The sequence below is a fragment of the Theropithecus gelada genome, chromosome 11 (assembly GCF_003255815.1).
Source record: "Theropithecus gelada isolate Dixy chromosome 11, Tgel_1.0, whole genome shotgun sequence".
NCBI lineage: Eukaryota > Metazoa > Chordata > Mammalia > Primates > Cercopithecidae > Theropithecus > Theropithecus gelada.
Genome location: NC_037679.1, coordinates 112,071,980 through 112,144,068, shown reverse-complemented (window position 1 = coordinate 112,144,068; position 72,089 = coordinate 112,071,980). Strand labels below are relative to the sequence as shown.

The window sequence follows — 72,089 nt, the reverse complement described above, 5'->3', positions numbered from 1 at the left end:
ATTTTGTGAAAAAATATTGTTTTGGGAAAAAAAAATCACAATTTTCCTATTGATTATTAAGATTGCCTTGTATTGTTCCAGCTGGCATGGTCATTCTTAGAGTCCCTCATTACCATCCAAAATGAGCACTGCCTACCAGACAATTGAGATCATATTTAAGGGTCCTCCTATTATTTCTAGGAGTTTCCAAAAGAGTGCCTCACCTATACCCACAGAGCATTGCTCTGTTTACAGCCACTTTGCGGTGAAACTAGGCCTCACAAAACCTAAAAAGTTAGCACCAGGTGGCCCTAGATAGGGTCCCACCCTGCCTAGATAGGGTCCCACCCTGCCTCGATAGGGTCCCACCCTGCCTCGATAGGGTCCCACCCTGATAGGGTCCCACCCTGCCAATTCCGGGAAACAACCTCATGAGGTCCCACCCTGCCAATTCCAGGGGTCTCACCCTGCCTCGAAGTTCCCGGAATCAACAACTCCAGGAAAGAACCTCATAAGGTCCTGCTCTAACCAATTAAACCAAGACCCCTTGCTCAGGCTATAGCTAGACCCAATCATTTTACGCCTTAAGCTTTGTTTGAATTTCGCGCCATAAGCTGTGTTTGAACTTGTGTTTGCCTATATAAACAGCCTGTAACAAGCAGTCGGGGTCCCAGGGCCAACTTAGAGCTTGGGACCCTAGCGCGCTAGCAATAAATAACTCTCTGCTGTGAACCTCGTGTCGGTGATCCTTCACGGCGACCCCTGCCCAGGAGGGAATCGAGAGTTCGGTTCCAACAGCGGTATCTTCCAGGAACCATCTTTCTTTTCCGAATACACTTCTGCCTCTCTAACGTTACAAAGACACTTAAGGGTCTCATTTCTTTTACAGCTGTCAGCTCCTGTATGAGAATACCAACAGCAGTGACAAGGTTGCTATCCTGCATGATTATAAACTGCAGCTATTTAGATTGTCAAAGAGGAGTAAGATGTTCACAGTGATCACTGCATGGGCTTTTATCACAGCAATGGGCTACAAGTGATCCCCTGGAGATGACAAAGCAACTCTGACCATTGCTTGGGTCTCTATCTCAGGACCTGTTTCCATCAGATCTTGGTCATTAATGAGTAGACAGAGTCCCTGCTCTTCATATTTTTCCTTCGTGTAAGCCTTGCTCCCTGCAACCTCTAATTATCTTTTCAAGATAAAAAACTAAATCTTCATATGTCACTCTAAAGACAACATGTAGGTCCTGAGTTACATGTAAGTCCTGACTAAACCAGTCAAAATATTGAGTTACATGTAGGTCCTTACTAAACTTGAGTTACATGTAGGTCCTGACTAAACCAGTCAAAATATTTTGTAACTAAGAGTATAAGAAAATTCCAATAAAACCTAAAGAGGTTTTTTAAAAATATGACAAATTAGATAAATATGAAAAAAGTAAAAAATGCTTCAAAAGATGTCAGATAATTAGAAACTATTATCAATGTCATAATTCTGCTTAAATGAAGAGTGTGATCTTGATATAAGAGTAACTAAAATAATACAGTATGTGCATGTGTGTTTTTGTGTGTGTGTGTGTATGTATCACACCAACTGAGGTCATCCTTCTATTTACTACTATCTAGTTGGCAGTTCATTGCTTTTCTCTCAGTTTCAGGACTTGTGTCTCATAATTACTTCAGCCTCAATTCCTGTCCTTGTTTTTCTTTTGTAAGACAAAAGGCCCAAGAATATGGGCCTAACCAGGTAACTCATCCCTGTTGCTTGAAATATTAGAATTTATAGCAGAATATACAAGTTGTGGAATGAGAGAGTGCTTTAAAAGGGCAGCAATGGAAACATTTTAGACTGTCTTTCTTCATTAACCACACTGCCTCACTTTTTGCATCAACCATATCCATCATTCTCTATCTTATGTTTTAAATATTGGTGTCTGAAATTCTTACTGATTCACTTGATTTTGTATTTATTATTTTTCTCTCATCTAAAATATAAGCTTTTTGAGGGATTTATGACTCAATAGCCAGAATAACATCTTTGCCATAAACATTTAATAAATGTTTGAATTTAAAAAGGAAGAAATCCCCATGTGAATGTCCTTCAGCCACCAAGCAAATTATTCTTTCATGTGAGACTTCCTCTATTACTTGACATTTTCCTCTCTCCTTCTTTCTACTACTCTCTTTTTTAGGAATTCTCTCTCCTTAATTTATTTTTCTTATTTCTTCAGAGCATACACCTCCTGCTAGATGCTCTCAAAAAATCATTTTCCATCCCTAAGCAATTGTCAAAATATGTTTTTCGTAGAGTTCTATATTAAATTTTGTTACCAGCAATTGAAATAATATATATATTTATCACATGCAAAACAAAGAACCACTGTATGTAAAATAAATGAAAATTTGAAAACACAAAAAGTTGGTAAAAATAAATATTATATTTCAAGCCTTTTGAGAAAACATTAATTGTATGTAATAATTAAAATTAAAAATCATTCAATAATAGTTGTAGGATCATTAATTATTTTGACAGAAATTTTTAGAAATACCTCAAGCTAGGCTGGACACGGTGGCTCACACCTGTAATCCCAGCAGTTTGGGAGGCCAAGGCAGGCTGATCACGAGGTCAGGAGGTCAAGACCAGCCTGGCCAGCATGGTGAAACCCCGTATCTACTAAAAATACAAAAAGTTAGTCGGGCATGGTGGCACGCACCTGTAGTCCTAGCTACTCAGGAGGCTGAGACAGGAGAATTGCTTGAACCCAGCAGGCGGAGGTTGCAGTGAGCGGAGATCATGCCACTGGACCTCATCCTGGGTGACAGAGCAAGACTCCGTCTCAAAAACAAACAAAAAATAAGAAATACCTCAAACCATGTATCAATAAATTTCAAATAGATTAAGGAGATAAAGATATAAAAGTAATAATTAGATGTCTAGATAAGTAATTATCTGTTTAATCTGATGATAAAATATTTTATATCCATTAAGATACATAAAAGAAAACTAGTAATTAAAAACAATTGATAATAAATTAACTTTTTTGCCAATAAAGTTTGTCCTGAGTAAAAATAAAATAATTGTACTTAGTGCTTGTGATTGAGAATTACCACCTATAAATATCTCAGCTAGACGAGATTCCTTTTCTGATGAGTGAACTGAAACCTGTGTGTTTACATAGGTTGAATCCTTGCTGGTCCTGACTTTATTAGGTTGGCATTTTCAAATTTCCAATGTACTAGCACTCTCAGAGGAGGAATACTAAGGGATGTGTCAGTGATGACTTCTCAGTTTCAGGTATATTCTCCTTAGCTTCATTGAGTAACTCCGGCTTCATTTCCCCTGAGAAATTAGAATCTGTCATACCAGCCAATACAGTGATCTCTCACTTTGTCTGCAGAATCAGGAGCACGAGGAGGCCAGAATTGCCAGGAGTAGTCTCAGCTTTCAATTTAATAGGATCATGTGTACCCTACTGGAAACACTAACCTTTTATGAACTAAAACCTTCTGGTCCACTAACTGAGTTCACAGATATGTGTAAGTGGTTTACTTGTTGTCAATGAGAGGGCTGTTTTCTTTTCTTTTCCTTTGTTCCTAGGGTAGATGACTCTCGAGTAGATGACACCACATGTGGCCTCTGGTTTGAAGCATACCTCACATATTATAAGAGAGTGTTCTGAGTGCACAGCTGTTATATCCCAGATGATGTTATAACTGAGCCTTCAGTAGGTTACCACACCATCCCTTTGCCATGAAATGAGTTTCTTCATGTGTGGAATGTCAAAGTGATGGTTCAGTCATGAATGGTGGTGCTGACAGAAGTGTTTCAGACAGGAAAAGCACATCTGTAACTGAGATATGAATCTGTTCTTAGTGTAAATGATTGCTTCTGCAACAATGCAAGGGGGTAGTGGAAACAACCTCCCACCGTGGCTGGTACTGCCAGGAAATTGTGCCAGATTAGGGGCTCGTTACTTGTCACTGCATTTGGGTCCTTCATGGTAGTGAGAATATCAGGCTTGGTGAGACGTGTTTGGTATTTTGAGACCATGCACAGCCTTTCTTCCTGCTGCCGTGGACTCTGTAAACACATAAGATTGTGTCCGACAGACTCTCCCAGGATGGTTTGTCTTACTCACTTCATTATGAAGACTTCCCTCTTGATGGATCCTTTCTGGTCAGCATGTTATAGAACACAGATTTCATCAACAATATGCTTATTCCCAGAGATACATGCTTCTGGCTGAGATTACTTTCTCACCTGCCTTTTAATATTATAAAAACTGTGACTTCATTTTAATGTGTATTACTTTAATATTTTTATTTTTATTTTTTGAGATGGAGTCTAGCTGTGTTGCTTAGGCTGGAGTGTGATGATGTGATCTCAGCTCACTGCAACCTTGGTTCACTGCAATTTCCGCCTCCCAGGTTTAAGCAATTCTCCTGCCTCAGCCTCCTGAGTAGCTGGGATTACAGATGCCCGCCAGCATGCCCAGCTAATTTTTATATTTTTAGTAGAGACAGAGTTTCACCATGTTGGTCAGGCGGGTCTTGAACTCCTGTAATCCACTCACCTCGGCCTCTCAAAGTGCTGGGATTATAGGCATGAACCACCGTGCCTGGCCCTATATTACTTTAAAGGGCATATCAATCCAAGACTGAATCATTGCAGGAAAAAACTTCAAGAAAGTTATATAAATTGAAAACAGTAACAAAGGCTTAATGTTACTAAATGCTATTCTGGTAGGTTACAAAATGAGATCATTAAATACATGTAAGATCAAATATATCAGATATACCTGGGTAAATTTGAAGGACAGAGTAAATTTTGAACTGGGCTTGATGAGTACTTGAATTTCAATAGCAGAAATATTCTTGCTCTTTACCTAAAGAGGACACGCATACTCCAGCTTCACAATATTCTTTCAACATATATTTTTAAATTCCAACAGTCTTAGCAGGTAAGGACACACCACAATGACTACATAATAGAAATAATAATTTCTAGTTGCCAGGATTTGACTAACCAGTCTCATATTCCCATAATAGATCTTTCATACTATTTTAAGAAAAAGAACATTCTTTAGAGTTTTTGCCACCAAATTGTCAAAATAACATTGCTTTTCATTCCACCCTGGCTATAAAATAAGAAATGTATGGCCATCAATCATATAAACTTGAGGGTGAAAGTTTCTAATATTTTAAAGTCCCAAATGTCATGTGAATGTTCCCTTCATAAACCTGTGCCTGAGAAAGGTCAGTCCTGGTCTAAAAGTAGAAACATTAAAGTCACGAGTAGGCTCAGAACTTTTCAACCTCTGTTCTCTGTTTTAGAATAAACTTCTGCTAACACAGTTAGAGCTTCTTTATGTCAGAAGATCAGAGTCAATATTAGAAAGTCAAATCACATATTTCTTAATTATAATAAAATCTCATGAAATTTAGAATACAGTCTTTTGTGGATTCATGATCATTTGGCTTTAGTAAACTTGTTAAATTTATAAATAAGAAGTTTAGTTAAAAGGCTGTAACTTTTTAAAAGGTGGAAAATATATAAAGTAATTTAAGATAATCAAACATAAATTATACTTTTTACACTAATAAAAAACATTTACATGCCTTTTGGAATGTTTTATATTATGAACCTTGTAAGTGTAAGAAATATTTTGAACTGTGTACAACATTTAAAAAGAATGATGAACAATCTAGACTAACAAAGAAATGATTATACCTTCCTCTATATTGAAAGTTTATTGAAATGCCTTATTTATTGCAGTTAGCTTATTTGGAAATATGTGATGCATACTTTTCAGATTTCTTCAAATTATTCTTTCCTTAGGTTTCATCAATGAACCTACATATTTAAGATAAAATCACAGCTGATAGCTTGGAAGCCGCACTCCTCTCTCTTTCCCTTCCACCCCACATCTGGAGAAGCTGATGAGAAAGCCTGAGTGCTTCCTGGTCCCTGCATGAAGTTCAAACCCCACAGGCCCTGGTACATGTGCACTGGACCCCTCGCTCCAGCCCTACCCCTGATCCCACTAAAAGCTAAGACAGTGACAATTCCCTGCTTTTCTAAGGCATTTGGGCCTGCTTAGGAGGCTGCACTGTTCTCCTCAGAAAGCTTATTTATTTGAGTAATAAGCTTTTGTATCCTCTCTTGGTGTGGGTTACCCTTTTCAATATCCAAACCAAAATTTGGGTAGGGTACATCCTGTCTGAGTAGGGTACAACACTTATTTATGAATAAAAACTTTCAAGAAATCTATAACCATTCTTTAACTTACTCTGTAAGTAGTTCATAACCATTCACTAATTACATATATAAGTTTTGATATATTTAACTATTCCTTAATATTGTGTATATATATAATTCATATATATGCACATACATAAAAGCTATTTAAAGATTAGTTTTTAATTAAAGGAGAATAGTTTTACCTTAAAATAGAACACAATTTTTAAAATTTATTTGTCTATATATTTCTCGGAGACCGGATTTCTCTCTGCCACCCAAGCTGGAGTACAGTGGCATGATCATAGATCACTGCAACCTTGAGCTCCTGGGCTCAAGTGATCTTCCTGCCTTGGCAAAGTGCTTGGATCAGGGGTTTGAGACACTGTGCCCAACTGACACACAATTTTTATTTTTTTTTAAATGGAGTCTCACTTTGTCTCCAGGCTGGAGTGCAGTGGCGCCATCTCAGCTCACTGCAATGTCTGCCTCCCAGGTTCAAGTGATTTTCTTGAGCACCGCATTCTATCAGTCAAATGCATTAAATCTGGGACAATGACCATACAATATACTTTGGCAGGCAATTGTTTGGAAACTGGCAAGTATGCATGAATGATTGAGCAACCTTTGATGCTGCTGGGCTAATTAAGTGAATAGCCCCATTAGGCCTCCCTAGACATCTCATCTACTTGGGAACTTTGGTTTTAGCACCTTGAAGCTTGTTTTCCAATTATGTGGTAACTATCCACCATCTGCTTCAAGATTATCTAGGTTATTTGTTGACATGCATTTTCTTGGGGGAAAATGCATTTTTTTCCACAAAAATTCTTATTTGGTGGGTTTGTGTGTGGTCCCAAAAGCTGCATTTTAACAAATCCTCTAGGAATGCAGATGCTCTAAAGTATTAGAACTCCTAAGAGGAAACTATGCTTCTGGGTATACTGTTAGCTCAAGATTGTAACTCTATTGCAAAGAGACTATATCCCTGCTCTCCTATTTTAGATTTTAGAACCTAAAATGAATATTTGCTTGTGACGGTATTTTTTGACACAACATTTTTTTTCCCTTTGCTAGAATAAGAGCTGGAATAATCTCCTCAGTCTATCCTAAGACACTAGAGGCCTAGAGAATCATCAAGTCTCTAATTTCAAAATCTATTGTGAGATAATAATGAGATGACACTTCAGTGCTTACTTTTTATGGTAAGTTAATAATTTTTCTATAAGATCCTTGACAGTCACAATTATCATACCCATTTTATAGATAAAAAACTAAAATGCAAAAAGGTGAAGCCAATTATCCAAATTATATAGTAACAATTGATGGATACTGAGAATTCAGAGCTCAGTCTGTTAACCACTACAATTTATTGTTGAATTTTCTATTACCTCAGCCGTCATTTTATCAAATGCAGGGCACTGTAGAGACTGCACCTGCTATTTACAAAGTCAACTTTATTATCATATTCTATGTAAACTCAATTAACAGAACATTTTCCTTCCACAGAGCAGATAATTTCTCTAAAACAGGCAAGTTGCTGACTTGAAATGACATTAACATTTTTGATTCAGTTTGCCAGTCCTATTGATCTATGAAATAGAGGTCTTAAAAAGCATGTTAAAGATTAAAGCTGAGAGATAATTTAGTTCTAAACACAGTGGTCTGAATTGACAAAAGTCACACTGGGGAGATCAAAAACTACTTGCCAAAGGCCAAAGCTGACAGGTGAATTACCTGGGAATTTAGTTCAAATATAAACACACTTCGAATGGAGACAATCTATGAGCCAGGAGATGAAAACTGGGTCAGAAGTTATATATACCAGAGCAAAGGTCAGAAGCAGAAGTGTATTTTTAAAAGTGAGCAGGATACTGGAAGGAGCGAATAGAAGTCCTTGTCTGAAATAGAGAAAGGGTAAGTTGTAGATAAGAATAGTGTTTTTCATGGGTCTTTGAAACAAGCACTCTGGAATTTATCCATGCTTGTTGGCACTCCCAACCAGGCTGGGTTGGGGAATTAAAGGGATCGCCTCCTAATAAAAATTGCAGACTTTTAGTCCACTATTCCTATAAAGATAACGTTAAAATACTCAAGATAAATGAACAGAAATCAAACTCTAAAAACTATGAAACACATATAAGACACACATCTACTGCTAGACCCTCAATTTTCTTTTGCTGCATACAAGGATATTTCAGAATAAACTGAATTATTCTGAAGATCATTTTATGTGAAATTTTTTCTGTGGTTTTGAATTACAAAGATTGGAATTGCAACATATAAAGACTAATTTTCTGGGCTCTAATTTTTTAAGAACACTATCAACTGAATCTAATTGGCATAATTATCCTTTCACAGATAGCTTTAAATTTTTTATTTGGATCATAGCTAAAGTGAGCAAGGAAAGGAAGAAACAGCAATTAATTTCATGAGTCCAGATTTTCGACTTTATGAAGCTTCAGTGAGGCTGTTTAAAGATTACACTTCTAAGATAATGTATAGCCACAAACTAGAAATAAGTCGGAGAATAAAATTATTCTACATTTTTACATGACATTATTCTGTATTATTTTCTACACTGAAGTGTGGAAATGCTTTGCTTAACTTTAAATTCAGTCACATATTTTTAGAGCAATATTTTTGATGAAGAGCAAATAAAACTAAAAATAACACAAGTGACTATTAGAATTTTATTTCTTTGCAAAAGAAACTTTGCCAGATTGACTCCAAAACTGAATGCCTTTGTGGATAAATATGATTCCTGCTTTACTCTGAGTTCTTTAATGAACCCCTTGACATCAGTTGTGAGTGAAAACATGAGACTATATCGGACTTTTATCCAAAAGACAGGCAATATCAAATGCTGGTGAGGATATGGAGCAAGAGGAACACCCAGTGGGAATGTAAATTTGTAGAGCCACTATGGAGAACAATCTGGTGGTTCCTCAAAATAATAATAGAACTACCATATGATCGAGCAATGCCACTGATGGCTATATATCTAAAGAAGGGAAACCAGTACATCGAAGAGATATCTGCATCCCCACAGTTATTACAGCACTACTAACAATAGCCAAGATTTGGAATCGACTTGTGTCCACATCAGATTAATGACTAAAAAAAAAAAAAAAAAGTAGTATATACACACAATGGAATATTATTCAGCTGTAAAAAGAATGAAATCATATCATTTGCAACAACATAGATGGAACTGAACATTACGTGAAGTGAAATAAGCCAGGCACAGACAGACAAATAGCACATTTTCACTCATATATGGAAGCTAAAAAAGTTGGTTTCATGGAGATAGAGAGTAGGATGACAGATATCAAGGGCTGTTAGGGATTTGTGGGTGGGTTGCAAGGATGAAGGGAGGTTGGTTAATGGATACAGACATACAGTTGGATATAAGGAGTAAGTTTTAATGTTCATTAGCAGAATCAGGTTACTATAATAAACAATGTATATTTCAAAATAGCTAGAAGAGAGGAGTTGAAATGTTCACAACACATAAAATTGATAAATACTCGAGGTGATGGATTCCCTAAATGCATGACTTGATCATTACACATTCTGTGCGTATGACAGAATATCACATGTACCCCACAAATATGTACAAATATTATGTATCTATTTTAAAAGATAGATCCAAGGGGAAAAAAGCCAGAGAGAAGACATAGATTACCTTCCAAGACTGATAGTTGATTCTGAATAGCAATAATGAAAGGCAGAATAAAATGGGATAATCATTTCAGAGGACAAAGATTAAATATGATCCAACCAATATATATCCAAAGACATAATCTTTCAAGAACAAGAGAGAAATAAGGACACTTTCAAACAAAATAAGCATAGCTCTTACTTCCAACAGATTGCCACTAGGAATTTATAAAGTATATGATTTCGGGAGAAGAAAATTATTCTGTATGGAAGATCTGAAGTGCAAGAGGCAATGGTAATCGTTTGTATTATAAGATCAAATTTAAAACAAGTCAGTTGGACTTGTGAAAATGAATAATGATAATGTCTGATTTTGAAAATTTAGAAAAATAATTTACTGTCAGCATTATTGAGTTTTAAATTATATGGAATTTGCAGAAGTTCATGCATATTTTTACCTAACAAAGTGTTACACAGGGCTATGGCTCTACAATCAGGTTCCTTTCAGGATAAGTGTATTTGTTTTGTTCCCGTTTGTTTTATTTTTAGTTTATTTTTAAATTTATTTTCAACTTTATTTTTGGTAATGTATTCGGTTTCTTGTTTTGGTTTTCTCTGTGAGATTTTTCAGTCCTGGATTTGAACCAACAAGTAGTTTGATGACATGAATCTTGGTTTTTTATGTTTGGGTGCATTCAAAATTTTTTTAAAAACATAATTTATGTTTTATATCATGTTAAAATTGCAAAATTCCCAAAAATCTAAAATGTAATCACTTATATAAAGGGCTTTTAAAATTGTTGTTACAGGGCACAAGTTCAGTCAGTTTTAGCTTATATTTCTTCTGTTCTAACTTTGTATTTGATCACCTTTAAGTGGGTGGGAATTACTTCTTCAGTTAACTATCATGTACAGAACCTCCTTTTGTCTTATTTTTGGCCATTTCACACATGTATGTTATTTACTTGATACTTGAATGCATCTGGGTTATTGCTTAGTGATTTATAATATGGCAACTACCTGAAATAGGTATATGCCAGATTTTAAAAAGTTGGAAATTTCCCAAATATGCTTGCACTTGTCTAGGAAAGCCCAAAGTAATTTTACCAAGACTTGTTTAAATCATAGATTTGCCAATTTTTGATGTATAATTTTTTGATGAGATAGTTATTTAATCTCTGTCTCTTCTTCCCATCTACAAAATAAGTTTAATTATCATTGCCCTGCTCATTGCAGCTTGCTGTATAGATAGATCTCTGTTATAAACAATTTCCCCTTAAAAATGAAAGACAGTCCATCTCTCTATAGAGACTATCTAGGAGAGACTAGTTCCTATTCACATATAGGCAATCTTGTCTTCTCTTTCCTGAAACTAAGAGTAATATTGGTGAGAGTCCAGCCAATGACTATTTCATTATATACACAATGTTTCACCATAATATATATTTTTTTCTAACAAGAGCAAATTCACCTAGGCTCTTGAAAATGGCTTTCCATAGAGGCTATCCTGGTTCAAGTGCTTTTCAGGTAGTTTCTTTCTTTTCCTAAAAGCCAAAGCCCAAATGTGTGGTGCTTTTGTAACCCCTCAGTTTCTACCGATTACTATCCTTACTAATTAATCTTGGAGGTGAGGTGTTTTGGGCATTACATGGGCCACAGGAATGGATGCAGGAAATATATGATATTCCCTCTTTCTCTGGATATGGTAATACAACCTAATTGTCAATAACCTGTTTAAAAGACACAAAATCTAAAATGTTCTATGTAGGCTTATGTACAAAGCAGTTTATTTAATCAAAAGGTGAAAATTTTTCTGTAATAGCTATCTGATATAATGCTTTCCATTCACCGACTATAGATAAAGGTAATATACTGAGTTGCTTGCTTCATTTCAATTAATTAAATTATTAAGTATTTCTCATTGCATGGTTGGCTTCTCTGTGTTAATGATGTCTGGCCATCATCTTACTCTCAAATATAACATTGAAGTCTAAATTATCTTTCCTTCCCAGTTTTCCTGCTCGTATTACTAAGGCCGTTAGTGTCCTACTATTCCAGACCTGAAAACTTTTCATCATCCTTAACTCATTCCATTTCTGCAAACAAGTTTCCATGAATGTTTCTCTGAATGGCTTGTTCATCTTCATTACCAGCAATCACCCACTGAATTTTTTCTGTCCATGGTTTTCCTGAACATCTTTGAACATATTTTGTTTCTCCATATTAATTTTGTTCTGACTCAGATAAATTTTATGGTATTATAAAAGCCGACTTGGTATCAATGATCATAGAGGAATAGGGCACCCCAGGCTGAAGGATATGCTTGGTTGAGATGGAGGTGGGTATAAAGATGGGTCCCTGCAGAGGAGCTGGACTTTCCAGGCGTAGGATCCAGTGGAGAAATACTGCTCAAATTTAATTCCCCAAATGGTCATTATTAGTTTTCAATCTGGTGTACAGGGAATAGTGGGAATGAATCCAAGTTCTTAGGAACAGGCCTAGTAGCAAAAGGGCTTTAAAAATGTTTCCATATAGGGAAGAAAACCAATCAAGGCATTGGTAATGTGGAAAAAGCCTTCATTCTTTGGGAAGAAAATTGCCAACAGTGTTCTTTATCAAATATACTTTGAATATTATTTTAAAGATTCCAATAACAAAATACAATTTCATTTGCAACATGTATGGAAGAACACAGCTAAATTCTGGCTTCACTGAATTAATGAAAACAAGACTAAGAATAAAGACCATGAGATTGCACAGATTTGCAAAAGGAAATTCTGTTTCGGATTCACATGGGAAGGTTTCTGTTCTCAGCTGGAGTTCCTTTGGGAAGAATTATTAAAATGAAAGAGAACTAGTCTTTGCTTAGATAAATAACTAAATTCTATCAGAGTCAAATGATTTCTCTATAATAGAAGTTATAATAACAACGTGACTACATCTATTAAATGCAAATTCAGGAACTAATCTTAGGTTGATAGTATGCATTCAAAGATAGCCATCAATCAATAAATGACAAATGGAATATCCACTATATGTTGAATTCTCTGCTATGTATTACAGGAATGTAAATTGTTTTAAAATTTGATTTCTGTAACATCTTCAGTTTTGTTATATAACACTATAAGCTGATTTTTAAAAATCAGTATGAACAAATGCTAAGTACAAGAATCATTTAGCTTTGGGAAAAGATATCTCAATGTCAAGGGACAGCATGGTGGGATTACATGTCAGAGAAATTGTAGCTGGAATTCTAGCTTCTATTTCCTAAGCATATTTCTCTTGGCTATCTACTTAAAATATCCTCTGGGCCTCAGTGTGCATGCCAATAAACTAAGAATAATATTATCTGTAATTCTTATTTATAGGGTTGTTAAAATAAGCAAAAATATTTTATTTTATTTTTTAAGTTTACAAAATACGTAAAGTGGCTTGACTTAAGAAACTTTTTAAAAACAAATGTGGAAAAGTCTATATAAACAGCATTCTCTTTTTTTCCCAGAGATCAAAAAGAATGTTTTTCAGAAACTCTTTCACTATCAATTTATAACCCCTGTTATAAAAGCAAACTTAACTCTGCAGTGAAAGTGTTTTGATAAGACCAACTGTATGCTCCATCACCTCTGCCTTCTCTCTTACTGGCTTTAGACTTCGACCAGTCAACTCACTACTGGACAGATTAAGTTCACAGACCCAACGGTATCTTAAACTTAACATGTCTAAAACTGGAAATGTCTGTTCCTTTAAACTATTTCTTGAAGTAAAAATAAGTAACAAAAATCAATGCAGTTAATGACACCACTATAAACGTAATTGTTTAAGTCAAAATTTCATTCAACTCTTCCCGGATGGAACGAGGTCCTGTTTTGTGTTCTTGCAGCCCAATAACGAAATGCAGATGAACTGGGAAAGAAGAGAGTTTATTTCTGTAACCAGGTACAGGGAGAAGGTTGGAGATAATTCATCAGACCAACTCAGGATTCTAAAGTTTTTCCAGTCCTTATATAGGTTTTGAACTATACGCCTATGTGTAGTCTCATATTCGCCTGTCTCTATAGGTGATGAATTTTGTTTTAACTGAAACGTCAGAAGCCAGAAATGTCTTCTAAATCTACTTAATGCACGAGGTCCCTGGTACCGAGATGATAAAGAAGTGTCCCCTAAATCTACTTAATCTATGAGGCGATCGAGGGGAGCAAGATGGCCGAATAGGAACAGCTCCAGTCTCCAACTCCCAGCGCGAGTGACACAGAAGACCGGTGATTTCTGCATTTTCAACTGAGGTACTGGGTTCATCTCACTGGGGAGTGCCGGACGATCGGTGCTGGTCAGCTGCTGCAGCCCGACCAGCGAGAGCTGAAGCAGGGCGAGGCATCGCCTCACCTGGGAAGCGCAAGGGGGAAGGGAATCCCTTTTCCTAGCCAAGGGAACTGAGACACACAACACCTGGAAAATCGGGTAACTCCCACCCCAATATTGCGCTTTAAGCAAACAGGCACACCAGGAGATCATATCCCACACCTGGCCGGGAGGGTCCCACGCTCACAGAGCCTCCCTCATTGCTAGCACAGCAGTCTGTGATCTACCGGCAAGGCAGCAGCGAGGCTGGGGGAGGGGCGCCCGCCATTGCTGAGGCTTAAGTAGGTAAACAAAGCTGCTGGGAAGCTCCAACTGGGTGGAGCTCACAGCAGCTCAAGGAAACCTGCCTGTCTCTGTAGACTCCACCTCTGGGGACAGGGCACAGCTACACAACAACAACAACAACAACAAAAAAGCAGCAGAAACCTCTGCAGACGCAAACGACTCTGTCTGACAGCTTTGAAGACAGCAGTGGATCTCCCAACACGGAGGTTGAGATCTGAGAAGGGACAGACCACCTGCTCAAGTGGGTCCCTGACCCCTGAGTAGCCTAACTGGGAGACATCCCCCACTAGGGGCAGTCTGACACCCCACACCTCACAGGGTGGAGTACACCCCTGAGAGGAAGCTTCCAAAGCAAGAATCAGACAGGTACACTCGCTGTTCAGAAATATTCTATCTTCTGCAGCCTCTGCTGCTGATACCCAGGCAAACAGGGTCTGGAGTGGACCTCAAGCAATCTCCAACAGACCTACAGCTGAGGGTCCTGACTGTTAGAAGGAAAACTATCAAACAGGAAGGATACCTACACCAAAACCCCATCAGTACATCACCATCATCAAAGACCAGAGGCAGATAAAACCACAAAGATGGGGAAAAAGCAGGGCAGAAAAGCTGGAAATTCAAAAAATAAGAGCACATCTCCCCCGGCAAAGGAGCGCAGCTCATCGCCAGCAACGAATCAAAGCTGGACGGAGAATGACTTTGACGAGATGAGAGAAGAAGGCTTCAGTCCATCAAATTTCTCAGAGCTAAAGGAGGAATTACGTACCCAGCGCAAAGAAACTAAAAATCTTGAAAAAAAAGTGGAAGAATTGACGGCTGGAGTAATTAATGCAGAGAAGGTCATAAACGAAATGAAAGAGATGAAAACCATGACACGAGAAATACGTGACAAATGTACAAGCTTCAGTAACCGACTCGATCAACTGGAAGAAAGAGTATCAGCGTTTGAGGATCAAATGAATGAGATGAAGCGAGAAGAGAAACCAAAAGAAAAAAGAAGAAAAAGAAATGAACAAAGCCTGCAAGAAGTATGGGATTATGTAAAAAGACCAAATCTACGTCTGATTGGGGTGCCTGAAAGTGAGGGGGAAAATGGAACCAAGTTGGAAAACACTCTTCAGGATATCATCCAGGAGAACTTCCCCAACCTAGTAGGGCAGGCCAACATTCAAATCCAGGAAATACAGAGAACGCCACAAAGATACTCCTCGAGAAGAGCAACTCCAAGACACATAATTGCCAGATTCACCAAAGTTGAAATGAAGGAAAAAATCTTAAGGGCAGCCAGAGAGAAAGGTCGGGTTACCCACAAAGGGAAGCCCATCAGACTCACAGCAGATCTCTCGGCAGAAACTCTCCAAGCCAGAAGAGAGTGGGGGCCAATATTCAACATTCTTAAAGAAAAGAATTTTAAACCCAGAATTTCATATCCAGCCAAACTAAGTTTCATAAGTGAAGGAGAAATAAAATCCTTTACAGATAAGCAAATGCTTAGAGATTTTGTCACCACTAGGCCTGCCTTACAAGAGACCCTGAAGGAAGCACTCAACATGGAAAGGAACAACCGGTACCAGCCATTGCAAAAAACATGCCAAAATGTAAAGACCATGGAGGCTAGGAAGAAACTGCATCAACTAACGAGCAAAATAACCAGTTAATATCATAATGGCAGGATCAAGTTCACACATAACAATCTTAACCTTAAATGTAAATGGACTAAATGCTCCAATGAAAAGACACAGACTGGCAAACTGGATAAAGAGTCAAGACCCATCAGTCTGCTGTATTCAGGAGACCCATCTCACACGCAGAGACATACATAGGCTCAAAATAAAGGGATGGAGGAAGATTTACCAAGCAAATGGAGAACAAAAAAAAGCGGGGGTTGCAATACTAGTCTCTGATAAAACAGACTTTAAACCATCAAAGATCAAAAGAGACAAAGAAGGCCATTACATAATGGTAAAGGGATCAATTCAACAGGAAGAGCTAACTATCCTAAATATATATGCACCCAATACAGGAGCACCTTCATAAAGCAAGTCCTTAGAGACTTACAAAGAGACTTAGACTCCCATACAATAATAATGGGAGACTTCAACACTCCACTGTCAACATTAGACAGATCAACGAGACAGAAAGTTAACAAGGATATCCAGGAATTGAACTCATCTCTGCAGCAAGCAGACCTAATAGACATCTATAGAACTCTCCACCCCAAATCAACAGAATGTACATTCTTCTCAGCACCACATCGTACTTACTCCAAAATTGACCATATAATTGGAAGTAAAGCACTCCTCAGCAAATGTACAAGAACAGAAATTATAACAAACTGTCTCTCAGACCACAGTGCAATCAAACTAGAACTCAGGACTAAGAAACTCAATCAAAACCGCTCAACTACATGGAAACTGAACAATCTGCTCCTGAATGACTACTGGGTACATAACAAAATGAAGGCAGAAATAAAGATGTTCTTTGAAACCAATGAGAACAAAGATACAACATACCAGAATCTCTGGGACACATTTAAAGCAGTGTGTAGAGGGAAATTTATAGCACTAAATGCCCACAAGAGAAAGCAGGAAAGATCAAAAATTGACACTCTAACATCGCAATTAAAAGAACTAGAGAAGCAAGAGCAAACACATTCCAAAGCTAGCAGAAGGCAAGAAATAACTAAGATCAGAGCAGAACTGAAGGAGATAGAGACACAAAAAACCCTCCAAAAAATCAATGAATCCAGGAGTTGGTTTTTTGAAAAGATCAACAAAATTGACAGACCACTAGCAAGACTAATAAAGAAGAAAAGAGAGAAGAATCAAATCGACGCAATTAAAAATGATAAAGGGGATATCACCACTGACCCCACAGAAATACAAACTACCATCAGAGAATACTATAAACACCTCTACGCAAATAAACTGGAAAACCTAGAAGAAATGGATAATTTCCTGGACACTTACACTCTTCCAAGACTAAACCAGGAAGAAGTTGAATCCCTGAATAGACCAATAGTAGGCTCTGAAATTGAGGCAATAATTAATAGCCTACCAACCAAAAAAAGTCCAGGACCAGATGGATTCACAGCTGAATTCTACCAGAGGTCTAAGGAGGAGTTGGTACCATTCCTTCTGAAACTATTCCAATCAATAGAAAAAGAGGGAACCCTCCCTAACTCATTTTATGAGGCCAACATCATCCTGATACCAAAGCCTGGCAGAGACACAACAAAAAAAGAGAATTTTAGACCAATATCCCTGATGAACATCGATGCAAAAATCCTCAATAAAATACTGGCAAACCGGATTCAACAACACATCAAAAAGCTTATCCACCATGATCAAGTGGGCTTCATCCCTGGGATGCAAGGCTGGTTCAACATTCGCAAATCAATAAACATAATCCAGCATATAAACAGAACCAAAGACAAGAACCACATGATTATCTCAATAGATGCAGAAAAGGCTTTTGACAAAATTCAACAGCCCTTCATGCTAAAAATGCTCAATAAATTCGGTATTGATGGAACGTACCTCAAAATCATAAGAGCTATTTATGACAAACCCACAGCCAATATCATACTGAATGGGCAAAAACTGGAAAAATTCCCTTTGAAAACTGGCACAAGACAGGGATGCCCTCTCTCACCACTCCTATTCAACATAGTGTTGGAAGTTCTGGCTAGGGCAATTAGGCAAGAGAAAGAAATCAGGGGTATTCAGTTAGGAAAAGAAGAAGTCAAATTGTCCCTGTTTGCAGATGACATGATTGTATATTTAGAAAACCCCATTGTCTCAGCCCAAAATCTCCTTAAGCTGATAAGCAACTTCAGCAAAGTCTCAGGGTACAAAATTAATGTGCAAAAATCACAAGCATTCTTATACACCAATAACAGACAAACAGAGAGCCAAATCATGAATGAACTTCCATTCACAATTGCTTCAAAGAGAATAAAATACCTAGGAATCCAACTTACAAGGGATGTAAAGGACCTCTTCAAGGAGAACTACAAACCACTGCTCAGTGAAATAAAAGAGGACACAAACAAATGGAAGAACATACCATGCTCATGGATAGGAAGAATCAATATCGTGAAAATGGCCATACTGCCCAAGGTAATTTATAGATTCAATGCCATCCCCATCAAGCTACCAATGAGTTTCTTCACAGAATTGGAAAAAACTGCTTTAAAGTTCATATGGAACCAAAAGAGAGCCCGCATCTCCAAGACAATCCTAAGTCAAAAGAACAAAGCTGGAGGCATCACGCTACCTGACTTCAAACTATACTACAAGGCTACAGTAACCAAAACAGCATGGTACTGGTACCAAAACAGAGATATAGACCAATGGAACAGAACCGAGTCCTCAGAAATAATACCACACATCTACAGCCATCTGATCTTTGACAAACCTGAGAAAAACAAGAAATGGGGAAAGGATTCCCTATTTAATAAATGGTGCTGGGAAAATTGGCTAGCCATAAGTAGAAAGCTGAAACTGGATCCTTTCCTTACTCCTTATACGAAAATTAATTCAAGATGGATTAGAGACTTAAATGTTAGACCTAATACCATAAAAATCCTAGAGGAAAACCTAGGTAGTACCATTCAGGACATAGGCATGGGCAAAGACTTCATGTCTAAAACACCAAAAGCAACGGCAGCAAAAGCTAAAATTGACAAATGGGATCTAATTAAACTAAAGAGCTTCTGCACAGCAAAAGAAACTACCATCAGAGTGAACAGGCAACCTACAGAATGGGAGAAAATTTTTGCAATCTACTCATCTGACAAAGGGCTAATATCCAGAACCTACAAAGAACTCAAACAAATTTACAAGAAAAAAACAAACAACCCCATCAAAAAGTGGGCAAAGGATATGAACAGACATTTCTCAAAAGAAGACATTCATACAGCCAACAGACATATGAAAAAATGCTCATCATCACTGGCCATCAGAGAAATGCAAATCAAAACCACAATGAGATACCATCTCACACCAGTTAGAATGGCGATCATTAAAAAGTCAGGAAACAACAGGTGCTGGAGAGGATGTGGAGAAATAGGAACACTTTTACACTGTTGGTGGGATTGTAAACTAGTTCAACCATTATGGAAAACAGTATGGCGATTCCTCAGGGATCTAGAACTAGATGTACCATATGACCCAGCCATCCCATTACTGGGGATATACCCAAAGGATTATAAATTATGCTGCTATAAAGACACATGCACACGTATGTTTATTGCAGCACTATTCACAATAGCAAAGACTTGGAATCAACCCAAATGTCCATCAGTGACAGATTGGATTAAGAAAATGTGGCACATATACACCATGGAATACTATGCAGCCATAAAAAAGGATGAGTTTGCGTCCTTTGTAGGGACATGGTTGCAGCTGGAAACTATCATTCTTAGCAAACTATCACAAGAACAGAAAACCAAACACCGCATGTTCTCACTCATAGGTGGGAACTGAACAATGAGATCACTTGGACTCAGGAAGGGGAACATCACACACCGGGGCCTATCATGGGGAGGGGGGGGGGGGAGGGATTGCATTGGGAGTTATACCTGATGTAAATGACGAGTTGATGGGTGCAGTAGACCAACATGGCACAAGTATACATATGTAACAAACCTGCACGTTATGCACATGTACCCTACAACTTAAAGTATAATAATAATAAATAAATTAAAAAAAAAAAATCTATGAGGCCCCTGGTACCAGGGTGATTACTTCTATCTTATGTTACCTATGGTTTAGGTCTAGAGAGTTGCTTCAGACCCCCAACAAGTGTATTCAATCCAGGACGCATCTTGGTACAAGGAACGTAGGGCTGTCTTGACTCACCCCAGGTTCTGTGGACTCAAGACAGGTCTTTGTCGAGACAAGGAACTTAAGAAAGTCTCCCTTATGTTGACTTGCCCTGGGCTTTAGCAGAAGCCTGGGGAAAGGTCTTACCAAAGATATGTTTCATTTTTGTTTTTGGTGTCTGGGCATTGATTTCCCTAGGTTTAATTATTAACTTAATGTTAAGGCAGATGCAGTTGAAGTTTGCCTGTATAACGGGAGTGCTATGGAGGCCTGTGTGTGTGACTGTCAGGGAGAATTGGCCTACCACAAAACAATCACCAAATCTTGCTGATTTTCAGATTTTTATTGGCTATTTCTTCAGAGTTTTCCCTTTATCTCATTGTCATGCTTGTCAAGACCCTTTCTGAGGGTATTTAGCCTTATAACAGGTATCCCTGCTTCTCCTTCTTCATCTTCTTTTTATCTCCTCTTCCTACCTCCAAACCATGTTCCATGTTATTGTTATTTTCAGAGTAGAACATCTAATCAAAAACCTTTGCTCTCATACTTAAAATTTCTTGATATCTCATTGTGTCCTTTAGGATAATGTCCATAGCGTGCCATACGAGGTTACCATGATTTCCCTTTGTCTTGTAAATGCTCCCCAATTCCTATGATTTCCTACCTAATTCTTACCTCTCAACCAATGCAGAGGCATTCCAGTGCCCAGGATTTACCATACTGTTTTCTACCTTCATGATTTTGCTCAAGCTGTTCTCTCTCTCTGCAGTACCTCCAGTATTAGTTTTCTATGTCCTGTGACAAGTTACTGCAAACTTCGCCCCTTAAAACCACACACATCTATTCTTTTAGAGTTCTGGAGATCAGAGCTCAGTTTTACTATGTTGAAATCAAGGCATCAGTGGGTCCTCACCCTCAGCAACATCAGGGGAGGATTTTTTTTCTTGTCTTTTCCAGCTTCTGGTGGCCCCCGTGTCCCTTGGCATGTGGTCACATCATTTCAGTGTCTGCCTCTGTGGTCACATTGCCTTCTGTTCTTCTGTGTCAAATCTCCTTCTATCTCTTTTTTGTAAGGACAGTTTTCATTGCATCTAGGGCTCACACTGGCAATCTAATATAATCTTCCTGTTTTACTCATCTCAGGCTGTTATAACAACATATCATACACTGGATGGCTTAAATAGCAGACACTTATTTCTCTCAGTCTGGAGGTTGGGAAAACCAAGATCAAGGTGCCAGCAGACTCAGCATCTTCTTAGGGTGCTCTTTCTGGCTTGTAGAAAGCCACCTTCTTGCTGTCTGCACACATGGCCTTTCCTTAGAACTCAAGATGGCGGAGAGAGACAGATCTTTCTGTCTTCCTCTACTTACAAAGGCACTAATTCCAATGTGAAGGTCCCACCTTGTGAGCTAACCTAATCCTAATTACCTCAAAAGCTCCACCTCTAAATACCATCACACTGGGAGTCTGGACTTCGACACATACATTTTTGGAGGACTTGAACATTCAAGCCCATGACATTCCCATCTAAAGACTTTTAACTTAATCACATTTAAAAATAGCGTTTATGTATATAAAGCAACATTTATAGGGTCCAAGTTAGGTTCTAATATCTTTAGGGGCGATTATTTAGCCTGCTGCTGCTTTCTTTTAGAATTTAGCTAGGTTTTTCTTATTGATGACCCTTTGTGCCTGCCCTATGCTTACCTCTGAATTTACACTTATTACATAAATGTTAAATCTTTCTAACTAGAACGAACACTCCTCAAGGGCAGAGGATGTACATTTTATTCATTTTTCCTTCTTTACTCTCAATACCCTGGGATGGTGTCTGGCACATAGTAGGTGTTCCGTATGTACTTACTGAACTTTTGAAACGATGACATCTCTGATTTTAGTGTTTCAAAATAAATGACTTAGCCAGTGGGAATGAACAAGAAAGGTAACATATGGTTGTCTCACTCTCTGGAGCACCTCATGGGCAATGCGGCTTGCTTCCTGACCCTATCCAATGAAATACAGGTTTTCCTCATTTCACTGCTTTATTTTATTGTGCTTCACAGATACTGCATTCTTCACAAATTGAAGGTTTGTGGGAACTCTGCATCAAGCAAGTCTATTGACACTATTTTTTTTCCTTCAAGGAATCTTGACTTTTTTTTTTTTTTTTTTTACTTTATGTTCTAGGGTACATGTGCACAACATGCAGGTTTGTTACATATGTGTACATGTGCCATGTTGATGTGCTGCACCCATTAACTCATCATTTACATTAGGTATATCTCCTAATGCTATCCCTCCATCCACCCCACAACAGGCCCCGGTGTGTGATGTTCCCCTTCCTGTGTCTAAGTGTTCAGATTGTTCAATTCCCACCTATGAGTGAGAATATGCAGTGTTTGGTTTTCTGTTCTTGCAGTAGTTTGCTGAGAATGATGGTTTCCAGCTGTATCCATGTCCCTACAAAGGACATGAACTCATCCTTTTTTACGGCTGCATAGTATTCCATGGTGTATATGATTGACACCATTTTTTTCCAACAGCAGGTGTTCACTTTGTATTTGTGTGTCAGCATTTCTGGGCAATGAAATACTTTTAAATTAAGGCATGCAGGTATGCTTTTTTTTTTTTTTTTTGTCATTGTATGACACACTTAATCCATTATAGTATAGTGTAAATGTAACTTTTCTATGCACTGACAAACCAAAAAATTGGTATGCCTTGCTTTATTGCCGTGGTCTAGAACCAAACCCACAATGTCTCAGAGGTATGCCTGGAATACAAATAGAAATACTTCATTTTTCAAATGCTGGTTTGTTAATTCACTTTAGGACAAAAATTTTATGACATAATGGCCAATGAGATTATAGGGAGATTTCTGACTCAGAGTATCACATTGAACAGTAATTATGGCCACAAATTATTATCTATTAATGTAAAATGTGATCAGTAATACTTTTTTGTGAACAGAACAAAATAAAGATATATCTTGTTCAGAAGAAGTGTCAAATAAAAAGTTAAGGAATGTAACATACACACCTTTAAGTGATCCCAAGAATCTTATTTTGTGCTGCCATAAACAGCAGCACACCTGAGATTGGATAATTTATGAAGAACAGAAGTCTATTAATTCACAGGCTGGGAAGTTGAAGGTTAAGGTGCCACAAGGTTTGGTGTTATGATGAGCCCATTATCTTCTTCCAAGTTGAAACCTTGCACACTGCATCCTTTTAGGGAAGGAGCCCTAGATCCTCAGATGGTGGAAGGCAGAAGGGCCAAGACGAAGAGCCTACTCCTAAAAGCCCTTTATATAATGACATAATCCATTTATGAGGGTAGAGCTCTTATGGCCTGTTACCTCTGAAGTACCCAACAACCCAATGCCATTAGTTTGGTAATTAAATTTCAACATCAGTTTTGAAGGGGGAGCAAACATTCAAACTGTAGCACCAAGTGAGTCACATTGTTGTATAATCTCCAACCCTGGAGTGCTGGCAGAACCAGTGACTGTCTTTTAACTACTAGATTATGGCATATGGCAAAAGTGATGGAATGTCACTTTTTTTAAATACACACATACAAACACACACAGCCATATTTATATTCAATACATGCATGTTTACAGTGTTTTACATATGTATATGGCAGATTTTATTTATGTATACATTCAATGTATCACATATATAAATTATCTATCTATCTATCTATCCATCCATCCATCCATCTATCCATCCCATCCATCCCGTCTTTCTTTGCTTGCTAGCATGCATAAGAGAGATTCCCCTTCATCACTGGCTTTGAAGCAGTAAGCTGTCATGTTGTGCAAGGCTATATGAACAAGGCCGAGCGGCAAAGAACTGTAGGAACCCTCTAGGAGCTGAACGAGGCTGCTGGCCAACAGCCAGCAAGAAAACAATAGTCAGAATCCTACCATCACAAAAGGAGGGGAAGTGTCTGTTTTACCAGTTGGTCTTCAGAGAAGACCATAGGCCCACCTCACACTTGGGTTGCAGCCTGATAAGGCTCTTCCAGGCTGCAACTCAGAATCACAAAACCCTCTTAAAACTATGCTCCCTGGACTTTTGGCCTGTAGAAAGTGTGAGATAATAATGTGTGTTACTTTAAGTCACTCAGTTGTGGTAAGGAATTATGCAGCAATAATAAACTAATCCAGGACACAACAGTCTATGATGTAGATTTGGCAGAAATGTAAGGGAGTTATTGCAGAAAACTAGAGTAGTAAAAATTATAGAAGAAAATACTTCATATAAAGCAAAACCAACAATTCAATTGAATTTACTTCTAATGAGAAAAAATAGAAGGAAACCTAAAAAAAACCACGGGTTTATACTTATGAATATAAACAGAGAGCTCCCTAAAGAGCTCTATTTTTGGGAAAATAGTCAATAAGATAGTAAGAAATAAAACACATATAAATATATACCGCAAACCTTTTAGAATAATGTCTGAGGCTAAAGCACAGGTGATTATAATTTTACAAAAAATATCAAAGAGGGAAAAATCAATGTTTTATATAAAAATGATGAGCAGGAAATAAGATATGTGGTAGGTGGCAGTGTGTTACAGTGGAAAGACTGGGATTGTATTAATTTGGCTTCTATATTTGCTATTTGGGTAATCTTGAGGAAATTGCAGTTTGAAATATTTAATTAGGGATAAAGAAATCTCTTTAGAAATTTTATTTCTCAGTGTTCTCCAGTAAACCCTAAGTGATATATATGTATGTATATGTATTTACCTATCTATCTAAAGAGCTTTGTAATAGGAAGTTGGATTATGCAGTCATAGAGGCTGGGAACTCCCAAGGTTTGCAGTTGGAAAGCTGGAGACCCAGAAAAGTCAATGGTGTAGTTCCAGTTCAATTCTGAAGGCCTGAGAACCAAAGCTAATGGTATAGTTCCCACCTGAAGGTGGGCAGGTGATGTGGTTTTGCTCTGTGTCCCCACCTAAATCTCTCTGGAATTGTAATCCCCACATGTTGAGAAAGGGACCTGGTGGGAGGTGATTGGATCATGGGGGTGGTTTCTTCCATGTTGTTCTCATGAGAGTGAGTGAATTCTTATGAGCTCTGATGGTTTAAAAGTATGTGGTGGTTCTCTCCTCTCTCTCTCTCGCCACCATGTTAGATGTGCCTTGTTTCTTCTTCTCTTTCCATCATAATTGTAAGTTTCCTGGGGCCTCCCAAGCCATGTGGAACTGTGAGTCAATTGAACCTCTTTTATTTATAAATTATCCAGTCTCAGTTAGTTCTTTACAGCAGTATGAAAATGGACTAATACAGACAATTGGTGCCAGAAGTTTAGGGCACTGGTATAAAAATATCTTAAAATGTGGAAGTGACTTTGGACTGGGTAACGGACAGAGGTTGGAACAGTTTGGAGGGCTCAGAAGACGAAAGATGTAGGGGAAGTTTGGAACTTCCTAGATATCTGTTGAATCACCAAAATGCTTATAGTAATATGGACAATTAAGTTCAGAGTAAGGTGGTCTCAGATGGAGATGAGGAGCTTATTGGGAACTTGAGCAAAGGTTACTCTTACTATGCTTTAGCAAAGAGACTGGCAGCATTTTCCCCCTGCCCTAGAAAACCGTGTAACTTTGAACTTGAGAGAAGTTGATGTAGAGTATCTGACAGAAGAAATTTCTAAGCAGCAAAGCATTTAAATATATGACCTGCCTTTTTCTGAAAGCATACTACAGTCATGTGTGTTCACAAAGAGATTTTCTGCAACTGGAGCTTATGTTTAAAACGGAAGCAGTGCATAAAAATTTGGAAAATTTGCAGCCTGACCATTTCTTTTCCCCAGAAAAGAAAAACTCATTTTCTGGGGAGAAATTGAAGCCCAAGCCACTGCAGAAATTTGCATAAGTAATTAGGAGCCCAGTGTTAATGGTTAAGACAATGAGGTACATGTCTCCAGGGCATTTTAGAGATTTCACAGCAGCCCCTCCCATCACAGATCTGGAGGCCCAGGGGGAAAAATAGTTTCCTGGGCCAGGCCCAGCACCCAGCTGCTCCATGCAGCCTCAGGACATGCTGCCCTGTGCCCCAGCTGCCCCAGCTCCAGCCATAGTTAAAAGGGGCCAAGGCACAGTTCAGGACCATGGCTTTAGAAGTCTCTTGGGAGCTTCCATGTGGTGTTGGGCCTGCAGATATGCAGAAGACAATAATTGAGGTTTGGAAACCTCTGGCCTAGATTTCAGAAGATATATGGAAATGCCTGGATGTCCAGGCAGAAGTTTGCTGCAGGGCAAATCCTTCATGGGGAACCTCTACTAGAGCAAGCAGAGAGGAAATATGGGATTGGAGCCCCCACAAAGAGTCTCTCCTGGGGCACTGCCTAGTATTGCTGTAAAAATAGGGCTACTGTCCTCCAGACCCCAGAATGGAAGATCCACTGGCAGTTTGCATCACATGCTTGGAAAAGGTGCAGGCACTCAATGCCAGCCTGTGAAAGCAGTTGCAGGGGGCTCTACCCTGCAAAACCACAGGGGTGGAGCTGCTCAAGACTTTGGGAGCCCACCTCTTGCATCAGCATGCCCTTTATGTGAGACATCATGTCAAAGGACATTAGTTTGCAGCTTTAAGATTTAATGACTACTCTGTAGGATTTTGGACATGCATGGGGCCTGTAGCCCCTTTGTGTTGGACAATTTCTCCCATTTGGAATGGGAGCATTTACCCAATGCCTGTACCCTATTGTATCTTGAAGTAATTAACTTGCTTTAGATTTCACAGGCTCAGAGGCAGAAGGGACTTGACATGTCTCAGATGAGGTTTTGGACTTGGACTTTTGTGTTAATGCTGGATTAAGACTTTGAGGGACTATTGTTAAGGCATGTTTGGTTTTAAATGTGTGAAGGATGTGAAATTTGGGAGGGCCTGGGGCAGAATGTTATGGTTGGACTCTGTCCCCACCCAAATCTCATCTGGAATTGTAATCCTCATATGTCGAGGGAGAGACCTGGCGAGAGGTGATTGGGTCATGGGGGTGATTTTCCCCATGCTGTTCTCATGAGAGTGAGTATGTTCTCATGAGCTCTGATGATTTAAAAGTATGTGGTGGTTCCCTCACCTTGCTCTCTGTCTCTTCTGATGCCATATAAGACATGCCTTGCTTTCCCTTCTCGTTCCACCATGATTATAAGTTTCCTGAGGCCTCCCCAGCCATGCAGAACTCTGAGACAATTAAACCTCTTTTCTTTATAAATTACCCAGTCTTAGGTAGTTCTTTATAGCAGTGTGAAATTGGACTCATATAGCAGGCTTGAGATGCCAGCAGAGGCAATGTTTCACAAGTATGAAGTCATGAAAAGACTGATGATGCAGCTTAATGAGCCACACAGAAGGAAATTCCCTGTTACTTGTAGGAGGTGGGCAGCCTTTTGTTCTATTCAGTCCCTTCTACTGATTCAATGAGGCCCACCCACATGAGGAAGGACAATATGCTTTACTAGGTCTAACAATTAAAACACTTATATTATCCAAAAACACCCTCATAGACACACCCAGAATAATGGTTGACCAAATACCTGGGTGTCCTGTGGCCAAGTCAAGTTGAAGTGGACAGGTTTTGAGACAAGCAACCTTTAACCTATCTGTGCTTTAAAGACTGAACATTTATCCCTTGTCACAAAGAATGAATGTACATCTTCAATAAAACCAGTCCTCACTTTTCATCCTCCCTACTGTTTAGTATTGCCATAAGATTAAATTCTAACCAACAGCTTGTGAACAAAATAAACCTCTTCCAGGCTAACCTGCCAAACCTCCTGGCACATGATTTGTCATGCTCTTCCCCTTGTACCACTGTGATGAAGAGTGTTCAGAAGCCAGACACCGAAGACATTGAAAGAGCTGTCCACTTATCAGAAACATCTATGTAAAATTTTATGTGAGCAAGAAATATGCTTATCTTCTTTACGAACCATTGCATATATTAAGGTCTATTTTTAAAAGGCTTCCAAAAAATCAGACTTCTTTATACATTCTATCCTATGTAATTGTAGAAATAAGCTTGAATACTGAAAGTTTATTTTGTAATATTTCTAGAGTAATAAAATGAGTAGAAAAATAAGAGTAACATATCCTTACCAAATTTGCATTGTTCAGCCTTTTAAAAATCATGTTTCCACAGAACTTGCACTCACTGAAGTGTTGCTCCCTCAAACTTCCTGTTCCAGGAGCTGCATTACAGAAGGAATAGCATTTTTAAAGATCACAGTCACTTCTGTATTATTGACCAACCACAAGTGATTAAGAAGGAGCTCACTAGAATAATAGCTCACTTTTGAGAAAAACTGTATTAGCTTAGAAGAAAATCACTGTCTACAGAAAAATTAATATAATTTTTACAGAAGGCAAAAAGAATGAATAGGTGAGTCATAATTACTGTTAGCAATAATTTTAAAGGTATTATAAAATTGGAAAACTAAAACCTTATGGAACAATAAACACCTCAAGAATAATTTAAAAGAATAAATACTAAATCATTACCTTAAAAAGATTATTGCAATTATAAATTACACATAGAGAAAAATTAGCAAAGCCATTCAATTATTTAGACTTAAAAACATGCTTTGAAAACCTTTGAAGCTGTTGAGGTATTCGTCATTTTCCTTTTGCAAAAAAATATGCCCATGTACTTTAGTTAGTTACTAACAATACATATCAAATATATTTCTTCAAATATGATACCTAAATGAAAGATTATCTTTCAAAGCATGTTCTAAAAGTATTTAGAGTTATGAAGACATACTTCCATAGGTTAATACCATTAATGATGAGAGTTTTTAAGTTGCTTGGGAATGATAGAAACATCTCTGTCCTGTTCACTTGAAATTTACACACAGACATAGGTATGTATTATATCACAAAAATCAAATGTGGTATATTGAACTGTAACACAGAACAATACTGGTTTGTGAAAGTGAATTTAAATATGATGGGAATTATGTACAGTTTAAATTTTTACTGAAGTTATTAACTTTTTCTTGAAAAAATTAATGTATACAGTATTTCAATACAATAGCAGCACACAAGAAAACACCCATAGATACATATTATAAATGTAACACATATATCACATATATAACATATGTACAGACATATATCATATATAGTATATATAGTATATACATACATACATATCACACATACATTATATGTGTAATATATATCTCTATATGTCACACACATGTACTTATATAGTATATACAGCTATACATATATATAAAACATGTAAAAACACAAGTATATATCACATAGTGATTATACGTGATACATATACATGAATATATGTGATATATACTTGATAAATGTATATATGTGACATATACATGTATTTTTATATATTTGTATAAAATACTTGTATTTATATATTTGTATATTTTATAAATGTTAATGTATTTTATATATTTTAATATTGTATATGTTATACATGTATAATATATATATATCTCACATACATATATATATATCCCATGAAGGTGAAGTTAAAGATATAAAGTAGGGCAATAGGAGAGGAAGAGTTAGAGTCATTGGGAATCAATCTTGTAGGTTCAACTAATGTAAGAGTTTCTGACAGGCAGAACACAGAAGACATATTTGAATAAATTGTTAAGGGGATAATACAATAAAATTTCCCAGAACTGAAGAACAGGAATCTCCACATTTAAAAGGCGAAGTGAACACTGCACAATTAATGAAAAAAGTGACTTGCAACATTGTGAAATTTTAGAATACCATTGGTACAGAAAAGCTCCTAAAAGAACCCAGAATAAAATGGGCAAAGGAAAAGAGAAAGAAAAGAAGGAGAAAAAAAGAGAGAAAGAAAGGGGGGGGCGGTAAAGACACAGAGATAGAAATAGCGACAGAAAGAAGGGAAGGGGAAGGAAGGGGAAGGAAGGAAAAGAGGGTGATGGGGAGGGGAGGAGAGAGAAAAGAAAAGAAAATACAGATCCATAGCAGTTTTCACAGTAGAGTGTTCAGTGTTCAGATATGATTTATCAAATTTGAAGTAAGACTTCCAAGTAGCTGTAAGCCAAATATATTACCACGAATAGGATAGACCCTAAAAATAGTCATCCCAGACCAAACGATATGGGAAGTACGTTTGTTCCATAATGATCAGTTTCACATGCTCAGATGAAAAACAATCCATCAAAAATAATCACATACAAAAGTACTCTGCATGGGCAATCTGATGTTGTATGTATAGTTTAAACTGATGTTGAACTGTTAGGACATTGTTGAAATAAGCAATTATTCGTTTCATGAAACAGATATTATAGCCAAAATAATCTTGGGTTGTGGGTTAATAGAACTTTTGTATTTTAGTAGCCGTTATTATAATAGCTTCATCATTTGGTTAGGTAAATGTCCAGATGTGAATTTATCTGGAAGAAATTTTGGAGGATTTGTGATATCTCTAGCTGAATTTCTTTAGTAACTTGGATTATAATTAGAGGTAAAACAAATAATTCTGATTTCTAATAATCTATTTGTGTATAAGTTTTCATTTTGTTGTGAATAAACCTACAAATAAAAACACTTTGATAAGTACTCCCATGAGACTAACATAACCAACATTTACAGTTTAATTATGATGACTGGGTAAAGAAAATATGGCGTGTATGTACATATACACACATATTATATACATATCTTGTATATATACACACATAATTTTCTGTATTTTATATATACACATGGTGTGTGTATGTATGGTATATATGTGTGTGTATATGTGGTATGTGTGTACACACACATATATGGTATACATATATACATATATACACACATATGGTATACATATATACATATATACACACACATATATGGTATACATATATACATATATACACACATATGGTATACATATATACATATATACACACACATATATGGTATACATAGATACATATATATACACACAAACACACACACACTATGGAATACTACTCAGCCATAAAAAGGAATGAAATCATGTCTTTTGCAGCAACATGGATGTAACTGTAGACCATTATCTTAAGTGAAATAATTTAGAAACAGTAAGTCAAATACTGCATGTTCTTACTTATAAGTGGGAGCTAAATAATGTGTACATATGGAAATACAGAGTGAAATAAGGGATGTCAGAAACTCCAAAGGATGGAAGGCAGGAGAGGGGTGAGGGATGAAAAATTACCTATTGGGTACAATGTGTTACTATTCAGCAATACACTAAACACCCAGACTTCAAGGTTTATTTTATAATCACCAGTAGGCATTAGAGAATTATTTATATTAAAAATTAACCATACATTCAATTTCAGTTATATTCTTTGCATTCTACTCTCCCTCGCTCCCCCATCCTCCCCTTCCTTCCTCCCTTTTCTTTATCTCTTTCTTACTTGCTTGCTTTTTTTTTCTTTCTCTTTTTCTTTCTGAAAAGTCCTATATTTCTATTATATTATAAGTTAGTAATGGGACCTACCTTATAAATAAAGGAATGAAATGATTTGGTTTTGGATGTGAATGAATATTTCTTTAGAGAGCTGTAAGAAAAATTTAAGTAGTATAATGTGGCTATTAGAATGTTAATATTTAGCACTCATCATCTGAAGCAAAAAAAAAAAAAAAAATGGCACTTCTGGTTCTTAAGAAAAATATGTACATGCTTTTATTCTTTCAGTTCAGGTTTACAGCTTCACTCCATTTCAGTGCCAGGCTGCTTTCTTGTTAGAACCTCTTTTGGAATCCAAGTGTAAGTAGGGAGGAAGAGGACATGAGAAAAGAATGCCTGTACACTGATAACAAAAAGTTATATGTTGTTTTCAATATCTTCTACGTTATATGAGGTTAAATCTTGCCTTCCTAAGAGTCAAGGAACTCAACCTCTAAAAATATCAGAAGTTTCTTAAGACGACAAAAATAGCATTTCTCCAAATAGAGAAAAAACATCTAATTCCATGGTATAATATGTCGGCTGGCAAATTTCCTTTTAAAAAAGTCATTCTTGTTACTATTTATATAGTTGCAGATATTAAAGAGATCATATTTATTTCTTTAAAATTTGTAATAGAGAAAAAATGCAATTTGGTTGAGCAGTTACCTTGCTGATCCCACAAATTGTCATCCTCTCTTGTCCCCTTTCCTTTATGGAGTCTTTATTCTTTTGGAGTAGACACATTTCTTTAATCACTAATCACTTTCCTCCCTCTCTCTATGGTTCCTGCTTATGTTTAAAGATTTACTTACTTTTTGAAGACCTTTATATCCACATGTTCTGCTTTCCCCGGTCCTAATTTAGCAACAACCCTGTTTACTGTAATTTTAATTGTTTCCATTTTCTCTTAGTAGAGTGTAGACTCTATCAAGGCAGGAAAATCATGATTTAACAATAGTGGGTCCTTAAACCTAACATAGCTTTAAAATATATTTGCAAGTAGAAAATGTTTGTTAAATAAATGCATTTTTGAAAAAGCAAATTATTATTCCTGTGACTAACTTAGTCTAGAAATGAAACTTTTTCACTTGGGCCTCAAAATTTAGTACACACATGTAGGCTTATTGTATTTGTTGTAGAATTTTTACATATCTAAATTGGGAGATAAAAGAGGAAGAAAGTAATGGGGTAGTAGGGAAATCTGACAAAAAGAAATATGAAAAACTCATCATTTTGCAAATTAAATTTACCTCTATTATAAAGCAGGAATGAATCATGCCAGAGTACCCCTTCCAAATTTTCTTTCCTTTGTCGCTTCTCTTTTCTAATTTCAAAGTACTACAGAAGGAAATGTGACAGGTTTATATTTATTTATTTTCTAACAAATGACATTGCTTTATTTTTCTCCAGAAATATTGCTGTTGTCTATTGACAAAACATTTTTTAAAGGAGAAATTACTTATTAAATAAGACATTGGATAAGTTAAAACTCTGTAGTGCCCAGTTTTGCTTCTTGAGAATCTCATATGATTCACAAACATGGTCTAGATATGTATTTTTATTGGAATCAAACCTAAACTTCTAAATCCTAGATAGTTGTGCTGTTTTTATGATTGAATGAACAGATTTCCCTTTTTCTTTCACAGAAGAAACCCTAGCAGATATAGGCTCAGATACTAATAAAACAAACCAATACAATCAAAGTAAATTCACAGAGATATTTACCCTTCCTCTATACTTTTTTTTTTTTTTTTAAGGTCCTAGGAGAAGGTAGATTCCAGGTACACAAAAGTAGAGAATTGTAAGCTAAGGTTCTGTTATAAATATACACATATTTTCTTTATAACCCTTTAGGTCTAAAGAGTAACTCTAGTTTTTTAAAAATATGTTATACGAAAACTGAGTTGAAAACTACTCTAGGAAAACATTTTTAAAGTTATTGTTGGCTGGTGGGAATACGGGGTGGAGTTGTTCTCAGAGAAATGAGAGCAGCAGTAAAAAGGAAGTTTAAAAAAAAGCTTGTCACAGGGCAGCATAGTTCCAGAAGACAGTACTGACCAAGAAGCAGAAAAGCAAGATGAATGATGTGAAACTTGCTGTCTTGGGTGGTGAAGGAACGGGCAAATCTGGTGAGTGGTGATGTCTTCTATGTTATAATAGAGTATAGAAAGAGCGAGAAACTGACATGTTAACCATTAACCATGTATTTTATATATATTTCATATATATGAAAATACATCTATAATAACATCTCACTGGGATGGTAGGCACATTGTTTTTCATTAGGAGTTTCCATTTTTATGGGCAAGTAACTATGTTTATAGAATATATAGGCAGGTATAGCAAGATAAATACCTGAAATGTTACTTTGTATATTATTCTACTGATGTTTACAATTCATAGGAATAACAGGAAATTTCTACATCACTATCCCACCTACTTCTCCCTTCAACACACCTGCCCTCATACCCACTAGTTGCCAAACAATGGCCTTTAGAACTCATCTGCTCTGAAACTAGGGTAGGGAGATGTTTGGAGATTTGTGGATTATATTTTAAATATAGCATTACTGAGATGAAAGAACTTTGCGGGGCATGGCTTGGTGGATGTCCTGGAACTGAGCAATAATGTGCTCTAACTTTGGAAGTCATGCTTTTGTTTTGTTGTATTTTACTTTGGTCTTGGTCACATTATAATGGTAGGGTGCTACCAATAGGGCCACTTGAGCCTAAAGAATCATGACATCTTAACTGGCCAAACCCAGGAGCTGTGACATGGTGAACGGATACCAGAGGTTCTTTTTCTATTTCCTGGATTTGTAGGTCCCTACATCCTTAAATAACTGCAAATACTTGGTAGTGTCCTTGTGACTATTACATATAGTACTTTGAAGCCAGACTGAATTTGATAGAGAAAATAAACAGATGTCAAACTTCTTGCATCTTAAATATGAGAAATCTGTTTCTGTTACAAAAGGTAAGTGGCCTTATGTTTTTGCGGTAATGAATTAACTGCATAGTGATTTAGATGTGCAGTGCTTTAAGATCACTTCCTTTCCAGCTTTCTAATCATTTGTTTGTACCATGGAAATATTATGAACTACTATTTAGAACAGAATTTGGTAAAAGTTTAAAGTCTTTATTAATTCTTAAATATTTTTTATTTAAGAACTAAAACCTCATGCACATAACCAAATTTTCTGTTTCATAAAATATAACAGCCTTAAATCTAGATTGTTTGCTTTGCAGCCCTTACAGTGAGGTTTCTTACTAAGCGATTCATTGGAGAATATGCTTCTAATTTTGGTAAGTCACTACTCTAGACATTTTTACCTTAAAATTTTTAACATCATAATTAAATCCCACTTAAGTACAGAGATGCATTTTGATAGACTGTACCATTTTTATGCATATAAAACTGTTTGTTTATTCACATATTCTGATTAGAAATGCCAAAATAGGTACTTGAAATAAATGTTCTTTTATGGTAAAATTCACCCAATTTGATGTTAAGACTGGTTTCAAAGTCTGGAACTGGAAAAACATTAAAACTAAGATCCTCTCTTCAAAATATTGTAGAACATGCAACTGAATATTTCTTGTAAGGTATAAAACAACTTTGAAATTAAATCAACATTCTTTAAAAAATAAGAAAATTAATACTGAAACCACAACAAAGGAATAAAGTTTATTTTTATTATAAAACCATAAGAAAATAGGAAAATTATGCCTTGATTAAACATCATATTATCTAAGTCATTTATATAAATGTAGAAACATTTAAAACACATGCCAGGGCATTTTGATATAATTTTAAGATTATTTCATGAACTCTTCTGTAAATTTGTTTGACTAGAATTAGCAAAATATATGGCAAACAGTACAACATAAAAAGTGAGAAGTTTTGCCATAATTTTGAGCATATTTTTGGCTCACCAATTAAATATGATGGTGCTAATATCTTACCTCATTGAAGAAATGAGATGAGGAGATTTTTTTTTTTTTTTTTTTAATGAGGATGGCAGATTACAGAAAATATAAAAATTGGGAGAAAGGAGAATGTTTTTGTTGAGTACCACTTAGACTAAGGGAATTTATGATTGCAAGTGTGTTTTTCCATGAGAAACAAACAAAAATCTTTAGCATTCAATCATGAAGTAGCATAATCGGAATATCTCAGAAAATAGCTTTAATATATTACATTGTGTTTTTCCCTACATGAATTCAACATGGTATTTCAGTCCATATGACATTATGAACATTTTAGGGCAAAAGCCTGAAAACTGATTATAGAAAGTTGAAAACATAAAAAGAAAAATTCCTGTTGTTTCATTTTTGAGGGCAATGACATCAGTCAAAAACGTCAACATAACATACAAGTTAGGACCCGGGCATGAGAAAATGTCCCAGAACTAAAAAATAAAACAAACACAGAATGATACACCATCCAAATAACAACAAAAACTCTCAACGTAAACTTTGATATAGTACAGTTGTATAAACTAATGAAATGTTTACACATTTCTGGCTGTTACATCTCAATGAAAAATAAGAGACCTAGAGGCATTTTTGAAAAGCCAACCAAATGATCAAAAGCTCATTAACTCAGAGGGCAAACTAGCAAAAATGACTCCACTTTGTATATTAAAACTAGAAGGGGAAATAATACAATTCTAAAAATGTGAGAATTGATGACACTTGCTGGCAGTTTTTGAGATTTGAGAGTGAATAATTTTAATTGACTAGAAGGAAATAATGTGGTTTGGAGTCAAGAATAAACCTATAAAGTTTAGAAGAACCTGGCTGAAAACATAATTTAAGGTTTCATGAAACTGTAACAAATTTCATTAAATATAACCTGGTAGGAGGTAAGAAGTCAACCCTAATCCTCTAAGAGAATTTGATCAGATAATTGATGTGATCTGGCTACAAGGTTCACTTTTACTTCTGTGTTGAGAATACACTAGAAACAGGAAGGGTGTTAGAGGAAGGATGGAAACAGATGACTTAGGAGGCTTTGTGAGAAATTAGGCAATTAATGATGGTGGTCTAGACTATATTGTTAACAATGGAGATGGTGAGATACAGACAAATTCAAAATATATTTTGAACGTAGACTAAAAGAATTTTAGAATAAATTTTAGAATAATTATGTGACGTAAGACAAATAATCAAGGATAATCCTTTTTTTTTATTTTTTTATTTTTATTTTTTACCTGAGAAACTGCAGTTATGGATATGCCATTTAACAAAATGGAAAATTGTAGAAGATGCAGCCTTTGCAGGGATATCAGGGGTTCAGCTTGAGGTGTGTTAAGATTGAGATATCATGTAATCCCAGCACTTTGGGAGGCCAAGGCGGGTGGATCCCGAGGTCAGGAGATCAAGACCATCCTGGCTAACACGGTGAAACCCCGTCTCTACTAAAAATACCAAAAACTAGCCGGGCGAGGTGACGGGCGTCTGTAGTCCCAGCTACTGGGGAGGCTGAGACAGGAGAATGGCGTGAACCCGGGAGGCGGAGCTTGCAGTGAGCTGAGATCGGCCACTGTACTCCAGCCTGGGCGACAGAGCGAGACTCCGTCTCAAAAACAAAAAACAAAAAACAAAAACAAACAAACAAACAAAAAAGTTTGAGATATCTATCAAGTATCTAAATGGAGATGTCCAATAGTAAATTATTTGTGTCCGGAGTTCAGGGATGAGGTCTGGGTTTCAGACATAAGTTGGGTTCATGAGAAATAATAGGCATGTGACAGCTTGGGACTAGAAGAGATCTGAAAAAGAATGTAAGAAGAGAAGAAATCTATGAACTGGATCCATGTTTGAGATGTGAGAAGTCAGTGGGGACAGGGAGAGGTGAATGAAAAAGATTAAGACAGAACAACAAAGAATTAAAAAACAAACAAAAACTGGAGACAGTCTTGCCTTGAAGGTCATGTAAAGGAAATACTTTAAGGAGGCAGGAATGATCAACTGCGTTAATGCCACCAATAAGGCAAAAAAAATCAAGATAGAGAATTAACCATTAAGCCATAACACATTTAAGCTGGAAGAAATTTTTCATGTTTGTAAGATGTGGCTAATGATATGGTAAAGAGGAAAAAATTATGATATATAAGAGGGAAGTAGAATTGCTGAAGCCATGTCTCTCAGCGGGTGAGGAGAAATCACTAGCTGAGAGTGAATAGGTTTACTTTAGATAGGAACACAGATGTTCCACGCGCAGTAATAGGATGGAATATAAATATATGAGCAAAAAGGTATGTAGGTGAATATAGATAGTGGTGAGATTCATTTGTAAGAAACATATCGGCCAGGCGCAGTGGCTCACGCGTGTAGTCCCAGCACTTTGGGAGGCCGAGGTGGGGGGATAACGATGTCAAGAGATTGAGACCATCCTGGCAAACACGGTGAAACCCCGTCTCTACTAAAAATACAAAAAAAACCAAAAAAAAATTAGTTGGGCGCGGTGCCACACGACTGTGGTCCCACACGACTGTGGTCCCAGCTACTCGGGAGGCTGAGGCAGGAGAGTGGCATGAACCTGGGTGGCAGAGCTTGTAGTGACCCGAGATTGCCCCACTGCACTCCAGCCTGGGTGACAGAGCGAGACTCTGCCTCCAAAAAAAACAAAAACAAAAACAAAAAAACATATCTGAGTAAATACAACAAATATATGCTTTCGGTCACCAGCAATATAAAAAGGGCACAATACGATTCCACTAAAATGTGAGTGGTTGAATTTATCAGACTATGATTCAGATATGAGTTCACATTCAGAGTATTTTCATACTGACAGTGAATATGCAATATTTTTGCAGAATCTATCTATAACAAGCACTTGTGTTTGGAAAGGAAACAACTAAATCTGGAAATATATGACCCTTGTTCTCAAGTAAGTAAAACAAAACACCTTTTTTATTGATTTATTGATTGACTGATTTTTTAACAATCATGATTTTGAAGATTATATGGTGGTAAGTGAAAAAAGTGAAAAGTTGCAGTGTTAAAACCAAAGTTTCTTCTCATTTTAATTATTAAAAATTTAAGACATTATTTTCTTGTGTTGTCAATTCCATTACCTGTCATCTCTAAGTTCATGTCAAAAATTATATCACAAATATCTTTAAAATTGCAACATTAGGCTGTTTCTATATTTCTATCAGGTCACAGTGTCACTGCCAGAAGATAATAGTTAAGCTTATCAATTCACTTTTTATTTTCAACTAAGTTGCACTTATAACTAACCAGTTGTCAATAGAACATAATACATAAAATAGATTTTCAGTACAAACCTCCTTGTCTATTCATATGGGAAAACAGTTAAAATGGGATTATACAAATAAGAGAAAAATGGCCATTTATTCAGGACTTCAAAACAACTATATGAGACAGATCATTTAGGGTAAATAAAAATATACCTTAAATATTTTAGCTAAACCTTTATAATATTTTTGATTTTTATTGATTTAAATCTAGTACCAGAAATCAATAGATATTCCATTCACTAACAGATAAATGATATATATTCACAACAAATATGTGGGTATTAGTTCAAAAGACAATTATTGTAGCTCATCAAATTTTCTGAAAAAGTGGAGATGTTTTCTTCTAGAAAAGTTATAAAATTAGCTAGATATAACTTTATTATAGTTCTGTTTTACATTTAATCACTTTTAATTAAGGACAAAGAGTAATAAAGAACTATATTTTAGAAAATATCAGTATTTAACATACTGATGTATCTTCCAGCTGAAGTGGGTCTCCATTAGTTGACTGTTTAAAGTATAAAAACACAGGTATTAGATCCCAACCACTCTTAATGTACTTGGTTTATTTTCAGACACAGAAAGCAAAATTCTCCCTCACAAGTGAGCTTCACTGGGCAGATGGGTTTGTTATTGTGTATGACATCAGTGATAGGTCTTCATTTGCTTTCGCGAAAGCACTGATCTACAGAATCCGGGAGCCACAGACTAGTCATTGTAAAAGGTAAGGAACGTATTTTTCATTCCTTTCTCCTTTCTTTTTAGTAAATCATCATATAGCCGTAAGCATCATTAGGAAGGGTTTAATACAGCTTTCCAATTATAAAATTTAACAGCCCTGAACAATTCACCTTCCCATTCCACAGGAGTTACACATGTAGTAAAAGGAATAAGATGAGAATGCTTTATATCCTGGCTGCCATAAACAGTTACTCGCCCTGAGTAAATGGCTATTTTACAAGACAGCTTCTATTGTTAACATGACACTCACTTGCAAAATAATGGTCCTTTGTATATAAGATAGTTCTCTTTCCAACCTTTTCTTTCCATTCTCACAAAAATGTTAAGGATACTAAATAAATTCAGATTTATTACATTTGGCATCCCGTGAAATCCAATTCCTAGTCACTGAGTTGTTCAATCTATCAAAGCAAAATAGACGGAATAATCAAACTGTTTACAAATTCTAAATATGAGAATACATTTTTCTCCATTTTACCTGCTAAAGGGCTGATCAACAATTCCTTATTCTTGTCTTGACACAAGGAACTATGAAAACATGATTGTGCCTTAAGCTGTTGTTTCATTAGTAGATAAAAGTTTAAGCATCTGAGTTTCCAATTTAAGTTTTCTCCATTTTTCAGTCATGTTGGCCTTTTCCATTTAAAGTATTTTTGCTCAACGTTCTGATTATAAAAGAGTCTTCGTGCTTTTAGCCAATTTAGCCCTTAGAATCTAAATAGTATTCTAATTTGGTAAGTAAAAAAAGCACAATACTACTGAGAATTGGTATATGTACTTTTAGTATCTATTTTAAATGTCCACTATAAAGAAATTATGGGATAATAATTGATAAAAGTATTTCCCTGGAGTTAGATGATGTACATTCTTGCTTTCCTTTGATTCGGCCTAAGTAAGCCACTTTAATCTCTAGAGCTCATTTTTCTAATTATTTAACTGGTGGCAGCAGGATAGGAGAAACAGATGAGATTTTACTAAGGTGCCTCATAGCTCTTATTTCCTATAATATTACTGATATTTTAGAACTCCATTGTTTCAATCATTAAATATCTTATATTTAAGCATCATGATGTAGATAATGGACAGAAATAAAATTCTGACATTTCTTCAAAGTAATCACTCAAGAACACTTAAAAACATATTGAAAATATAAACATTTGTATTAGACATTTTTCAGGAAATATTTCTAATTTATTGACTAAATAATTCTTTGAATGTTTTCAGTTCTCAATCTGTAAAAAGACTAGGAAAGCAAAATATATCACTATTTCATTAAATTATATCTGATATTTGTGGCCCACCCTTGAAAACCTATGTATATATCCTTCCTCATTTACCCTTTTCAATAATTTTATAAACTAGACTAAAAAAAGACCTTAGTAGCATTTTTAAAAGTTCACCACACATTGTCATTTGAATGAAACCAACTTTTAGTGGAATTGGGGCCAGTAAGAGTTGAAGACTGACTGTGTGCACCCATTTTTTTTCCTTATAGTAGATATCTTTGCAGTGTTCTATGCCTTTCAAAGCCTAGTGATTTTAATATATTCTTCAACTCAAACTCTATTTTTGTGTTGTTTCATTATAACCAAGGAGGATATATTGATGTTTGCAGACACATTTTATCTTAACAAAGACACATTTCTTAAACAGGAGAATTGGGCAAGTTCATGAGATTATACAATTTTCTCTAGAGCATGTTATAATGGCTATTAGCGGAGCGAAACAGCAATAAATATTGAATATTTTTGCTTATGAAAATTTTATCTAAATTGACTGTTCAATTATAGTAACTGTATAAGTAAAGAGACATTTGCTAGCTCTTCCCTTGCAATTGATAAGGAACATGAAAAATAACACTTTGTCAGCATCTGTCATTGCCTGGGCCTGTGTTAGGTATTTTTATATACATCATTTAATGTATACAGTCTCCATGAGATTTAATCTCTGAGAATTCTGTGTGAGGATTATTTTACCATTTTTGAAACTTTGAATTTTGGTTTGGGGTAGATGTGCAGGTTTTTTACACAGGTAAACTTGTGTCATGGAGGTTTGTTGTACAGATTATTTCATCACCCAGGTATGAAGCCTAGAACCCATTAATTTTTCCTGATCCTCTTCCTCCTCCCACCCTCGACCTTCCAATAGGCACCATTATGTGTTATTCCCCTCTGTGTCTCCATATGTTCTCATCATTTAGGTCTCACTTATGAGTGAGGACATGCAGTATTTAATTTTCTGTTATCGTGTCAGTTTACTAGAGATAAGGGCCTCCAGCTCCATCCATGTCCCTGCAAAGGACATGCTGTTTTTTTTGAGACAAGAGTCTCACTCTGTCACCCAGGCTGGAGAGCAGTGGCATGATCTTGGCTCACTACAACCTCCGCCTCCCGGGTTCAAGAGATTCTCCTGCCTCAGCCTCCCGAGTAGCTGGGACTACAGGCGCCCACCACCACGCCTGGCTAATTTTTTGTATTTTTAGTAGAGGTGGGGTTTCACTGTATTAGCCAGGATGGTCTCAATCTCCTGACCTCGTGATCGGCCTGCCTCAGCCTCCCAGAGTGCTCAGATTACAGGCATGAACCACTGCACATGCCTGCTCTCATTCTTTTTTATGGCTGCATAATATTCCATAATGAATATGTACCACATTTTTACATTAAAGGAAATTGAAAGTGGGAAAGATAACAATCATACTTTGGTTAGTAGACAGCATCAGAATTCAGTAATAGGTCCATGTTACTTCAAATCCTGTGCTTTAAGAGCCTTGTTGCTTCTGTGCTATTTACATTTTATCTAAAATGATTTAAAGTAATTGGGGCTATGTGTAATAATACACACACATGACCATAAGTAACACACATACACACTATTTTTTCTTTGATTTATAATCCTTTGGCTATAAATCTGGTTTTTTAAAAAAGTTGTTAAAACAGTCTTGCTAAAAATTGTGTATCTCTTTTTCAGAGCTGTGGAATCAGCAATGTTTTTGGTTGGCAACAAACGAGATCTTTGTCATGTACGAGAGGTTGGCTGGGAAGAAGGGCAAAAGCTGGCACTGGATAACCGATGCCAATTCTGTGAACTGTCTGCAGCAGAGCAGTCTCTGGAGGTGGAAATGATGTTTATCAGAATTATCAAGGACATCCTGATAAACTTCAAACTCAAAGAAAAGAGACGACCCAGTGGATCTAAATCAATGGCCAAATTGATCAATAATGTATTTGGAAAGAGAAGGAAATCTGTTTAGTAGACATGAAATGACTATGAACCACAGCTGTGTTTTCAAACATGCAGTTTGCCTTTTTGGTTGTTGTATCCTGTTCACTCTCCTTCACACAGAACCTTTCATTTATTGTACAACATTGCACTCACCCTAACCTACTGGTGGACAGCTATCTAGTTTGCCTTGCCAAATATACTCTGCTTATGTGAATTTATTAAATGACCATGCCATAGTTTGTGGTTTACCTTTATTTTACATAGTTCTTTTGAATGAAATGGGTACTTATATTCATACAGTTAATAGGTTACAGAGCTTAGTTTATCAATCTATGAAAGTTCTTGATTTATTTAATAGAATTACACGCATTTAATTTAAAGGCATTTTTACAACAATTCAGTAGCTTACATAGTATTATGCATATTTTGTAATAAAAGTTAGGCCTTAAGCAAATTCCTTCCCCAAGAGTATATATATTCTGTAGTTGATCTGATGAAAAAGTCTACCCTTCTTCATTTTCATGTATCACGCTATGTTAGCAAGAGTCATTGTCACAGATATGTTAATTTATAGAGCTAAGGTCCTTTTCAGATCAAAAGATTTAGAAATTCATACATCATAGGACAGAAAGAAGTAAAAACTTGTTGGGGAATTTATAACCTTAAAGGCTTTGTTGCCCTGAAATAAGTATTTGTGGATTAGGTACAAACATTTTGGTTCTTCTCAGGTTACTCTAATTACTGTTTCTTTCCGAAGACAAGTGTCTACCTCCTAGACCATGGTACCACTGCCACAGCTCTTGTGGACCTTTGACAAAAGATGTCTTTCAAGTTGAGATCCAAGGCTTAATTTTGGCCAAATTGCTGACAAATCAAGGTTAGGTGTCAGGCACAGGAAATTATGACAACACACAATGCTACATGTACATACTTGATTAATAAATGTTGTCAAGACCCTAGGGATCAAGGTGGGTGAAGTCCTTTAATAGGGAGTGTTAGAGTGACCTTGGAGAGGGGTGAAACAATATTAAGCTCACTCACCAGGAGCCACAATGCAACATTGTAAGAGTGACACCTAGAGCTGGTCTAAATAGATTTGCTGTTCATTAGAAGTCTGACCTTGCTGATATACTAAAGTAAAAGTAGTGGGAAAACAGAAGCTTATGTGGTAGTGTACAAAATTGGTTTAGAATGTTTATAAAGACGTGAAGGAGTTTAGGGTTACTATATTAAATTAGTCCCAAGAACCCAGTGTTTGACTCCCATACCTGGGAGAATTCAGGGGAACTTCCTTTACTCAGGAAGTAGGATGCACTGATGAGTAGGCACAGACAACTCTGAGAAGCTTAGTGGTGACTCTGCTCTCTGGGTGAGAGTTAACAGTAGATCCACGCCCTTGTTTCGCATCAGTGGATACTACCACTGAACTGTGCTGTCCCATATCACTGCAGATCACAGGATCCTGAAACAGCAAAATCTAGATGCTAGCATTTAACCTGCAGCTTGTTATCCACTCTCCCAGCAACCTAAGAAATGGTGCCACACCCAGCGTGGAGGTTTTATTTCGGAAACTGACTGGTTGGATACTTAGAAGTGATGTGCTCAATCAGCCACATTGACGGAAAGTCCATATTGTGGACCCATGCATTGCTTCCATCTCTGCCACCATGGCCACTGTTATCGTGAGTCAGTTACATAAGGAGAGATGGCCAGAAAAGACTCAGGTGGATATCTGAAGGCCAAGTCATCCTGTCCACCTGGTTGTAAAGTTATATCTCTGCTGGGCATTAACATGATACACAAAAATCTGTGTTTTTTTTTTGTTTGTTTTTTGTTTTGAGACGAAGTCTCGCTCTGTCGCCCAGGCTGGAGTGCAGTGGCGCGATCTCGGCTCACTGCAAGCTCCGCCTCCCGGGTTCACGCCATTCTCCCGCCTCAGCCTCCCGAGTAGCTGGGACTACAGGCGCCCGCCACCATGCCAGGCTAATGTTTTGTATTTTTAGTAGAGACGGGGTTTCACCATGTTAGCCAGGATCGTCTCGATCTCCTGAACTTGTGATCTGCCCGCCTCGGTCTCCCAAAGTGCTGGGATTACAGGCGTGAGCCACTGTGCCCGGCCAAGTCTGCGTATTTATGATTCCTCTGAGAGCTATCCTTTCACATACTTTTCCTTTAAAACTTACCGTGATGAGTATTCCAGCTTTAGCTTTTACATACTCTGACCAACTGGAAAAACTATTAATCACTGCCTAGAAACAGTGTATTACATGCCAGTTTTCTTACCCTACATTTTTAAAGTGGTGAACTTTTAAAAATGTTACTAAGGTCTTTTTTAGTCTAGTTTATGAAATTAGGGTAAATGAGGAAGGATATATACAAATGTTTTCAATGGTGGGTCACAAATATTATATAATTTAATGAAATAGTGATATATTTTGCTTTCCCAGTCTTTTGTAGACAACAAAGTATACTTCCTGAAATTCTGCCAACTGTGATAGTTTCTGTTAATAAACTTCATGGTCATCTCTGTGTAAGACTGTAATGAGGCACAGTCTTCTGACTGGCATTAATGTATCAGGTTTGAGTAAGTACAGCTTCCCCTCAGCTAGGAACATTTATATTAGATAGCTATGTGAGTGAAAAATAAACTTCTATTGTACAAAGCTGTCTTAGCAAATTTAATGATGCACTCTTATGGTCAATTGTTTATAAAAGTTGTATTAATTTTTGAGTTTTAATATTGGCTATGTATACATATATATTTATCAGTACAAGCAGTTATACTTGAATATGGTTTTTGTTTTGTTTTTTCTTCTGGATTATCTCATTTTTAGAGATTTGGTCTTCATTCCTTAGAATCATTTTTCCAGTTAAAGATTATTTGGGGACAATTTTGAATTAAAAATAACAGTCATCTATGTTAAATGTAAGAATCTAATGTTAAATGGTAATTTTTAATAGTTTAATTCGTGCATATATACTTGTGATAAGTCAGATCAAAATTTTTCTGTCAAAGGTACTGCTTATGTTTCCATATGTTTTAATTTTTTAATTATACACTGATGTTTTAGAAAATTGACCTTGGATGACACATTGTGTCATAAGGAATATATGGAATGTAGTAATAAGAACAAGAATTTATATTAAAATTTTTTGATGCAGTAATTTTAGAAATGAACAGGTATTTTTTTCAGAGTGATATTTGAAATTACTAGATTAATTCCACCTTTGATAATGTGACAATTTTAAAACAAAAACACATTTTTTGATACTTCTTCCATCAAAAGGTTGTTCCAATTCCCTTCCTGTTGATGTGGATCAGTTTTACGGACTCGTCTTAAACAGATTGAGGCAGAAGTAATGTATATGACTTATGAAGCCAGGTTAGAAAAGGAGACACAGATCCCATCTGTTTCTCTCTCCCTTGTAACTCTGCTTTGGAAGCTATGAGTCGATATGTATGGAGGCACCAGGCTGGAGACAGTACATAGAGTTAATGACCACATAACCACTAGATATACAAGCAAATCTTTGGGTGATGCCAGCCTACAACCTTTGGGCTACTCCAGCTGATGGCAAGCGGAACAGAGATAGGCGACTTCCACAGAACTCTACCCCAACTATAGATTTGTGAGCATAGTAAATATTGTTTTCATTTTGGAAGTATTGCATGGCAATAGATAACCAGAAAACATAATTCATTAAAACCCTCAGCAACTCAGTCAATATGAAATACTTGGCTTTCTTACTAGGGAAAAATGAGGTGTTAAAAGAAATTTTCCAACCAGATTCATAATTGTTTAGAACATGATATTGTCCCAATACCAGTTTTCTTGTGAACATAATTCACTTGTAAAACGACTTGAAAAAGCCTTACAAATAATAAGTTGCATGTTTCCGAAGTGAACAAAAAACACATACCTACAGAGAAACAAATACATCATCATTAAACAATAGAATATTGTAGTTTGAGGACAGCAAGTGTGTCTATAAATCTCAGCGCTAGCCAAGCTGTATCACTAGGCCGGGAATTGCCTATGCTGCTTCTAGCAAGAAAGATGCTGTCATTCATTTTGGATGAGCTTCAGTGAGATAACACATAATGAGGGGCAACAGCTGAGGAAGGGAATGCCAAAGGGGAGGGGTCTTTAAAATGGTTTTGATTTAATACAAGGCATGCACTATTAATAAGGAGGTTGAATGATACCTGTATGTTTTATAGGTTTATAAATTGGCTGTAGTAAAATGTTTTACATCTTAGATCACTAGGTATTGTTTCAGCTTATTATGGGAGATATCTATCTAGAGTTGACTGAATTGTATTAATCTGAACCTAGTTTAATGATGCCTTAACATTTTTATGGGGGAATTTAATGTTTGCAATATCCATGTTCCTTATTTGAAAGCGTGACTTATAGGTTTCTCATCTTCCTTAAATTATAAAATCCTTCAGCTAATAAAGGAAAATGATTATAGTTTGCAAAAAAGGCAAAGTCATTTAACAATCCATATAACTGTCTATTGTAGGGCTTTGCATAATAATTGTAATTTAGCTATTAAAGATTCTAAAGGCAGTTATCAGTCATACTCTACAATTCTGGGGAATCAGGCAAAGCCCAAATTATTTAAAGTATTTTAAATTCCCAAAGAAATAAAGGCACACCATAAATTTGAAATATAGTCTATAGTGACAAGATATTTCATAAGAAAAGAAAAAACTTCATCATAATTTTCAAATATATAAACCACCAAACATTATTTTTCTTCCTTTTGGATATAGATGTAACACAAGTTTATCTTTAATAATGGAAATATAAATTACTCTAAGAAGGAAATTTGCAGACTAATAAAGTATCAGTGTCAATGTGAAACTTGACCGACATTTTAGTGGACCTGGAGCAGCTAAGGCATAATGAATTAAGAAAAATATGAGTGATTGAATCACTTCACATTACATGAAAGAAAGTATAACCATGAGTTGCCTGTATGATTTTTAGAACGTTTTATAGAACATGAGCATTTAACGACTAGACACATGAAAACTTGTAAAAACACATATGTAAAATCAAGCTGATATAATTTTTCAACTATAGATTTAATTTCAAGGTAATATGATAATTAGGGTCATAAAACTTAGAGGCATTTCTATATAAAAACACACTCAAACGTTAAAATTCTTTGATTGAGTTAAACATACTGTCCATGACTCAAACAGTAACTATAATTGTAATGAAAGACCAGGTGTTTGATTTGATCAGAAGATTTTGAGGCCTTCAGTGAAATAAGTCTGTTTGTCATGCAAAGTTTGTTTTCCACAATACATAACACATTAACCCGCTTAAAAATAGTATAAAGTTATGGAATTAGATCACTAATTTTTAAATAAACATATTACAGTTAAACACATTTGTTTGCAGACTAAGAAACATGTGTATACATATTCTTAGGTAAAATAGTGGTTATTTAAATGAACTTAATCTCTCAGAAAGAATACAAAATAAAGTGAATTAAAAGCAAAGAACAGAGATAGCAAAATAAGGGAAGAAAGGAGGATGATCAGATGTGAGAAATGTCTCATTCAAAATCATAAACTTGGAAAAAGGTAAATTCCCAGATGGGTTCCTTTAGGACAGAAAGAAAAAAGTGCAATTACAAAATGGGGAATAAGTGGATATATACAAATATAATAGCAATTAATTTAAAATTCCAAAAAATGAATAGGAGCTCAGTAATTTAGCATGATAATTACTTGAGTGGGCATGACCCAAACATGTGAGTGAATAGTTTAGAAGAAAGGAATATAATTGAAATACTATGAGGTAATTTTCCCATTGTTCTCAGCAAACATCAGAATTGGGAGAAGAATTAGTAATCACGTATGAAATATTAGAGAAGTAAACATAAAATAAAGGTTTACAAATGGAGATTTTATGTCAAAAGGAAAAACAATTTTGATAAAACCATCTTCAAAAATAGATTTATATCCACTATAGACTACATAAAATGGACTTAAATTGTGACTTGTGAAATTCAGATTATTTTAAGAAATACACTCCTGAAAGTCAGGACTATAGTGCAGTGAAATGGAATTTAAGATGGCTGTTGGCTCCCTTTTCAGATAGCTGTGTGAATGCATGTGGAGATGTGGAGAAGGGAAGGAAAATAACTCTAGGCTGTTTTCAACTCTTTGGGCATCTTATGTTGTAACAGTGAATAGCATGTAACTAAGAAACTACTAAAAAATGTGAAAATGACTTTGAAAAAATAATTCTTCTACTAAATTTTTCATTTTAAAACAAATACAAAAGTTTGTGATATTCAATATTATAAACTGTCAGGTATAGAGTTGTAACTGTGTACTGTGTATATTACTTTATTTTTTTCTTTGAGTAACACTTACTCCTGTGTCAGTCACCTAGTAGAGAACCCTCACAAAATTGTGTTGATAAAAAATGATTTAAAAAATAGTGATCTTTGATCAGTGATGCTCTTATTGAATGTCTTCAAATAGAATTTCTTCTGTAAGGAAAGCATAAAAATGACTTTAATAAATTTTATATTTATAATATCCACTAAAAATCAATATTGTATACATAGTAGCATATATTTTTTAATCATAGGGGCTTGAGACAGTGACTAGTTATGAGAACAGAATCCACCACTTTATAATTTTCTGTTAAAATTCTATTTTTTAATTTGAATAATGACAATTTATAAAATGAATGAAAGTTCATATAACAGAAATCATGTTAATAGAAATTCAATGTTTTACTAACTGTTGAGAATTAAAATGATAAATGAAATCATAGCCTATGTTTGTGCTACCTTCAAACTGAAAATGCATAATTCATCTGGTTACAGCTACAATCTTTTACCTTATTCTTAAGTCCCAGCTTGCACACAAACTTTGCACAACCAGAAAACTGGCCAGATGTCCTTCCCCTACATGAGTATAGTTTTCTAAAACTATCAGTCAGGACCCACCACTAACAATTCTGTCTTTCTTCAAATATTCACAGCTAAAGGAATACAAGAAGTGGTAGTAGCAAACTATCTTAGCCTGTATAGTGCTCATGACTAAAGGGAAACACAGGAAATGTAGAATCAGTTGTTGGAAACGTAGAATCAGTTGTTGGAAACGTAGAATCAGTTGTTGGAAACATTGGGGCAGGATCTCAAAGAGCCTTGGTTATAATCATTTATATAAAGCACTTGGTTAAAAAAAAAAAAAAAAGAAGGAAAAGAAACCCATGATCTGTCTTTTCTTTCCACAATGAGAGGATGGTCAATTTGGGAACCACCTTTCACCTCAATAAAATGCTAACAAAGTAATTCAATTCTGGTTACACATAGAAATTATGCTGAAACAGGTACGGCAAACAGATTTGTAGTATGAGATTTGACAGAGCTACATTATTCCCTTCCAAAAATAATGAAGATACAGATAAAATAGCTGTACCATGTGTCAGCAAACCAGACCATAGAATATCTTTCCTTTACAAAAGATCAAGAAACATAAACAAGTCCTTTATACACACATGCATAAATAGGCATGGGTTCAAAAATATTCCTCAGGAAAAGAATATAAATATTAAAATGAGAAATTACTTATCTAAATAATTTTTAAAATAGAAAATAGAAAGTCCAGATCAAACTTTAAAATTTGCATTTTAGGCAGTGAAGAATTGAACTGACACTACCAATTGGTAAAAGACACAGATGTAAAACCTGAGAAGATTTTTAAGAACACAAAGAACAAATGAAAAACATGTACAAAAAGCATACCAAGGATATACATAAATAGTATAGGTGTAAATATTAGAATCTAATCTATAATACTTTGTTTCTGGAATATAGAACTCAAAAACCCACAGCAGAAACTTCTGTTCTGGGAGGAAGACTAACTTCTACATCTCAAATACAATTCAATGTGTTTCACACAAAATTATCTCAGAAGCAGGTTAAAAAACAATGGAAATAATTCAAAAATGGCTTTATTTTCTTGGCAAACTAAGTTAATTAAGAAAAATCAGAAGAGTTTCGAAGGAAACTTTTGGAAAACTCTAGTAATAAAGACAGATATATTGTTTGAAAAATGATGAAAATGTGTAGATGTCCAAGTGCTCTGAAAAAATACACTTGATTACTTTTGCTAAAAGATTTTTAAAGATCCAATCCCCAAAATAAATTAATCATTTAGAAACTAGAAGGCTATAAATGTAAAAGAAATAGTCATAACCTTGGTTGTGGTAAGGTAGCGGGTCGGGAGAAGGGCGGGTCCCTAGCGAGGGCTCTACCCCTGGGCCTGTGCCCACAGACTTAGGTGAGGACAGGGACTCCTACCTTCGTGCCCAAATGTTGCATTTCCCAAGATCACTCTGGCCTACCATACCCCCAATCCTGCACCTATAAAAACCACACAAGCGGCTGGATGCTGAGAGGAACACACCAGTGGAAGAAGACGCAAGTGGCTGGACGCCTAGAGGAACGCACTACCATAAGAGCACACTGACAGGCACCAGCTGACCCCAGCAAGCCATCCACCAGAGCAACCACATGGAGTTTGGTGGGGGTGGTCGGAGGAGAGTCTGGCTGCTGAGTGGCCCAACTCCAGGGGATATTTTTCCACTCCCCTTCTGGCTCCCCATCCATCTGCTAAGAGCTACTTCCACCATTCAATAAAAAACTTTGCATTCATTCTCCAAACCCACGTGTCATCCAATTCTTCAGGCACACCAAGGCAAGAACCCTGGGATACAGAAAGCCCTTTGTCCTTGCCATAAAGCAGAGCGTCTAATGGAGCTGGTTAACACAAGCTGCCTCCAGATGGCAAAACTAAAAGAGCAGATGGTAACACATGCCTGCTGGGGCTTCAGGAGCTGTAAACATCCTCCTCTAGATGCTGCCCTGGTGTCAGAGCCCCACAACCTGCCTGTAGGGTCCCCCTAGAGATTTGAGCAGCAGAGCACTGAAGAAGCAAGCCACTCCCCCTGTCTCAGGCCCTGTGAGGTGGACAAGGGTACTTTTCGTGTTTCAGTAGTATATATAGAATAGTATGTGTGATATTATTTATCAGCAGTGATCCTAACCTGACACTTCTAGAAATCTAGGTTATGGCTAATCAGAAAAGCACTAGATGACTTAAATATATCTTATATAAATACACACAAGTACCCTGCAAAGGTGATATTGCTATGTTATTTTACGTAGTTTAATAACTTACACGTCTCAATATAGATGAAAGGGTTAATCTACGTCACAGGTCAGTTATCGACAAGGCCGAAGTCTCCAGAATACAGACTCAGATGTTAGCTGAGAGTCATAAATATAACAGGCTATACATGGCCGTTCCCACATCATATTTCAATGCTACTGAAAAGTATATACAAATTTAAAATCACTTCTACAGGTGTTTTTGGAGATTTTTATGGTGTTGGGGTGATCAGACCCAACTCCAGTTCATGGGGGTGACAAAGTCTGGCAGAGTCAAAGGATTGAGAAGAAAAAAAAGTGGGATACCATGGAGGCCATCACTAACGTACAGAGGCTGTGAAGGCCCTGAGCTCTGGGAGCCCATGCTGTTTATTGGTAATCCAACAAAGAAACAGGTGGTGAGAATGTGGAGGTCAAAAGGGCAGGTTGCATTAAGCACATGATTTACAGCTGTGATGGTTTAGCTTTATATGGAACATGTTCTACTACTTGAAATAATGGAAACAGGAGCCTAGGAGCCTAGAGGGCTAGGAGCCTAGGAGCCTAGAGGGCTAGAAGCAAGGAGCCAGCAAGTCTAGACACATTCCCGAGGACATTATGCAAGTCCTGCCTCAGTTTCACTCCCAACACAGCTTTTTCCCCCAACATGCCCCCCCTTTTGAAAAAGAGAAGGTATTATTACTATCATTCCTAGCTATCATTAGCAAGGCAATTGTGGGCTGTGCAGCCCTTAATTGCTGGTCAGTGATCCAGCTTCATTTTTCTTAGCCCTTATTCAAACTGGAGTCACTCTGGTTTGAATGTTTCCCACATACCTCCCCCTTTCCCTTTTACAAGAGGGCCCTTAAGCCTAGGGGTTGCAGAAGGATGAAGGTCCACCTTCTGTAGCTTCTTCATGCTGAATAGGGGTGATGATATTCCTGCCTAACTATTAGGGTCTCTTATATTCAGGGTAGAGAGGAGCTGAGTCAGAAAGTATTAGTCCGTTAAGCATCGTGACTCCAGTAGGTCCTCAGTTCCATCTTTGCATTCAGATTCAACTGGCTCACGGCTCGTACTGGGGGAACCCGGTCCATGGTTGGGATCCATGGGTCCCCCTCCTCTAGTCTCCCGTTCCATGGTCGATACACATCTTGAGGGCATCCACATGGTTCATTCATCTCCTGCAAAAACACAAGCATACCCTTACCCCCATGTTAGTAAATCTGAAACTGAAGCAAAAACTTGTGGTTGTAGCCCAGAGGTCACTGATAAGAAACAGGCCTTTTCTGATTAACAGAAGGCATAGAGAAAGCAAATCGAGGCTTTCCAAACCTTCAATTAGCACCGTTCAGGTGGGTCCACTAGATGCTGTGGCTCATGATAGATCTTCAGATGTTTGAAGGGCACCCACGCAAGCACCTGATTATCACCTGAAGAGACAAGCAAATCCTCTTCCCTATAAAATTATCTTCAGTCAGGGATCGGAGGAAGTAGACTCAGGTAAGGAGAATTTGGGGGCCTTCTGATGTTTGATGGGGAATTCCTAACTTCCGAGGGAACACCTTTCTCTCCATATTGCTGCGTGGGCACGGAGGACTAGGTGAGCATCCTTAGAGTCTATATACATTTGCCCTTTTTCCTTCTAATTCTAGTGTGTAATGGGCCCGTGCTTTTGCTAGAGTGTCTCTCCCTAACCAAAGGAGTGGTGCTTTCGGACATAATTAGAAAGGCATATGAAAAGAATAAAGTTCCCCAGTCACAACTTAGTGGTTGGGAGTATCTAGTGACTGGCTGTCCTAGGACCCCTCGGATAGTGACAGATCTGGAGGACAGTTGTCTGGGACAGGAGAGTAAGACTGAGAAGCCCGCGTCAGTGTCCAGGAGTCAGTGTCCAGGAGACAGTTAACCTCCTGGCCTCAATGGTCAAGCATACCCAGGGCTCTGGGAGGGTGATGGCAGGAGCTGGAGCTTGCCCCGGGCACCCTCAGTCCTGCTGCTGGATCATCTGGTTAGTGGCTTCTGACTCAGAGGACCTTTGTCCCCTGGGGCCAGTGGGCCTTCCAGTGATTCCCTTGACATAAACGGCATGGACAAGGGGACAGCTTATTTCTATTTGGACAATCTTTTTTAAAGTGTCCTTGTAGACTGCACTGGAAGCAAGCCCTATTAGGCATTGGATTTTCCCAGCCTTTCGCTTTTCCAGAGCCTCCAAAGTCCACTCGCCTGAGGGTCATGACTAAAGCGGTGGCTTTTTTCCGGTTTTGTCTGTTCCTCCTGATCTTTATTCTAAAAAACTGAGGTTTGCCAAGTTCAATAGGGTTTCTAAGTTTTGCTCTGGGCCTAAGGCGGACTTTTGAAGCTTTTTCTAATATCTGCAGCTGACCGAGTGACGAACTTTAAGACTAGTTGGACTTCAATAGAGTCAGGTGACAGAGGTAGGCTTCCTCAGTGCCTCCCTTTGTCTCTTCAGAAAGGCAGGATTTTTTTCCCTTTCCTTGTGTTACAGTGGACATTGAATAATTTATAGGCTTCTTTCTAGTTTTCGCTAGTCCTTCTAGCACGCAAGTTAGCAAATGTCTGTGGCACCAATCTCCATGTTCTGATTCTGCGTCCCAGTGAGGGTCTACCTTGGGAACTGCCTGCTGGCCTGTAGGGAATTGTTCTTTCCTCTGTTTGTCATCCTATCGCTGACCTGACAGAGATACCAGAGATCGCCAAACTCTGGGGCTGCAGTTATGGCGGCACTTCATGTGGAGTGTCTGATCTAGCAGTAACATTCTCTCTCTCCATGTCAGATTAAAGGATTGTCCTAACCCTTGAAAAACATCAATATAGCCATCAGGGTGGTCCAAGAATTTTCCTGGGTCTATTTTAATTTGCTTCAAATCTGAGAGGGAAAAAGGAACATAACACTGACAGGGCCGAATTCTCCAGAATACATCTTAGGGGTCTTTTTGCCTTGGGGGGAAATAGTTCCCATCTGAAAAAAACAGATGCCAGCACCCCTAGTCATTTTCCAATGCGCATTAGTCCTAGAGCATCCTCAATGGTCCTAATGCTTATTCCTTTCCAGGGTGCGTAACCACCCATGGACCTCTGCTTATTGGATTAGTTACGCTCACCGATGTAGCAGTCTGCACCCGTTTTCCTGCCTTTCTTGACCACAAAGGGGTCCGGGCTGCTGGACTCTAGTGGTCCTTTACCAGCGTGCCCAACTCAGGGTGAGTTCTAGAGCTGGGCTGGGTTCCTGAGTATTCATAACCCAGCTGCCCCATCAAGATGCATTCTCATAAAGTTCTTACACAAATACATTTCAGAGAGGGTGTAACTTTTTGAGTCAGGATTGAGATAGTTTTTTGATTCTGTAAGTACTTTAAGGCTTGGATGAGTGCAAACAGCTCGCACCAATTAAGCAATTTTTCTAACTGCTGCTACAAGAGTCTCCCTATCAATTACTGAATACTCATTGTGTTTTTCTCCTCCTCAATCACCTGGGAGGAACCAGCCGTCCTGTCCTGGAGTTCCTGGACAGGGTTGGACCTTTATATGATAATTAAGATTTAAATCCCTCGTTAGGAAACCTGGTAGGTTAATAGAATTTTCAGTGGTTAATGTGAAATCACCTTTTCCTAACAATAGCCCCATACTTTGGGTTAGTAAGCTACCTTTTGCTTTTTTACTTAGGATAGCTCTGAACTGGTAAGGTGTGCTCATAATGAGATTTCTTCTAAAAGTTATTTTTCTACTGTTAGCAAAGCAGTTGCTGCTACCAATGGAATGCATTTGGGCCATTCGCGGGTTATGGGGTTAAGGAATTTTGATAGTTGTCAGTGGTCTCAGTGCTTTTGGGCTACGCCCTTGTTTACGCTAACAAAGTGGTACTGGAGTGTTGTAGGTCATGGAGAAGACCTTCAATTATCAGCTATAGGTTTTAAATTTACCCTGGCTTTTAGAGGAATAGGGTACACTTTTTTCTTCAACTACTTGAATATCTTTCTCCTTTGTAGATGGATTTTGGAAACACAGCAGATGGACGTTTGCTGTCCTCCCTGTTGGATTATAGTTAGGAGAAATTGCTATGCTTCAAAGTCTTCCTCGGCTCTAGCCTTTTGAATAGAATTTTGTATAGCACCACCAATTGTTCCAGGTTTTAATGTTGCAACTACAGGAGCAGTACATCTTGTGGCTAATTCATCTTCTTGCCCATTAAGGGGAGAGAAGGTAGTCTTTCACTTAATTCAGCAGGTGGAGCCGACAGGCTAGTTAAAACATACTTTGTTTTCCTTTTTATTTCCCCCGTTTCTTGTTCTTCACATTCAGAATCTGAAGTTAGTTTTTTACACTCATCCTCCTCCTCATCTGAAATGGCTCAAGAGCCGCTTCTATTAGCGCCCACATTGACCAAACCCAGACTGGAATTTTTGCTCCATCTTTATATGTTTTTAAAAAACCTCTGCCAATTCTCTCCCATTCATCCAACTCCATTGTTCCTTGTTCCGGGAACCACGGACAAAACTGCTCTACTGCATTAAAGAGTGCTATATTTTGAATACTTTCACTCCCCCTCTTCGTAATAAATGCCTTAAATTTAAATAAGCAGAATGTCTACTTTCACTTAGTCCCATTGTTACCCTGGTTCTTCCCAGTGCTCAGCTTTCCTGCCGAGCTGCTTTTAGGAGTGCAGATATCTCTTTGAGATTCATATTTCAGTTTTTTTGGATATATACCGAGGAGTGGTGTGGGATGATAATATGGTTCCTTTTTCTCCAAGCTTGGCTATTTTAGATACCTCATAAGTGAAATTATGCCATCTTTTTCCTTCATATGACTGACTTACCTCCTTTGACAATGCGTCCTCTGCTTTCACATGCTCTAGCGTTCCCTCACTGGGTATCTTTGTTACCCCCACATTGGGCAACCAGGAATAGTTGGGGTGATCAGACCCAACACTAGGTCATGGGGGTGACCAACTCTGACAGAGTCAGAGGATTAGAGAAAAAGGTGAGACATCAGGAGGCTATCACTAGTGTACAGAGGCAGCATAAGGGACCCCCCTCCCCACCCCCCGCCCGAGCTCTGGGAACCCAGGGTATCTATTGGTAATCTAACAAAGAACCAGGTGGTGAGAATGTGGAGGTCAAAAGGGCAGGTTGTATTAAGCACATGATTTACAGCTGTGATGGTTTAACATTTATATGGAACATGTTCTGCTACTTGAGATAATGGAAATAGCCTAGGAGGGCTAGAAGCAAGGAGCCAGCAAGTCTAGACACATTCCCGAGGACATTATGCAAGCCCTGCCTCTGTTTCCCTCCCAACACTCAGCTTTTTACCAATATATGGGAATATGCCTGTTTTATTTATAATTATAAATATGAAAACATGATACAACAATATAGGCCATGTGATTTCATTTATGCACTAATGTATCTAGAAAAATCTTTGCAAAGGAATATGCCAAAGGATTATTAGCCTTTAGATGATTTTCTTTCTGTGCTTTCCAAAATTTTCTGTACATGATCATGAAATATTTTTGTAATCAAAGGATAACTAACAATTATTTCCTATTTATAAATGTGTTTATTATGCTGAATTGTATGCTCAAGAATCTTACATGAATTACAAAAATTACTTCCAAGCTTATATTTATTAAGATCTTCTAAATCTTTATCTTCCTATCAAAATCAAATCCCAAATCTCATTAACAGACTTTGTTAATTATTTATTTAAAAAATGGATTTCCTCATTCAAATTTTCTAAAATAGCAGGTGTTATATTTATAATTGAGGAAAGAATATATAGCTTTGTATTTTTCATTGAGATCACTTACATACGACAGTATGTATATTTTAAGTGTACTCTTTAATAAGTTTTAACAAATGTCTAAACCTATAAAACAGTCAACGAATCATGAAATAAAACATTTCTAACATCCCAGAAACTTCTTTGTGCCCCTTCCAGGTAATTTGAAAGTCAGTTTGACATTTTCTTTAACAAACACAAATGTAACATTTAAACTATGGGGTATAAACAATACAAAAATTTGCAATTATTATTCGGTGAGTATATCTATATTACATTATTCCAAGCTCCAAAAAACCAGTGTACCTTTGATATTTGTTCAATGCCATCTCTCAAGGGCCTTAGCACAGTGTCTGGCACATAGTTGGAGCCCGTAATATACTTACTGAATAACATGAAAATGTGTATTATACCACAGACACTGTATTATCTTTAATAGTTTTCTTATAATGTTATTTTATCACAGAAATACATGCTGTTAATAAGTGTTGGAAAATAATGTAAAAGTTATAAAGGACAAAAGTGCTGACAGTTTTCTTATATCATCTTCAAATGATCTCTCCCAGGGTATTCAGTATTATTAGCGTGGTGTGTTCTTTTCATTTTTATCTTTCCTCTTGCAAACATACAACACATGCTTCAAAATCAAATCAGGCAATGTTTATTGACAATCTATTATAGACGAGGGCTTTATTCTAAAATTCGAGGAGAGAGAAGCAAACAACATGTGTAAAACTCCATACTCCCATAAAGTTTATATTTTAGTGGAAAGACAACGATAAACAAAATATGTGAATTACACAGGATGTTAGAAAATGATGAGTGTCTAGGGATTATAGAGGAAAATGAATCATGCAAGAAAGATAGGCATGTTAGGAGTGAGAGAGAGAGGTATGACTGCTTTAAACACAAGTTAGGGTCTTGTTGACATAAGTTGTGAGCAAAAATGTGAAGGAAGTCAGGAGTGAAGTGTTCAAGATATTAAAAAAAGAATCCAGAGAATAATAAGCAACTATGTTACATAGAATCAGTTTGATCATTTTCGTTCTTGCTTTTAACTTTGTTAGGCAAGTCCAGAATAGCATTTAGTTAAGAGTTAATTTTCTGCACTACTGAGGGATGACATTGGATGTTTTCTAGTCTTCCTATTGGGAAAGGCACTATTCCCAAACCTGTAGAGCTCGGCACAATGGTCTGCCTAATCCTTTCGGGTGGCTCTTTTTCTGGTTTCAGAGAGTTTCTTCATATCCATGCCCTGATTAGTATTCAATGGGACTCTAAGATTACTCTGTGAAGTTCTCTAGAAGTCTTTCATTACAGCTATCTCTTCTTTGCATCTGTAGTCTACAAACACCAGCCATCTTGGATTTCCTAGTCTCAGCTCCATCTCCTTCATTCAGGGAGACTTCCAAATTGTGTCTGGATTTCACCTCCAGGTACAAAAGTCTGGAAATTTTCTACAGACAGTAAACTAGGCTGTGCTTATGGCTTAGCTCATTTGTTCTTTTCTCAAGAATCACTGTTCATCATTATTTGTGGTATAATGTCTTGCTTATTACTACCTGACATCTAGTTTATTTATTAAAATATTAACGGATCTCTTGTTTGTCTCTTTCCACAAAGATATAAAATCTATGATAAAAGAGGTTTTTTGATATCTAACTATCTCCTCCTTTTTCTAGGATAGTTTTTGGCACACAAAAATACTTAAACCATTCGTTGAGGGCGGAGTGAATAAATAAATAATTATCAAAGTATCTATTTCAATGTGGTCTGGTCTTTCCGTTGCGGAAAAATTTAAAGAGTTGAAAACAGTTTGCAATATTTTATCTTCTATAATTATCCTAGGAAATTGAATTTACCATTAAATAATTTAGTGAAATATGTATTTATAGTTATTTCATATGTAATTTTAAAACATCTGAATTATGGGTTCTCAAAATTGGACTAAATTGCAGGAGATCAGAAAAAAGTAATTTTCTTGAGTGATTAAAACTTTATAAAGCAAAACTTTGAAGAAGAAATAGAAACATGCCCAGAGGGGCACACTGATAATGACATGAAAGGAAGAAAAGTAGTAGTTTTTCAATTAATTATCAGCACATAAAATAACAGCTTGAATGAAAATGCAAATAGACTTAATATGAGAACTATCCTCTTAATGCATTTTTAAGTGCATCACACCTTATTGTTAACTATAGGCACTTTGTTATACGGTAGAGATTGTTCATCTCATTAAATTGTAACTTGATGCCCACTGAACCCATTTCCCTCTCCTCCCATCCTCTGGCAACACCGTTCCTTTTTCTCCAAGTTTGGCTATTTTAGATACCTCATGTAAGAGAAATTATGCGATATTTTTCCTCTGTGACTGACTTATCTTAGCATAATGTCTTCAAGGTCCATCTATGTTGTCACAAATAAAAAAACATTTGCTGCTTTTTTTAAGACTGAGTAATATTCATGGATTGGTTTGTTTCTGTATCTTGGCTATTTTGACTAGTGCTTCAATGAATATGGGAGTGCAGATATCTGAGATTCATATTTCAATTTTTTTTATATATACCCAGAAGTGTTGTGGCATGACAATATGGTGATTCTATTAATTTTTGAGGAAACTTCATAAGTATTGAACCATTTTACATTCCCGCCAAGAGTGTACAACCATTTCATTTTGCCCAAATTCTCACCAAGAGTTGTTTATTTTTTAAAAAACAATAGCTCTCCTAAGAGGTGGGCAGTGATACCTCAATGTAGTTTGGTTTGCATGTCCCTGATAATTGGTGATGTTGAGTACCTTAATCATGTGCTTGTTGGTCATTTGAATATCATCTTTTGAAAATGCGTCTTTTCAAGTCTTTTGTCCATTTTAAAGGAAGTTATTTCCTTGTTTGATTTACTATTGGATTGTAGGAGTTCCTTATGTATTTTGTAAATTAACCCCATATCAGATAAATGATTGGCAAATATTTTCTTCCATTCTATGGGTTGCCTTCTCATTCTGTTTAATGTTTTCTTTGCTGTGTAGAAACTTGTTAGATTTATATAGTCCTGCTTGTCCATTTTTATTTTGTTGCTGGTGATTTTGATGTCATATCTATGAAACCGTTAGTATGATCAATATAATGAAAGCATATCATATCACCTATGCCCCCGCCTAGGAATTCTACAGATTAAATTATTACATTTGTCATTAATCCACTTTAAGTTAATTTTTGTGTATAATGTAAGACAGGGCTTCAATTTTGTGAATTTTAATTTGGATATCCAGTTTTTCCATGAACATTAATTGAAGAAACTGTATTTTCCCTATTGTGTATTCTTGGTGCCCTTGTTGAAGATGATCGTATAATATCTGGTTTTATTTCTGAGCTGTTTATTCTGTTCCACTGCTTTTATTCTATATCCCTGCTTTTATTCCAGTACCACACTGTTTTAATTACTATAGCTTTGTAATATATTGTGAAATCAGGGAATGTGATGTCTGTAGCTTTGTTTTCCCTCATGATCACTTGGTGATTCTGGGTCTCTTGTTGTTCCATATGAATTTTAGAATCCTCCCTCCCTCCCTCCTTCCCTCCCTTCCTTCCTTCCTCTCTCTCTTTTCTTTTTTTCTTTCTTTTCCCAGCATCTCTCTCTGTGGCCTAGGTTGCAATGCAGTGGCACCATCTCAGCTCACTGCAACGTCCACCTCTCAGGCTCAAGCAATTCTCCTGTCTCAGCTTTCCAAGTAGTTGGGATTACAGGCACCCTGCATCATACCTGGCTAAGTTTTGTATTTTTAGTAGAGACGGAGATTTCACCATGTTGGCCATACTGGTCTTGAACTCCTGACCTCAAGTGATCCACCTGTCTTGGCCCCACAAAGTGCTGGGATTACAGGCATAAGGCACCATACCCGGTCTAGAATTGTTTTTTCTATATCTGTAAGAAATGCCATTGGGATTTTGTTGGAAACAACCTTCAATCTGCAGATCACTTTCAGTGGTATGGACATTTTTAAACAAGATTAAATTCTACAATCAATAAACACTGGAAGACTTTTCACTTATTTGTGTGTGTTTGTAATTTCTTCCATCAATGTAGAGTAGTTTTTAGTGCATAAGACTTTCACCTCCTTGGTTAAGTTTATTAATATTTTGTTTTTCATACTATTGTAAATAGGATTGTTAAATTCTGTTTCAGGTAGTTCATTGTTAGTATATAGAAACACGACTGACTTTTGTATGTTGATTTTGTATCTTGCAACTTTACTGAATTTAGTAGTTCTTGTGGTTTGTGAGTGTGTCTGTGTGTGTCTGTGTGTGTTGGTGTGGGTGTAGTCATTACGGTTTTCTATGTATGCCATCTTGTCATCTATAATCATACATCTTCCTATGTTACAATCATGTCATCTTTCCTATGTATACAGTCATCTCATTCTTATGTATACAATCATAACATTAATTTTACTTCTAATTTGAATTTAGATGCCTTTTATTTTTTCTTTGTTCCAAATTGCTCTGACTAGGACTTCCACTACTATGATGAATATAATTGGTGAGAGAGAGCATCCTTGTCTTGTTTCTTATCTTAAAGAAAAAGCTTTTGCCTTTTCACCATTGAGCATGACATTAGCTGTGAGATTTTCAAAAATGGATTTCATAGTGTTGAGGTACATTCCTTTTAGAGTCTAATTTCTTTAACATGAAAGGGTGTTAAATTATGTCAAGTGCTTTTTCGGCCCCTATTGAGATATGTTTATTCTTCATTCTATTAATGTTATGTATCACATTTATTGATTTGCATAAGTTGAACCATCCTTGCATCCCAGGCATAAATCTCACTTGATTGTGATATGATCTTTTTAAAGTGCTGTTGAATTTGATGTAGAAGTATTTTAAAGACTTTGGCACCTATGTTCATCAGGAATATTGAAAGGTAATTTTATTTTTTATAAGTGAACTTGTTTGGCTTCGGTATCAGGGGTAACATTGCCCTAATAAAAATGAAATTTTAAAGTGCTCCCACCACTTTAATTTTTTGAATGAGTTTGATGATTCCTATTAATTATTCTTCAAATATTTGGGGGGATTCAGCAGTGAGGCCACAGGTCCTGGGCTTTTCTTTGTTGTAATTTTGTTAATTACTAATTCAATCTCCTTACTTCTCATTGGTCTGTTCAGATTTTCTATTCCTTCATAGCTTTAAGTAGATTGTAGGTATCTATGAATTTATCCATTTCATTTAGGTTACCAAATTTGTTGGCATATATTTGTTCTTAGCAATCTCTATTTTTTAAAATTTATTTGGCATCAGATGTAATGTTTCCTCTTTTATGTCTGATTTTGAGTCTTTCTTTCTTAGCTTAGCTAAAGATTTCTTAATTTTATCTTTTTCAAAAATTAGCTTTCACTTTCATTGATTTTTTTATTTTGTTTTTATGGTCTCTATTTCGTTTACTTCTACTCTTATCTTTATTATTTCCATCCTACCATTAATGTTGAGTTTAATTTGTTCTTTGTTTTCTAGTTCCTTGATGTCTAAAGCTAGGTTGTTTATTTTATTTTGAGATATTCTTTTTCATTGTAGGCATTAATAAACTTCCCTCTTACAACTGGTTTTGCTGTATCACATAAGTTTTAGTATGCCATGTTTTTATTTTCATTTCTCTCAATATGTTATTTGATTTCTATTTTGATTTATTCATTGATTCACTGGTTGCTCTGGAGCCAGTGTTTTACTTTGTTGTGTAGTTTTTATTCCTTTTTTCCTCTTTCCTTTGTATTATTTTTTTGTAGAGATATTTCTTCGATTTTTTTTTTTCTTTTTGACTTTTATATCTTCTATTTTGCTGTTGTTATTACCATGAGACTTACAAGAAACATCCCTTGGTTATAAGTCTATTTTAACCTTATAATAATTTCAGTCACATATAAAATCTTACATTTTTATATTTACCCTCTCTTCATGTTATCAATGTCACAGTTTAAATCTATGTATATTATGTATATATTAACACTTTCTGTAGTTATGGTTATGTCTTTTTACTTTTACACTAAAATTAATAGTGATGTTCATACTATCATTACAGATGTACAGCATTCTGTACTTTACATTTTCTTTATTGAATTTTATACTTTTATACCTGTTTGTCATTTAGGATCCTTTCATTTCAAGTTGAAAAATTCACTGTCATTTTTTATAATGCAGGTTTGATTGTGACCAACTCTTTTAGCTTTTGTTTGCCAGGGACCATTTTTACTTCTCTTTCACTTTTTTAAAAGATAATTTTTCCCATTACAGAATTTTGGGTTGGCATTTTTTTCTCTCACTTCCTTAAATGTTTTCCTGCTCCATTCCATCCTGTAAGGTTTTGCCTTGAGAAATACCTGATAGTCTTATGGTGGACTCTCTTGTGCCTGACAAACTGTTTTAATCTTGCTCTTTCAAAATTTTCTCTTAGTCTTTGACTTCTGACAAGTTATCTTATGACCCAGTGTAGATTTCATTAATTTATCTTATTTGAATTTTCGAGGCTTATGAATCCGAATGTCCCTTTTCCAGAATTATGAAGATGTCAGTCATATATCTGGCAATAAGCTCTTTGTCCTTTTTTCTTTCTCTTCTCCTTCTTAGACTTCCATAAGTTATATATTGGTTCATTTGATGATGTGTCATAAGTCCCATAGACTTTCTTCACTCAATTTGTTCCACTGACTAGATAATTTTGAATAACCTATCTTTGATTTTGCTGATTTTTTTTTTTTCTTCATTGAGTCTGTTCTTGAAGGTGTCCATTGGACTTTGCAGTTCTGGTATTGTATTTTCAGCTTTAGAATTTCTATTGATTCTTTTTTGTAGTTCCTATCTCTTTGTGATATTCTAATTTTTCCTTTATATTTTTTTCCTGACTTTTGTTCAGTTGTCGTCTTCTTTAGCTCACTGGACATATTATGACAATTATTCTGATTTTTTTGCTAGGCAATTTGAATTTTTCCATTTCTTTAGGGTTAGTTACTACAGATTTATTTTGTCCCTTTGGTAGCATTATATTTCCTTGTTTTTCATGTTTCTTGTAGCTTTACAAGTCTCCTCATGTGAAGAAGCAGCCACCTCTTCCAGTCTTAGCAGACTGGCTTTGGCAGGGAAAGAACTTCACTAATTAGCCTTACTACAGATTCTGGGAATGCCTCAATTTTTATATATATATATGCGCATGTTACTCATTTCCTTCTCTTGTGGAAAAACATCTTAAAATTTTGCACCTTGTACCCATCCCACAGAGCCATGCTGGTTATTGAGAGCCACTCTTTCATTTTCCCAAGAACTGTGCATTGGAATGCTGAGACATTAGGTGCAAGCTCCCCTATTTTCTTTCCACAGTGAAATAAAAGTACCAGAATTGTTTTCCTTGTCCCAATCCCACAGAGCTGTGCTGGCTTTTCCAGACCTGCACTCTCTGCCAAGATTGCTGCTATCTGCCAAGATTTGCACCTTATCCTAGGAATTATGCCTTCTGCTTTAATCAGCCCAGAGTGTCTGGTGCCATCCTGGTTTCTGGGGCCACACAGCTATTGTGATCCACACAGACAGCAATAATTTGTGCTGGGTTCTGGGTGCTGCACCTTTTGCTGCAGGCCTTGCATCAGTTGTGATCTGTGTGGAAAGGTGCAATCTGCACAGAGCAGCTGCAATGCATGCCAGCTCTTGGGAGCCATTTGACTGTTGGAGGCCATGAGAATTGCTGGTGATCTTAATGATTGCTGAAAACCCTGCAGCTGCTAGAAGCTGGGCAGATGCTGGGGACTTTGCCAACTCCTGGAGACGAAGAGGGTGCTGAGAGTCACCTGTTTCTCCTCTTCATCTTAGCTGCCCTTGGGTGTTCCAACTATGTCAAATTCCTCAGTATTCTGGGGTAGGCAAGACAAGAACAGGTTTCTCTGGCAGTGTCCCAAAAGGCTGATGACATTGGCTTCACTCCTTGTGCTCTCCTTTCTTCAGAGAGGAAATGAAGAAACAACAGCATCTCTTGGTACTGAGCTATACTGACTCGGGGGAGGAGGCGTCATAGGCAAAATCAAACTACGATTCCTTTTCATCTCAACATAGGCATTCTCCGTTCAATGATTTCTAGGGCTGTTGCAGCTTCTTAAATGTATTCTGTGATTCTTACAGAAGTGTTCTGGTCTGTATATAGTTGTTAAATTGGCATTCCTTGAGGGGAGGTGGCGGGGGGGTGGGTACAATAAGGATCATTTATTCTGCCATCTTGCTGACATCACCCTAGCATGATATTTCTTAACTGTAGCAGTATGTCAGTCTTTTTCACTAGAAACTAGAAGGACTTGGGATGATTGTCTGTCTTGCTCATCACTGTGTCCTCAGTACTCAGCATAGAGTAGGTGCTCAATAAATATTTGCTGAAAAGTTAATAAATAAATAGATATAGGTATCTTCTTAGGAGATAGAGATTGTGTGTATGTGTTTGTTATACAGAGTGGAGTTGGGGATAAACACCTAGAAAGAAATATTTCAAGGCGGGCAAAAATGTTCTCTGTATATGACAACAGGTGAAAGGGGAAGATGGTAGCATAGTGTGTATTAGAAAGTGCCTGTGCCTTAGTAGTTGTAAACAATATAAAAACACTCTCAGTCAAATGATTCAGAGGACCTAGTAACAATTACCAAATGAATTTGTTTAATATACTACTTCTATCCCAGATTCTTATATATTCACAGCTGCTTAATAAATATCTCTCTGTGTGAATTCCTAATCCTTTACCTAATTTTACAAATAAAAGATATGTGTGCACATCTGGAATTATGAGCATAGACTGAGTGATGTGCTTTGCAAAGGGAGGCTCAATCTAAAACCATCTTTAGCAGTGTACGATCTGCATCTTATCTTGGGTGAGAAATGATTTTCAGCAATACATACCAGTGGATACATCTCTGGATTTTCTAATCCTTTTTAGTAGTATTCCTTTTTTTTTAAGCACCTGAAAATTGCTTATCTCTTAATTTCTAAATACCTAACATAAAGGTCAGTATTCCATATTTTCTTTAAAATACAATTATAAAAGCATTTTTTAATTTTTTTTTTTTTTTTGAGACAGACCCTTGTTCTGTCGCCAGACTGGAGTGCAGTGGTGAGACTTTGGCTCACTGCAACCTCCCCCTACTGGGTTCAAGTGATTCCCATGCCTCAGTCTCTCAACTAGCTGAGATTATAGGCATGCGCCACCACACCCAGCTACTTTTTTGTATTTTTAGTAGGGACGAGATTTCACCATGTTGGCCAGGATGGTCTCGATCTCCTGGCCTCGTGATCTGCCCACCTCGGTCTCCCAAAGTTCTGGGATTATAGGTGTGAGCCACTGAGCCCGGCCAAATAATTTCGTATATATCATTCAATTTATTTCAGTGATTGTTTGTACTATAGAAAGTTAATAGGTCTCATGCACTGTATCTAGAATATAAGTTGTACTGGTAGTATATTCCAACCTCTAAATGCCTTTCATGTCAGCATGAGAGATACCATCAGGCATTTGAAAGCTCTGGCCTATTTATAAAGATACCATCAAAACCTGCCTGATGTGGCTGGCTTATGAATCAATTATCTGAACTACAGCAAGTGATGTATCTATTCTGAATTTAGAGTCATATATTTGAAGCGAAACTACAAACAGATAAACTATTCAATAGCCTATCATGATTCTTATCATGTTTATACCTGTCAAATACAGGGGGGAAAAAAGCAAAATCATACTGATTTTACTGAGAAGAGTTTTGTTTTTTTTTAATCACACACACATTCTCTCTCTCTGTCTCTCTCTCTCACACACACACACACACACACACACACACAAACACACATACGCACCCCTGGCTATCCAGTTACTTAAGATGTGAGGGATAGTGAGCACAAACATTAAAAAAAAAATCAGAAATAAACTCAAGTGCACACAAGGAATTACTCTTGTAAAAGGGATAAAAATAACAAGTAAGATTAAGTCTCTTAACTTTGTCTTAAATGGCTGAGTATTGTAGTAAAAAGAAATGTCATTTTTATTATAAAAGTTACAAAACCACTGGATGTGGAGAGGAAATGGTTATATTTTATGAAAGATGTTGCTGAAAATAAGCCAAGCTTGCCAGAGACTTGTTTTGTTCTTTTTAGACTACATGAGATATATTCTATTTCAGAATCTACTCTTCATTTGTAAATACTAATTATCTCAGTTTTATTACTACATCTGGTAGTAGTCATATTTCAGGGAAGTTTTACTCATACTAATCAAACTAATAAGAAACTGATAGGCTAGCGTGGTGATGTATTAATACAGCGTGAGGAATGTAAGCAACTCTCAATTTCTTAGTGAATTATCTTCTCAGTGGTAACACCTATGTAAAAGACCAAATTAATATCTGAAATTTGCTTTTCTGCATAGGGTTATAATGAAAGAAAGTTAATGAGCTACTCCTTTTTTAAAATGTATTTTTATTTTTTGTTTTTTGGAAAAAGTGACTATTAACATGAGGCCAAAAATGTGAATTTAATATGACATAAATCAAGGTTTGGAAGTTATGTTCCCTATGCAGAATCTTCTGGGTGTTGGCTATGGAGAGATTGGAATTAACTTTTAAAATATAAAGTTCCCATCACCAACCTAGGTTTATTAAATTAAAATATGTGGGTGCATTCTTGGATCAGTTTTAATATACTTTCAGCAATTCTTAGCTATATTCAAGTTCAACTTTTAGGTAAAGAAACAATCAAGAGAAAAAGCTAGTATGATAAACAGGAGACATATTAAAAAGTGCTTTAGGGATAGTGATAAGAGATTTGAAAGTTATGCTCAAGTTAACGAGTAGCCATTGGGCAGCGCACTGGTGTGCTCGCATTTGTGTTTAAAATATTATTCTTTCTGTAATGTAAAGAATGACTGGCCAGGGGTGGTGGTTCATGCCTGTAATCCCGGCACTCTTGGGAGGCCGAAGTGGGCGGATCACGAGGTCAGGAAATCAAGACCATCCTGGCCAAAACGGTGAAACCTCGTCTCTACCAAAAAGAAAATGCAAATAAGTAACCGGGCGTGGTGGCGGGCACCTGTAGTCTCAGCTACTCGGGAGGCTGAGGCAGGAGAATGGCGTGAACCCATGAGGTAGAGCTTGCAGTGAGCTGAGATTGCGCTACTGTACTCCAGCCTGGGTGACAGAGACTCTGTCTCAAAAAAAAAATAAAATAAAATAAAAAAATAATGGAATTAGGAAAATCATTATTAAAAGATGGTGGCAGTGATCTAGTCATAAGATGACAGTGGTTTGCATTAGTCATACTTAACAATATTAAATATTAGTAATACTTAACAATATTAAAAGGAATAGTTAACATTTTCTGAATAAATGTCAAGAGAAGTGCTTTACAAGCACTTTGTGTAGTAATAGATCATACCTCACCCATGAGTGAGGTACGAACTATTGCTATCCTATACAAACACAACAGAAAACCTGAACCTCAGAGTGATTAAGTACTTCATAGAATTAGTAAACGGTAAAAATGGGATTCAATTCCACATCTCTCTGACTCAGGTGCTTGTAATGTTACCTGTTGAGTTACTTTGACCATAAATAAGTAAATACATAAATCAGCAAACTAGGAAGCTACAGAGAAGGTAAAATTGACAGGACTTATCATTGATACAACAAAAGAGATAGGGAGGACCAAGGTGATGCCTGAAATTCAAGGTGCATTTTCATGCTTTTCACTGACATAAATGAATATAATATGAGGACTGACTTAGGAAGGAAAGAAAATATATTCAGTTGGAGTTATTGAGTTCAAGAGGCCTCTGTGGAACCTTCATGTAGTTACATCCAGTAGGCAGATGAATACAATAATACAGAGTTCAGGGTTCAAATCTGAATAAGGTAATAATTTAGGGAGACAGATGTACATAGAAGAAAGTCAGTCTCAGGATTGGGGATGGCATCAGCAACATGGTGAAATAGGAGGTCCCAAGCTTTACTCCCCGCTCAACAGAAAATTTAACCTAGTAAGTATCTACAGGCAAGAATGCCTTTTTGAAAACCCCCAAAATTAGGAATGAGCCTGAGACAACGTGTGGAACACAGGGCCCAATAAAAACTGCATTAGAAGGGTAAGAGGAACAGCCTCGTTTAGACATCGTCACTCCTCCCTCAATTTGACAAAGCAACAGACAGAATAGATTCTCTGGGTCCATGGTATCTCACTCTTGCATAGGAAAAGAGAACTGGAGGTAGACATCCAACTTCTCCAGCATTCCAAGATGCTTCCCAGAAAACCTACTCTAGTCTCACCTCATGGGAAACGCTGAAATTAATAGCATGGCTGGACTATTCAGGGTGAGGTAGAAACAAAGAAAACAGGTAGAACTAACAGCAACCAACTCGCAGATCTTGCTGGTTGTTCTGTGTTACACACACCCACACACACACACACACACCTGTTACAATATTACAATAATACTACAGATGCTACTAAATTGCATGTTTAAATTTTCTGTTGGTTTTCTCTTTGCCTTTTTAATTTCTTAGTGTCTTCAGAGATTAGCAGCCTTATGTACTGCTGACGAGACTGGGATAAAACCCGTTTAACCTTGCTGTAGTAATTCAGTTTTTCCTTTTACTCTCAGAATGACTGGAAAAAATATATATATATGTATGCATATATATATATTTGTAGTGACAATCTCTTAATTATTTTCATTCTCTGCTTCTTAGTGCTCTTCAGGTTTCTCTGCTGTTCCTTCTTTTTCTTCTCATTATGGTTGAGACATTAATATGAAACATTACTATCCATTCCCAATGCATTTTTATTAGTTGTAAACTGTCAAATTATGATTGTATATATGTTGTGGATACAACATGCTGTTATGACAGATGTATACAAAGTGAAATTATTAAATCAAGCTAATTAACTTACCTAATACTTTGAATACTTATTTTTGTGATAACAAACATTGTAAATTTACTCTCTTAGCAATTTTGAAATATACAATATACTATTTTTAACTATACTCACCATTCTGTGCATTAGATCTCAACCTTATTCCTTCTGTTTAAAGCTCTGTGTCCTTTAACCAACATCTTCCCCTTCACCCACCTACCACCTTTTGGGAAGCAATGCTCTGCTCTGTTTGTTTATGAGGTTGACCTTTTTTTACATTTCACATATGAGTGAGATCACGTAGTATTTGTTTTTCTGTGCCTGGCTTATTTCACTTAACGTAGTGTCCTCCAGGTTCATGCATGTGTTCACAAGTGATAAAATTCCTTTTTAAAAAAGACTGAATAGCATTCCATTGTTTGTGTATAGCACATTTTCTTTATCCATTCAGAGATGGGTAAGCTAATTCCAGAAATTGGTGAATAAAGCTTCAAGGAAATGGGAGTATAGATATCTCTTTGACATATTGTCCTCAAAACATTTGAATATGCTGGCACATGCATGCCTGTGGACCGGGCAAAGTCTCTGCCCCACAGATGCCAGCATATGGAAGCATGTGCACTATACCGTGTCACCACCATCGGTGTGCACAAACACTGTCACACTGATATCCTGGTGCAGCTGGCATGTGCAGGTAAGCACAGATCCTGCTGCCACAACTCCAGCAAAAGGCTTTTATTAGCACTCCCCGTCAAAGGGTTGTTGCCAGTGGACTTGGGAATACCTTGGCCCCTCCAGTGCAGCAGGTGCTTAATCTTGAGGGGCAAGAGAAAAAACCATAGGCCTTGTCCCAGTCCCCCAGGGTTATAGCACACAGCCCAGGAGTGGAGAGTAGAGTCTTGGCCCCCTGACAGTGCCAGAAACAAAGTCAGTTGACTGAACCAATTTTATACCATTGAGGGTACCTTTGATACCCTCAAGGACATCAAAAACTATAAAAGTAAAAAGCTCCATCCAAAATACAGCAACTTCAAAAGATTAAAGAAATATTATCCCACACAAATGAGAGAGAACCAGTGCAAGAATTCCTGTAATTCAAAAATCCTGAGTGTCTTCTTTCCTCCAAATGATCACACTAGCCAC

General features: G+C 36.7%; 1 protein-coding gene across 2 annotated transcripts; it reads left to right on the top strand.

The window, feature by feature from the left end:
• Positions 1 to 33,827: 33,827 nt before the first annotated feature.
• On the top strand, positions 33,828 to 43,076 carry RERGL (RERG like). Of its 2 annotated transcripts, XM_025403149.1 has the most exons (6): positions 33,828 to 33,932; positions 34,626 to 34,779; positions 35,052 to 35,108; positions 38,627 to 38,700; positions 39,649 to 39,797; positions 42,782 to 43,070. In XM_025403149.1, exons 2-6 carry the CDS (start codon positions 34,728 to 34,730, stop codon positions 43,062 to 43,064), a joined length of 615 nt encoding a protein of 204 aa, XP_025258934.1. In that variant the 5' UTR covers positions 33,828 to 33,932; positions 34,626 to 34,727; the 3' UTR covers positions 43,065 to 43,070. The 2 variants fall into 2 exon arrangements, with proteins under 2 accessions (XP_025258934.1, XP_025258933.1); XM_025403148.1 differs by lacking the exon at positions 34,626 to 34,779 and having other exon boundaries at positions 33,830 to 33,932; positions 42,782 to 43,076.
• The last annotated feature ends 29,013 nt before the right edge of the window (positions 43,077 to 72,089 follow it).

Excerpts from the sequence above, each read along its gene's own strand:
- RERGL (XM_025403148.1), top strand. The coding sequence starts at position 33,881 with ATGAATGATGTGAAACTTGCTGTCTTGGGTGGTGAAGGAACGGGCAAA. Across the intron at positions 33,933-35,051 it reads TGAAGGAACGGGCAAATCTG|CCCTTACAGTGAGGTTTCTT; the intron begins GTGAGTGGTGAT and ends TTTGCTTTGCAG. Across the intron at positions 35,109-38,626 it reads AGAATATGCTTCTAATTTTG|AATCTATCTATAACAAGCAC; the intron begins GTAAGTCACTAC and ends ATATTTTTGCAG.